Source organism: Blastomyces gilchristii (genome assembly GCF_000003855.2).
Source record: "Blastomyces gilchristii SLH14081 genomic scaffold supercont1.10, whole genome shotgun sequence".
Classification (NCBI taxonomy): Eukaryota; Fungi; Ascomycota; class Eurotiomycetes; order Onygenales; family Ajellomycetaceae; genus Blastomyces; species Blastomyces gilchristii.
Genome location: NW_003101673.1, coordinates 1,007,900 through 1,061,179, shown reverse-complemented (window position 1 = coordinate 1,061,179; position 53,280 = coordinate 1,007,900). Strand labels below are relative to the sequence as shown.

The following is a 53,280-nucleotide window of genomic DNA, read 5'->3' as shown; positions in this document are numbered from 1 at the left end:
TCTTTGATACTGAACTATTTACAATAGTGAAAGCTTTCAAACTCATTAAAATAAAATCTTATAAAAGAGAAAATAGTTTGAAAGAGACATGAATATTCTCTGATAGTCAAGCTGCTTTAAAAAGCCTTAGAAATAGTTAGATTTATAGTGATTAAATGAATCTTGAACTGATTTTAAACTCCATTTTGAAAATTCAAAAGAGAAGAATATCAAAGCTAATAATTCATCTACACTGAGTAGACTGGCCGCCGGGATCATGAATTTCATGTTTGGTCTCATTTGGTCTGATTCTATACATTTCTTGGCGTGAATCCCGCTGGGACTGACTATCAAAAAAACATGTAAAGTGACTATATATCAGATCTTAAAATGGAACCATGACTTGAAAAAAATGAGAAAGCGGTCTCATTTGATCCCATTTAGTCCCATTCTTGGCATAAAGTTACTATTTTTAGACATTTTAAGGTTTCTTTTAGACTATTTTTAATTTTTTAAAAAGTAACACTTTTTGGTAACACTCAAATAAGATTTAAAGTCATTTAAAGCAATAAAAATAATTTTAATTGAGAAGTGGAAATCCATGGTCTCATTTGGAAAATGTGACAAGAGTAGACAGTAAGTCTCACTGGGACAGTATGGGACTACTATCTAATGTTAGAACCGTGTAATGAGATCAGTCGAATTGATAATGAAACTATCAAAAAATCTGGTCCTGGTCCCAGACACGGTCACACGGTCAGTCTAACACTGAGTTTCTACTTATATGAATATTCATAATAATGAATTGACTGATTCAGCTGTAAAAAAGAGTTCAGAATTAAGTAGATCTATTGAAAAGATTATGTCCTGGTCTTTTATAAAGAGAAAAATAAAAGAATCTTGTTTAGATAAGTGAAATGAAAGCTGACAGAAACAAAAGAAGAGTATACATTATTCAAGATTTGAAACAAAACTCAAGTGAAAATCTTGTTTAATTAAATATAAAAAGAAAATATTCTCATCTATAATACAGCTGAAACTAGAACATGACTATTGTAAATCTTATATACAAAGATTTAATGATAGATTTAATTTAATAGAATGCTCATTTTGTAATGTAAATGAGAATTCTGAGTATATTGTAATACACTGTGCATTATACAATAGTTTCAGAGTCAGATTGAAAGAGAAGTATAATCTAAATCAATTAAATATGAGATTCTTATACTCAACTGAGACAGGAATTAAATACTTAATAGACTTTCTATCAGAAACTCAAGCAGCTACAAGAAAATGACTAAATTCAGAAATATCTGAATATTAAGAGAAGGAAATCAATCAGATATAGTCTGTTAAAACAGCTATATACTATCTTTTAATAATTTGTTTTATTACAGTCTCTCTTTACTTTATCTTTTTCTTTCAATTCTTTTCTATCTATCTATTTAATGTGTTCTATCTTTAAGACTGTGTTCTCTTTTCTTTTGTCATGATATTGTCAAATGATTTCAAAGTATCAGAAGATGTTAAAATACTGTAATTTGTTAACAGTTTTTGTATTCAGAGCTGAAATTTTCTGATTTTACATATCTGAAATTGATGAATGTATAATAGTTAACTTTACAGATATAGGGAAAACCCTGAGAACTAAAAGTTCTCAGGTAGATGTCATAGTCTCTGACTACATACATCTATAATTGAAGAATAATAATAATAATAATAATAACTAGATATAATGCAAGCAGTTGAGATTTTGTAAGAATAAGTACTCGCAGGCGATTATTCAGGTGTTTGCAGCTTGGCGTGATATGTACTGTTAACTACTAGAAGTATTCACAGTAGAAAGATAAAATGTAGAGGTTAAATGTATAGTAGCATTCAAGCTGAGTTGTGAATAGTATTCATGAACTTCAGTCTATATAGTTGTGTGTAGTCAAGAGCCGCTAGCTCTATTAATTACATGAGAGATAGAAATAGAGATAAAGAATCTGTGAGAAGCAGAATTTCTTATATATTCCTCTCTCTCTAAGACTTTGTCTGCAAAGCCTTTCACTGAGTGACTTCATAGAATCAGCTCAGCACTGCAGTGATACTCACTAAAAACTCTTCATATCTATAAAAAAATCTCAGTGAGGAAAAATCTCTTGTTATTATAAAGAAAAAAGAGTCTGTTACTCAGTTTCTTGTTTCATAAGATTCTTTATAATTTACAGATTCTTCTCTGATTATTACACAGATTCATCTTACATCTTTTATACAGAAGAATTCCAGTTAACTCTCAATCATTTTCATGAGATTCTTGTGTGATTATTACACAGATTCATCTCATAGATGAATCACTCTCTGTAAGATTATTCTTATCAAAGAGAAGTATTCATAAGTTAATCTTTCACTCATTCTCATGAATCATTGTTCTTTAACACTGTAGAATTATAAGGAATTTTCTATTCTTTCATTAACTCTGTAGAATTGTAGAATCAAGATATTTACAGTCTGCAATCACTCTTTATAGTTATATAGAAAGATTCAGATCTGTAATTCATAATCACTCTTATTTACTAGAGTGATCTGACTGTTTCATGAGATCACTCACAGTGTAAGCAAACCTCTCTAGAGTAGTATAAATATCTCAGATCTGTCTGCAGAATCTCATCTTCTTTTTTCTTTTTCTATAACAGCTCTCATTCTTATAAACTGTGAGTATTCTCATTTATCTATGAAGTGTTTTCACTCAGATAATAGAGAGAGAGTATTTCTGATAATATCTGTGTATTAATTCAAGAACTTCTCAAGAATAAAAAAATTTTTCAATTTTAATATCTTTATAAATAATATCTGATTATCACTGAGCTTCTTATAAGTGTCTCTGTAACTTCTCTGATCACTTTTTACTGACTGATGAAGCAGAAACACTGCTGCTCATAACTGTGTCTTCATCTTCTTTAACTCTGTCACTGCACTCAATCTTCAGACTAGCAGTTAATTTCATATCTCTCTCAGATCAGTCTCTGATTTCAAGCAGTGCAGTTCTTCTCTTTGCTGTAAGTCTTCTCATAAGTAATTTCTTACAGACTCTAGCTAACAGTTCTTGTAAAGCTCTCAGTGTTGTCAGTGTCTTCTGCAGTCTCACAGGCCTACAATCATCTTCTTCCTGCTCACACAATTTCTGACCAGGTATATGTAAATATGTCTAGGTTTTCTATCAATGGTTCTCACACCGCGGCGCATTTTCACAATTTCATTGTTAATGAGAGATGAGTCTCTGAGTACCTGCAAAATCCAGATAATCAAAGCAATGCAAATGTCATGAATTCATGACAGAAGTTAATCTGAGTAGATGAGCTCTCTCTTCATATCTCAATTGTTTTCAGACTGAATACTTCAGCATAACTGAGAAAGTGAATACATCTTCATAAGAGATATCTGATCACATACACAGACAGTCAGCTCTTAAGACTCTGCTGTAACTATGTATATTCTGATATCTGACTTCTCTGAAGTCTGTGCATTTCTGACAGTCTTTATATTAAATGTAATAATTGTCTGTACTACAGATATGATACTTTCTACTTCTTTAAAGAGAGAAATTAATAGTTGTAAGGAAATTGAGTGTTATAAATATTAAGAATATGAGTGTAAGTTTTCTTTATTTTTTCTTTATTAATCTCTAAATTGTGTTCATGACTCTGTTTATTTTCTTATTTTTTAGCTTTAATGAGAATATGATTTCTTCTTCTCTTATATACACTGCAGACTGTTCATCTCAGTAGAAACTCATTATCTTATAGACTAGAGTTCATAAATGACAGTGTTAATATCTTTATTATAATTAGATTCTTAGCAAAGACTGTGTCATTCTGACTTATCAGAATTTACAGTATAAAAGTCATGTCTCAGCTTCTGCAGATATCTTATCTGCTCAGATAGTTTTCAAGTGAACTTATTCATCTTATCAGAATATTCTTATCACTGAATCTTGAATCAGAGCTTGTAATCTCACTTCTCTGAGTCAATAATCTCTTTAATCTGATATTCTCTTTCACTCTCTAGTGCTTTACAGACAGAGTGATGAGTCACAGAGTTCTCTTCTAAGAATTCCTTATATTCACAGAATAAAGAGATATGAAAAACATTGTATATCTGCAACTTAGATAACAGTTTTAATCTGTAAAACTGTAAACTAACTTTCTTCACAATCTTGTAAGACTCTGTTCATAAGAGATTCAGCTTCTTACTAGATCTTCATATAATGATGTTTTCTAGACTTAGTCAGACTCTATCATCTTTCTTGAAACTCTTTATAATATGCTTGAAGTCATAGTATCTCTTCTGATACTCTTGAGTCTTTTTCAAGAATTTATGAGCTTTCTTCTGAATCTTCTGAATTCTCTTATCTCATTCACAGACATTATCACACTCTATAGTGTACTCTTATGAGTTCATTAAGATTATCTATGAATGAGTCTCAGTGAGTATCTCAAAAGAGGTTTTATCTGTGCTGACATGCTTTGAGTTGTTGTATATAAACTCTGTAAGTAATAATTAATACACTCAGTCATTCTAATTGTAATTAACAAAGCACTGTAGATACTGTTTCAATATACTCATCAGACATTCTGTCTGATCATCTGTCTGTTGATGAAAAGTCATACTTAGATCTTATAAAATCTTCAGAATAGTTATCAGATCAGATCAGAACTCTTCTATAAAGATTAATTCTCTGTCTGAGACAATGTTCACAGACAATTCATACAATCAGATCATATTACAGACAAAGATATAAGTTAAATTCTTTGACTTCAAGTTCTTATGAGTGAGTATAAAGTGTGTTATCTTAATAAAGCAATTCACTATCATCAGCACACTGTTAAAACAGGTATTATATATATTCTTACTTTCAGAGAGACTCATAAGAATATTCATTTCTAGCTGTTTTCAAGATTTCTATAAGATAAGTAGAGAAGTAAGTTCTTTATATAGTCTGAACTGCACTATCTGCAAACTCTGATAAACAGTATAAGAATTCACTATCTTCTTTATAAGTTCTTATATCTTCAGTCAGAAGTATTTTCTTATAAGCAACTCATGAGTTCTAGTATTTATAAAATGACCTGCTAGAGAAGAGTCATGATGCCTTTTAATAAGTTCTATATATAGAAACTTATTCACAGATACATAAATCTGATCCTCTCTTTATAAGAGATTATTTAAGTCTCTTTAATTCTTTATTTCTGCAGAATTGATTCCTGCTGTGAGCAGTTTCTAAATATACTGAGTATATTCATTCTTCAGTTATAGTTCAGATAATCTGAATAGAAGATCTTATAAAGACTTATACTCTGTTTTCTCTTATATCAGGTCTTTCACAGTACTTCTTAAAATCTATAAACTCTTCAGATTATAGATACTCTCTTCAAGAATTCTCACAGAGATTCTCAGAGTATTGACTCTTAGTATTGTAAAGAGTAGTTGTACAGACTTCTTTTCTCTCTTCTTCTTCTTCTCTTACAGGAAATTAAGAGACTCTTCAGTTAATCTCTTTATAACACTCAGTTTAAGCATTCTGTGAAGCTTTTCTATCTTCTCTAATCTCTCTGTATCTGTTGCTCTGATCTTCTTAACATAGTCTGATCTGTGAGAGAGTCTGTTCACTGAGTTCTTAGTTCTCTTAATATGTTCTATCTTGAATCAGAACTCACTCAGTCTCTGAGCTCAGTGAACCTGCTACTGCAAGAGTTTCTTGATTGAAGCAAACTATTATAAGCTATTATGATTAGTTCTGACAGTAATCACTGTCATGAGGCTCTCAAAGTAGTGATATCAGTAATGAAAGAATTTCACTATTATGAGAAGCTTCTGATTATAAATGTCATAGTTAATCTCTGCAGATTACATCTTCTGTGAGAAAAAGATTACTGAAACTCAGTTCTTATTTAACTGTAGTTATAAGACTATTTCTGAAATTGTAAAGAAGAAGACATCTGTCTTCAATCTGATTAAGAGTAAGAAATCAAAGTGAAACAGCATCACTGTATCTATGAATGTCTATTTCAATCTTACAAAAACCTCATAAGCTTCTGAGATAAGAAAATTCTTACAGTTCTTTCTTCTCAACAATCTTTTCATTCTTTATTTATGAGATGACTTCTTCTTATTTTCACTCTTCAGTATGTCTATAAGAATCAAGAAGATTCTTAAAAATGCAAAGATAAACTGTCTATAGAAATTCATAAAGCTCAGAAAGATCTGAATCTTATAAATACTAGTTAACTCTGATTATAATAGAATAATCTCAATTTATGAAGATTTCATCTGAATATCATCTGTGATGATTATATATTCTAGGAAATTAATCTGACAGATACTGAAGTTATACTTTGTAAACTTAATATACAGTTCTGTCTCATCTAAGATCTTCAACATATTTCATACATGCTCAGTGTGTTCTTTCTTCTTTACAGAGTACATCATCACATTATTCAGATATATTATTACAAAGACATTCAGATATGTGTGAAGTATTTTATTGATAAAAGACTGAAATGCTATGAGAATATTAGTCAGATTAAAAGACATCACTAGATATTTAAACAATCTCAGTGCAGTTTTAAAGACAGTCTTTCATTTATTCTCAGACTGTATTCACAGCTGTGTATATACATTGATTACATTCAGTTATATGAATATGACAGCTCTCATGAGACAGTTGATCACATTCTTAATCAGAGACAGGAAATAGCAGCTCTTTATTATCTTGAAGTTCAGGTTATAGTAGTCTACACATAATCTGAGATCTTTATTCTTCTTCTTCACAAATATCACAGAGGCTTCTGTGAAGACCTGTGAAGATTGAATAAAGTCATTCTTCAGATTCTTCTTCACATAGATCTGCAAGATCTCTGTCTTATGATAAGAGAGCTTATAGATTGATTCTCAGAAGAGTTTCTGCTCTTCTATCAAATCTATTATCAGATTCTTTTCATAAGAAGAAAAAAGCTCAGCTGTCTTTGCTGAGCTGAATATCTCTGTGAGATCTCAGTATTTCTCTGATATCTGAAGCTCAGTTTTCATAATCATGAGATTCTCAGACACTTGTAAAGTCATTATATAAATGAGCTTATCTTCTCTAATTAACTCTGCAGTATTAACTGATTCTATCTTTATAAGTGAGTCTGTCAACACTGATCAGAAGTATAAACCTGACTCACAGACAGCTATGTATGAATTGTGTCTTTAAAGTTATACAAGTTTCAAGTACATATCATCTGTGATATCTGTGATAATCACAGTTTCTGTAAATCTTCTTCAGATTTTAGAGAGATCTTGCAATTCAAAGATGACTCTTATGAGTCTCTCAGCTCTCAGATCTGAGTTCTCATATTCTGCTTATTATAAGAGCAGATTTTCAGTTTTCATCTTTCAGCTCATTCACTCTGTGAGCTTTAGAAACACTACAGTGATCTGAGATTCTGAGTTCATCAATACTTTTCATACTTGTGAGACAGCAGTACTGTGATGTAATCTCTCTTCATGAGTAAGCATTTTCATTGAGAAAGCAACAGATTCAGATGTCAACTTCAAGATTCTTAAGAAGACTGTTAGTGACTCTGTCTGTGACTTCTCAAATTTCTATTTTAATTTATTCAGACAGTTTGTGCAGAGATATTCTGATTTAAAATAGATAAAGCAGAGTTTCTTTTTCTTAATCTCTCTGTTATACACTCTATTCATAGAAGCTTATAAAGCTCTCTCTTTCTACTCAGCAGTCAGATACAAATCTCTCTGTGTCTTATTATCTTTTTCTAATAAATCTGTTCTCTATTATTCTGGCTCTTACAGAGCTGATCAGTGATTCACTCTTCACAGGTCTGTGACTCTTACAGTGATCTGTAAGTGATGAATGAGAGTCATCAGTTTCTTCAGAGTCAAGAACTTAGAGTCTTGCTTAATGAGCTTATTCTGTATATCTTTATTCAGTCTCTTTATAAATATTATCATTCAGATCTTGTTTCAGGGCTCTGTTTTCACAGATCTCAATTTGTATCACAATTTTATAAAGCACTGTGAGTAGTCTTTATCAGATTTCTCATCTCTTTTTCTAATATTGATAATTACAGCTCAGATGTTCTCTCTTCAGCTCACAGAGTCTCTTAACTTATTCTCTAGATAGATCTTAAGAACAGATCAGTGAGATCTCTCATAATTATTCTCTAGATAATTCAGTCAGTTCTTGACTTCAGTGTAATAAAGATCTGTTATTATATAGATGACAGCTTCTTCATCTTTCATATTACACAGCTGAGCTTGTGAGTCAATTTTAAATACAAACTTACAAAAGCTTTTATAGATTGTGATTTGATAAGTAGCCTTAAGTGATTATAACTTAAGAAAGTTTCTTTTCAGTTCATAGATATCTCTGAAGATTATGTCTAGAGACTCAGTTTAAGAGTGTTTACAGATAGTAAGTATTTCTTGTAGAAAAATAGCTTGATCTCATAGAAGATGCTCAAGAATGTTCTTCACTGAGATTGATTCATTCATGAGTTCAGAGAATTTCTCTGTCACAGATGTAGAGAATGATGTTCTGTGAGTGATTGATAAGTTCTCTGAGACTTCTTTTATGAAGACTATTTATAATTCAGATGACTGCTTCTGAGTGTCTGCAGTAGAGTTTACAGGAATTGAAGTATGTGAGTTTCTAATTCTTTCAGTTATAACAGACAGTTGCTGACTGACTGAGCTTGAAATGTAAGAATAAGTGCTCACAGATGATTATTCAGGTATTTACAGCTTGATATGATATATACTGTTAACTACTAGAAGTATTCACAGTAGAAAGATAAAATATAGAGATCAAATGTATAGTAGCATTCAAGCTGAGTTATGAATAGTATTTGTGAACTCCAGTCTATATAGTTGTGTGTAGCCAAGGGCCGCTAGCCCTATTAATTACGCAAGAGATAGGAATAGGAGTAAAGGATCCGCGAGGAGCGGGATTTCTTACAGATTTCTATCTTTTAAAATAGTTATAATCTACTATTTGATGATAGTGATTAGATTCTACTCTATCTCTACTCTCTTTCAGTATGAATATACAACAAAAATAATAAAAAAAGTTTAAAAACTCTTCAAAAATCACATTTATTCAAAATAATGTGAATAGAAACTCAAATTGCATTTATTCTTGTCTTCAAATTGTATTTGAATAAAAAGTTGATTTTGTACTGCTTCAGAAACTGAATTTTGATACTGAGTAAAAATACATTATTTCTCATTCAAGCTACTACTGCTTTCTATCTCAAAATTCTGAGATAAAGTTAAGAGTAGTAATCTATGAAAGAAAGAGATTAAGATATTAATTTAATCTAAGATTTAATATCATATCTGACTCTGATATTCTGTTGAGTGATATTATAGATAAAGAGAATGAGTTTAATACTATACAGCTTATAAATATCTATAATGACAAGTCATTGAAGAAAAATAATAATATCTGAATAATTAATAGAGAATTTCTGAATATAACTTCATTAAGAAACTCTATAATTATAGAAGATTTTGATGCACATCATCTCTGATCAAATTCAGAATACAAAAGAGTAGTAAGAGTAGATAATCTAATTGAATAAATCTTTGAGCATTCAATAGATTTAGTTAACAAGTCTGATTAATAAACATTCTTTAGAAAAGATATAAAACAGAAATCTATTATACATCTAATCTTCATATCATAAAATTTAATGAAAAAAGAACTTGTAAACTAGTTTATTAACTTAAATAAGACATCAGAATCAGATTATGAGATTATTTAATTTAATATTGAACTGAGTTAAAAATAAATGAGTGAAAACTCTCTTCTCTCTAATCAGTTTAACTTTGAAAAAGCTGATTGAAAAGCAGTTGAAGAAAGTATAAAACTATTAAAATCTGAAAAGTAGAGTAAGCTATATTGAAATTCTGATCAAGATATCTCAAATGAAATACTTAAGAATAGAGTGAAGCTCATTACATCTATTATTCTAATAAGTGTTAAAGATAATATTTTAAACAGAAAGTCTTCTGAGTATTTTAAATCTTGATGAAATGAGAATATCACATCTAAAAGAAAACAATTAGCTACTACTAGAAGAGATTGAAAGAATGATATAATATCTGATAAAGAGTTCAAAACTGTCAGAAATGAATATTTTTCAGATATTCAAAGAGCTAAAACAGACTGCTGAAATAAATTTCTTGAAGAAGTATAAGAAAAGAAAGTTTTTAAAGCTTTTAACTATATTAAAACAAGAAGTGTAGCAAAACTTCCAGCTCTAGAATATAAGTTTCAGAATGAATTATATACAGTAAATGCTTTTAAGAAAAAATATCAAGCTTTTATAAGAATTCTCTTTCAAAACTCATCAGATTCAGATTCAGAGAAAGAGAATATATCACTTTATAACTATATTAATGAAAATGACTGAAAATAATCTGAGTCTATATAAGATGAATTAAAGTCAGCTATCTTCTCAAGTTTAGTTAAAACTGCTGCAGAACCTGATTCAATTAATCACTTAATTATTCAAAATACATACTTCTACTGAAAGAATGAATATTTTAAGCTCTTTTTTAATCTCTTAAAAAATGAATATCATTCTGAATACTGAAGAGAAGCTACTGAAGTAATTCTTGTAAAACTTAATAGAAAAACTTCAATTTCTAAGTTATATAGAGTACTATCTCTATTATTATTATTATTATTCTTTCATTATACTCATATACAAGCGGAGCTTATAATGAGTCCTTGCATGATGTTAAATACAGGTCAAGTGTTAATTATACAGGAGGAAATACAGGTGTTAAGACTATGTCAAGATAATAAGAACATAGAAAAATACAAAGAAGTGATAATTAGATACATGTGATAATAACTTCTCAGCTCAGAAACATAGAGTGATTCATTGAAGTGATTTATACATCTCTGTATTTATTAGAAATCTGAGGTGCTTGAGTTCCAGATTTAATGTATTCTCTGCGGGTTTCGAACTCACATGTCTTAGTTTCCCACGCCAAGGCGCTATCGGGTGGCCGCATTAACCATTCAGTCACCAGGGCAGTAATATCTCTATTGAACTGTCTAGAAAAGGTTTTAGAAAAGATAATAGCTACTTAACTATCTTTTATAAGCTCTATTAATAATTCTCTTTTATTCAGTGAATAAATGAGAGATAGAAAGTAATGTTCTGTAATTAATACTGTTCTCTCAGTTATTTATAATATTTAAATAGCAAAGTATGAAGATCTGATCTCAACTACAGTTTTTATTAATATAAAAGAAGCATTTAATCATGTTTTAAAGTCAAAGTTAATTCAGATCTTAAAGATGTTAAAACTGTCACTTTCTCTAATAAAATGAGTTAACTGTTTTATATTTAAAAGAATTATACAACTATTCTTTGATGAAATGAAATAAGATAAGACTGAGATAAAAATAGAAGTACTGTAAGAATCTTTAATCTCACTTATTTTATTTGCAATATATACTGCATATCTATTCAAAAATAGAGATATGAAAATACTGCAATCTTCAAGTTATATAAATGATATTGATCTAGTCTACAGCTCAAAAACAATCAGAGAGAATTTGAAAGTGATTGAAAAAGCAGTAAAGAAAATCTTTATTAGAGTAGATATCAATCAAATTCAATTTAATATGAATAAAACTGAGTTAATTCATTTCTTTTCTAGATTTAATGAGAAAGAACTATGTCTAACTCTTTTAAATAGAGAGATTAAACCCAGTTTAAATGTCAAATGATTAGAAGTATGGTTAAACTTCAAGTTGAATTTTAAATATCATATTCAACAAAGAACTATCAAGGCAGAAAGACTATTGAATAATATAATGAGACTATCAAATACAGAGAGAGGTCTATTCTTTCAGGCTATGAGACAGTTATATATAGCCTGTATTATCTCAGTAGCTGATTATTGAGTTTAAGTTTAATGAAATAATCAAGGAAATTTCACTGAACTCTTTCAAAGTCTGTAAAACAGAGCTTTGAGAAGAATTGTGAGAGCATTCAATTATCTTCTATTAAAGCAATGAAAATTGAAGCTTCAATTCTCTCTTCTACTATTAGATTTAAAAAGATCTTTATGAATTTTACTCTGAGAGTTATAAAGATGAGCTTGAATGAAAATAATTCTTCAAAGAAAATGTCTTCTCAACTATACAGACTATATTCACTGATTAAAAATCGATTTTATTCTTTAAATATTGAAAAAGTTGATTATGAGAAGATATCTTTCTGAAGAGAAAAGCTTGAATCTTTTATAGACTTGTAAATAAGTAATCTATCTAAAGAGAAAGAATATGAACAGCATTTAAAGAGAATTTCTACAATTAATATAGAAGACTCTATTCTGATTTATTCAGATAACTTTAAAAATGAGAATTTGAATAGATTAGACACAGGCATTACTCATACTGAAGATAATATCAATTTTATCTCAGATTTCTGAAATTTAGACTGTGAATCTGAAGTCTTTGATACTGAACTATTTATAATAGTAAAAGCTTTCAAACTTATTGAAATAAAATCTCATAAGAGAGGAAATAGTTTGAAAGAGATATAAATATTCTCTGATAGTTAAGCTACTTTAAAAAGACTTAGAAATAGTCAGATTCATAATAATTAAATGAATCTTGAACTGATTTTAAACTCTGTTTTGAAAATTCAAAAGAGAAGAATATTAAAGCTGATAATTCATCTGCACTGAGTTTCTACTTATATAAATATTCATAACAATGAATTGACTGATTCAGCTGTAAAAAGAGATTCAGAATTAAGTAGATCTATTCAAAAAATTATGTTCTGATCTTTTATAAAGAGAAAGATAAAAGAATCTTATTTAGATAAGTGAAATAAAAGCTGGTAGAAATAAAAGAAGAGTATACATTATTCAAGATTTGAAATAAAACTCAAGTGAAAATCTTGCTTGATTAAATGTAAAAAGAAAATATTCTCATCTATAATACAGCTGAAACTAGAATATGACTATCTTAAATCTTATATACAAAGATTTGATTATAGATTTAATTCAATAGAATGCTCATTCTGCAATGCAAATAAGAATTCTGAGTATATTATAATACACTGTATATTATATAATAGTCTCAGAGTCAGATTGAAAGAGAAGTATAATCTAAATTAATTAAATATAAGATTCTTATTCTCAACTGATATAGAAATTAAATACTTAGTAGACTTTCTATCAGAAACTCAAGCAGCTATAAGAAAATGATTAAATGCAGAAATATCTGAATATGAAGAGAAGAAAATTAATTAGATATAGTCTGTTAAAACAGCTATATACTATCTTTTAATATTTTGTTTTATTACAGTCTCTCTTTACTTTACTTTTTCCTTTCTATTCTTTTCTATCTATCTATTTAATATGTCTATCTTTAAGACTGTGTTCTTTTTTCTTTTGTCATAATATTGTTAAATGATTTCAAAGTATCAGAAGATGTTAAAATACTGCAATTTATAAACAGTTTTTATATTCTGAGCTAGAATTTTCTGATTTTACATATCTGAAATTAGTGAATGTATAATAGTTAACTTTATAGATATAGGAAAAACTCTGAGAACTAAAAGTTCTCAGATAGATGTCATAGTCTCTGACTGTATACATTTATAATTGAAGAATAATAATAATAATTATAATTTCAATATTACTCAGAGTTACTGTAATATTATATTTATACTTATATTTAAAGATTCTTTTATGTTATTATTAGACATAGTTATATTATTCATCAGATGTATGAAATTGAATAAAGTGTAATTGTATAAATATCTTATATATTTAGAGTATTAAAACTCTTAAATCTTTCACTGATATTTTCTTTATAAGATTTTATTATCTTTATAAGATCTTATTATCAAGATCAGAGTAACTGATAAGCAAGTTTCTATTTAACAACTCAGTTATTATTATTATTATTATTCTTTTATTATACTTATATACAAGCAGAGCTTATAATAAGTTCTTGTATAATATTAAATACAGATCAAGTATTGATTATACAGAAGAAAATACAGGTATTAAAATCATATCAAGATAATAAGAACATAGAAAATATAAAGAAGTAATAATTAAATACATATGATAATAACTTTTCATTTCAGAAACATAGAGTAATTTATTAAAGTGATTTATATCTCTGTATTTATTAGAAACCTGAGATGCTTGAGTTCTGAATTTAATGTATTTCCTGCAGGTTTCGAACTCACACACCTTGGTTTCCCATGCCAAGGCACTACCAGGTGGCTGCATTAACCATTCAGTCACTGAGGCCTGAGAACTCAGTGTTCACTTAACTATTTAGTCATTTTTCTATTTCTTACATATTGTTACACATTCAGATATCTTCTTAATAAGTAATTATTTCTAATGAGAAGATAATTGTAAGGGGCCTACGCCGAATAGATCAGTATAATATATAGGTCTTATATAACAAAGTGAAAAACGTTAGAGAAGGAAAGAAAGAGAAAGTGCGGGAATCGGCGATCGGAGTGGATATTTATATGCGTACGCGGTGGAGCTTCGGGGCGGAAGAATAGGAATTCCATGGGTTTTTCGGCCGAGGATCGGCGACCGAGGATCGGAGCTTTCGGCGGAATCTGTGGAGTGTAATGGAATAGTCTATATGATTGATCGGGCGCAGCCCGCCACAATAATGAATAAGAATAATTATTTCTAATAAGAAGATAATGAATGTTTTTCAAGTATAAGAGGCCTACACTTAATAGATTAGTATGATATTTATAAGTCTTATATAACAAAGTGAAAAACATTAAAGAAGAAAAGAAAAGAGAAAGTGTGAGAATTAGCAATCAGAGTGAATATTTATACACATATGTTAATATACACAGTGAAGCTTCAGAGCAGAAGAATAGAAATTCTCTAGGTTTTCAGCTGAGAATCAGCGACTGAGAATCGGAGCTTCGGCAGAGGATCAGCGACCGAGAATCAGAGCCTCAGTAGGAATCTGTGGAGTGTAATATGATTAATCAGGCGCAGCCCGTCACAAGTTAATTCTCAAATTCAATAGAAATCTAGTGTTACTGTTCTCAATCCCTTGCAGAATCTATTGAATATTAAGGTATTAAAACTAGATTTAATATATCTCACTGTGCAGAGATCAAAGACTCAGTCAGACCTTGAGATATACTGATTTTATAGTTGTTGATGTGCTGTTGACTCGTTGTCCACTGATTATGTATCAAATACTGTTGCCAAGGTATCTTTTTGTATTTTTCTGCCGGGGATGGGCCAGATTGAGAGGGGCGGTACAAGGGTGGAACTTGGTGTTGATGTCTTGATACACTGAAGACAGACAGGGTTTTCGCGGAGGTTGCACTTCAGATGTGTCTGTTGATTATGTGCTTGATATTATTGCCGAGGTATCTTTTTGTATTTTTCTGCTGGGGATGGGCCAGGTTGGGAAGGGCGGTACGAGGGTGGGACTTGGTGTTGATGTTTTGAAACATCAAAGATGGACAGGGTTTTCGCGGAGGTTGCTTCTCAGATATCTTCACAATTACAGATCAGGGATCTTCCAAAATCAAGAAGATTGGCGCATATGGCTCGGTCTCTTCACCTTACAATTTGTATGGCAATTTGGCCCGGGGTTGTGGTGTGGTAGGGGTGAATGGGGGATAATCCCACACAGGAGTTTCGAACAACGTCTGGTTCATGTTTGGATAACTCCACCACCACACGGGGTATGCGGTCGGCGATGGGGTCAAAATGCTTGTATGATTGAGGGCTTTTCGATGGATCTATTAGCGGGTTCTTATTCGAAAAATCGAGCAAGTTCGTGGTGGAGCGGTTGATTGAAATATAATCTCATACAGAAGTTTTAAATAATATCTGATATGATTTGTTTCTACACTATTATGTTTTCCAGATTGTCTCTTGTAGCTTTCCACGAACTTTCTATTAAGCTTGACACTACTCTCTGTCACTCACTATTTTATATGTTGATGCTAGCAGCTATGTTTCTGTTTGTTGTGATTTGAAAAGACTGATGCATTTTTAATCGTGAGTCAGTTTCTATTCCTAGATTTCAGAATTATGTACAATGATGTCATTGAGAAATTTTGTGTCTTGGCAGTGCGATCAGAAGTAAGCATGAATGAGACTCAGATTGAAGCGTGTCTGAACAAAGAAGTTTATGAGATAAGAAGAGTAGGTAGACAGCATGCTCAAGCAAGGAGCTCTCTTAGGCTAGAAATACCCTTCCACTTCATTACAGGTGTAGTGAAATTAGTGAAACAAAAATTAAAAAAAAAAAAAAATTGTGGAGTACAGGCACGAGAATTACAATGTCAAGAAAGGAAATTAGGAAATTATTGATCACAAGTTCAATGAATCGGTCATTTCAAGTCTTGTATCTCAAAGACAGTCTCAATGTGTTGAAGCTCTTTGCTGAAACAAGTTGACATCACTTTTCTCTTTCTTACAATGTTGGTGGACGCATCGGAGAGAGGCTGCTGTATAGTGGCCAGTTCAAAATCAACCACCCTCACACGTTCGCAGGCCTGGTCCCATAGTATATTTCGCGGCTCCGCGTCGCCATGGAGAATCCCCCTCGAGTGAATGGCTTGAAGGGCACGGCATACTGTGGACCGTTTATTCGCGGGGCTAAGCGTTCCAGCTTTTTCGATTGATTCTCCCGCCCAACTCAGAAGTAAAATATGGGTGTGGATTTTTTCTTCATGGTAATAGGGGCGCTTTGGCTCCAATTTGACAACACCAAGGCAGACTGGGATGCATTCGCCTTGAAGGTCTCGGAGCTGATTGTAGACCTTCCTTTCATGCTGGAGTTTATCTTTATTCTTGGATTCCACGGCCTTGGCGACCAAGGTGTACCCATGCGATGAAAGTCTCACTTTGAGCAGTGTGCCGCAACTTCCTGCCTTGTAGAGTGGACAGCAGTCAGCATCTGGGCCACGATCTGTGGCAAGTTGCTTCTGGACAAGAGCACGGAATTCGCCTGCCTTGATCCGGTGCTTCCTGTGAACCTCGTAGTTGGAGCACGTGGGATCAAGAGGGGTGTTGTCCCTAAGCGCGAGGAGACATCGCTGAGAGCAGTATGGGCGAGTCTTGATGGTCAAGGTCTCAATAGCATTGGGCATCCGCTGGGTGCCCTCCCCATGTCCTGGAGTCTCTCTGGGCTTTGCAGACTGGATGTGACCTCCTCTTCTGGCTCGGCCACGGGGCCCGGAGTGCGGTGTAAGGGAAGGGGATGGGGGAGGAGACGGCGAGGGGGAGCTTGTCGCTCGGCGTTTGTTTTCAGAGGGCCGACATCCGGATCGCAGTGTCATTCTGAAGGGAGAAAGGTTGTGAGAGCGTCTGCCGTGGTATAATGGAGAGGCATGTTTCAGGCGAGCGGCAGGTGGAGTCTGGTCTAGGATGTCGGAATACTCCACAGGCCAGACATCAAGCTCATCAGCAGCATCACTCCACTGCTGGGAAACTGGTGGTGAGGTCAATGCTCTGATGGTGAATGCCAGGACCTGCGCGACAGCTGTCCCCTGAAGATCATCATCATCGGTCCCCTTGACATCCCGACCCGGTATGCAAAGCGCACACTGAACTGAAGATGGATCATCTGAGATGTACACAAAGATGAAGGCTTCTCCAGTGCAGACATAGCCGTATCGTACACGTTTCTGCACCATGTAGGAGAAGAGCTGGGTGATGACTGCAGCGACAAGTCTTCTACAGCAGAAGATAACATCCTCAGACTCCTGATTGATCACATCCCGGGCAGGTCGGATCTCTTCCCTCAATCCTGTAGTCATCTCAGCCTGCGTGAGTTTGTGAGGCGCCTTATATTCGATCGCGATGGCGGGGATGTGATCATCGCCATCCTGGTGGTAGATACAGAAGCGATCCGCTTGCCCTCTTGTGACTGCGGTGGGCTCCTTTTTCTTCTGACCTCTACTCTTAGCTTTGGCCGATGGTGCAGTCTCTGAGTTGATTGACAGGTCCTTCCCCTCTCCACTCAGCAAGCTCTCCTGTGGACATCCTACATTTGTATGGCTGTCAAAGGTGATTGAGCCTCGCAGTCCAAATGCCTCTTTGAGACTTATGTCTTCAGTGATCTGGTCAACAATATTGCGAACCTGGTTCTCCACTGTCTCTCGTTCATAGTATCGAAGATCTGATTCTGCAGTGATCGGGCTGAGGACCTTGCAAACATACTCAAGCTGATGTTTTGATGGAAACTGCTTTTTCATCAGAAACAATGGATGATCATTGAGAATCCTCCAGACTGCCTCCTGCTTAGCAAAGAACTTGTCACATATTATGATGCGCGAAGGAACCCTCCGATTAGCTGGCTTGGTTACAATACCCTGAGTGGTTCTTGTTGGGTCTGTCACGATGCGGATTGCGAGTAAGAGCTTGTGACAGTTATGGAGGAAGGGTAGAAATGTGGTAGGCTGGGTATCTGCAGTAAGGCTCTCTGCTTCTTCGCGTCGTCGCTGTTCCTCTTCGCGTCGTCGCTGTTCCTCTTGTCGTAGTCCTCTTTCCTTTTCCGCCTGTGCTTCCGCAATTTCTCGTAATGCCCGTTCTTCTTCTCGTAATGCCCGCTCTTCTTCGAGTTCAGCCAGTAGCTGTTGTACTCGGCTGTTCATTCTGTGACACTGTTCCTACCAGGCCAGTGCAGGCAAGATGTTGAGTTATAAAACTTCGCTATGGCAGAATGTAATAAGGATTTTTAGAAGTCCTCAGTGCAAGGGTGGCAGCACACTGAAGTATTGTTCTTCTTTGTTGAGATGAGTCACTTGACAAGAAGTAAACAAATGATACGGAACATGAATCTGTTGTATTTGTTGGCCGTTACGGCCGTCGCGGTTAGCGATCCCACTAGATCACGTGACCCACCACTATATTATGTTCTTGTAGATAGATCTATCAATAGTAATACAACCTTTAACTATTCTACAGGTTATAGCCTGAATGACATGTTTTTCTTTTTAAAATGTTGTATCAATATTTTTGATGAGAATAGTTTATCTTTTTTAAGAAAACTCTTACTTTTTATTAAAGATATTTTATTTTCTCTGAATTTACTAATTAGTAAATTTATATACTTTTGAAAAAGTATGTTCTCTATTATGAAGAATATCTTTTTTTTTTTTTTTTTTTTTTTTTTTTTTTTTTTACATATCTAGAAGAAGTAGAGTCATTTTAATATAAGTAATATATCTATTACTTCAGAGTTCAGCTCAAGGCTTAAAATCACTTACTTTACTAGATAACTTATTAATAGAATAATTACTTATTATGAGAAAGTTTCTGAGTTATAAGATGAGACTGATATTAGTTTTTATCAGAGTATAGAATTTGATAATGAAATAATAAATATAATAAGCTGTGTCAGATCAATTATATAAACTATTCTATTACACTTTACAGATTTCTACTACTCTGATTCTCAGTCACTGATTCTCAGCTGAAAATCTACAGAATTTCTATTCTTTTACTCTGAAGCTTCACTATATATATTATTATATACATGTATAAATATTCACTCTGATTACTAATTCTCATACTTTCTCTCTTTTCTTTTCTTCTTTAACATTTTTCACTTTATTATATAAGACTTATAAATATTATACTGATCTATTCAGTATAAATCTTTTACACTTGAAAAACATTCATTATCTTCTTATTAGAAATGATTATCTCATTTATTATCTTCTTATTAGAAACAATTACTCATCAAGATATTCAAACATATAATAATATATAAGAAATAGAGAAATGAATAAATAGTTAAGTAGATACTAAGTTCTTAGATAGAAGCTTACTTATCAGTCACTCTGACTCTGTAACAAGATCTTACAAAGAGAATAAGATTTTATAAAGAGAATATCAGTAAAAGATCTGAGAGTTCTGATACAGATATATAAGATATTTATATAATTACACTTCTTTCAATTTCACAGATATTACATATCTGATAATTAATATAATCAATCATATCTAACAATAATACAGAAGAACTCTTAAATATAAGTATAGATATAGTACTACAGTGACTCTGAGTAATGTTAAAATTATAATAATAATAAATAGCTGATATGCATGCAACTTAATAATATTAATATAAAGAGATTTAATAATTATCTTAATAAAAAACCTCTGTACAGACAATTTCAATATCAACAGAATTAAATATAAATATAATACAAATATTAAAAAAACACTTAAATACTTTTATATATTTTAATACTTCTGACCTCACTCTCTATTCATTATAAAGATTGAAAATGCTTATAAAACTAAGTATAGATGAAGATATCATCAGTTCACTAATTAATTAAGATTAATATATTAATGAATAATTGAAGAATTGCATGAAACAGAAGTTTCATTCATAAATAAAAGCATATAAATCAGCATTATAAACATCTGATAATATCATCAATTATCTTGATATTCTGTTTTAAAACACTGTTATACAATAGAAAGTATTAGATTAATTACAGAGTACTTAACAGAGAAACACTTCTCTTATAATATTTATTTCTAACTTCAATATCAAGATTCTAGAAGCAGATAATTAATCTTGAGAGAATCAAATGAAAAGAACCGCAACGGGGCCTTGGCGCGGCCGGGAGTGTGACAATTCCAGTGACCAGTCTAACAGAGCCCTGATAGCTGAATGATTAATGCGGTCATCTGATAGTGTCTTGACATGAGAAATCAAGACATGTAAGTTCAAAACCCGCAGAAGATATATTAAATTCAGAACTCAAGCATCTCAGGTTTTTAATAAATACAGAGATATACAAATCACTTTAATAAAATTACTCTATATTTCTGAGATGAGAAGTTATTATTATATATATTTAATTATCACTTCTTTGTATTTTCTATGTTCTTATTATCTTGATATAATCTTAACATCTGTATTTTCTTCTATATAATTAACACTTAATCTGTATTTAATATCACACAAGAACTTATTATAAGCTCTGCTTGCATATAAGTATAATGAAAGAATAATAATAATGATAATAATAACAGTCTAACAGGCACTGATTCATTCTTTAAGTGAGAAGACACTGATCTTTCTCTTAAGTAAGAAGATACATAGATTAATTAGTAGTTAAAAGTGATATATTCTGATTAATTACAGTTAATATATACTTTATGTTGATATTAATCAGTGACTTCTTCAGAAGTGATCTCAGAAACTTAAAAGTCTATTTTAATAACAGAGACTCTTACTTATATATAGATATTTAAGTCTACTTAGTTTATAGTATCTGTATCATTGTTATTATTCTTCAGTACAGATGTAGATATATAAGTGATTAAAATGTAATATCTTCTATTACTATTCTGTATACTCTTGAGCTTGATAAGATGATTATTCAATGTTTGAAGTTGTATACAGAAATCTTCATAAGTCTGATCTTTATCTATACTTACAAGAGTCTGTAAGAGTTTAAAAGTTAATACCTTCTTAACACGGCTCATCGCTTTCATGCGGATGATTTCATCCATTCCGCAGGCTGTCTGAACCGGTTTCCAACCACTCTATAACATCATTCGGATGTATCATAGAAAGATCCGATTGATGAATATAAGAACCTCACTTCTATACAAGGTCAGCAGATTACTCTTTCTTAGCAATGAGACACTGCTGAGGTATCACTTCAGCTATTCTCACTTGTGAAATGAGAGAAGGGTATCTGTCTATTGTCTATATAGAATAGCTAGATGCTGACTTCTTATTAAAGAAGTCAGTGATTTGTTTTTCTTCTACTGAAATATATATAAGAGTTACTATGTATCTCATACAATCTTCTTAGTATACTAAGTATTATATCTGTGATATTCTCATAATAACTCTGTAGTCTATAAGCTCACTATTCAAGCAAGATAGTCAAGCTCACTTATACAGCTTTTTAAACAACTATCTCTATATAATGCTGCTGACTAGTCACTGCTTCAGTTTTATTATATTATAATTTGAATCACTCAATCTGATTACACATTTGAATCAGTCAAGCTCTAACAGACTGATATGATCTCATGTATCTGTGCTGAGACTGATCTGACCTCACTCTCTGAGAGAAATACTACATCATTTCCTAGAGTATGTACATCTCTATCTCAGCAGAAATTCAAGATTTCTGAAATCACTGTACATTTTGATATAATCTCTTCAACTGCTCTGTCATCACTGCAGCCTCTACACACCTACATCTATCATGAAGATAGAGAGATTAAGATCAGAGATTTATTAAGATATAAGAAAAATATCTTGTCTGAATTTCACAGCTTTATCTGTACTCTTGAACAGAAATTCCACCTTAATCTGAGTCAGTATAATACTTATGAGATATAAGTAATATACACTGTCAATCTTCTTAAAGACATCTCTGCAACTACTTGAGTTATTAAGAAGAGAGAGCTTGAGCATATCAATACTATTATGACTTGAGAAGAATTTAAGAACTTTCTACTGAATCAAATTGAAGATCACTGTAACTGCAGCTTCACAGCAGCACAGCAGTTCAACTTATTATATTAATGAGATAATGAGAATTCTTTTAATTTCAATACAAGATTTGAAGAATATTGAGAGAAATTGACTGATAATTTAGATCAATTAAAAACACAGCTTTATCTCACAAAGCTGACTTATAAGATGTGAACAATAATATTATAATATCAGAGTTCATCAACTAATTGCACTGAGCTTGTTAATCTAGCTTCTCAAATCTATTTGAATAATCAATTCTCTGAGAAAAAGATTAACAAGATCTCTTCTAAGTAATTAATAATAGAATCTAAACAGCACTGTGACAGCTTCAGTGCAGAGAAAGTAAAGAAGAATTTCAAGTATTCTAATTCTTCACTAACTGTGAAGAAATGTTAAAAAAGATTTAATAAAGATCTCTATTTTAACTGTGAAGCTGATGATCACTATATCAGTGATTGTAAGAAGCTGAAGAAGAGAAGAAACTGAGAAGATATCTTCTCAAAGTTGACTTCTCTTCTGACAAACATATTCATGAAAGATAAAGAAGAGAAAGAAAAGAATTAATAATTCTTACATCTCTGAGTTCATGTTATGATCACAATGTATACTCTGAATGAAGAGATATCAGTGAGATGTCTATTCAACTTCAGAGTGAATACTAACTTCATATTCTATTTCTTTTCTTTGATGAAGAATTGAAAGAAGATAGATCTGTCAGATCATGTGAAATTTACTGATGAAATGAAATGTCACTGTTTTGACATAATTCAAGTGAAGTGTGTAGTCACAGACTCAGAAGAAATCTTCAAGAAGAGCAGTCTGCTTCTCTATACAGTTAATATCATAGATGAGAACATTATTTTAGATCTTCTGTGATTGAGAGAAAACAATTCTCTCATTGACTGAGTCACTCAGGTATGACAGTATCATCTCACTAATAAAGAGACAGTGATAGAGAAATCTGAAGAGTTTCATCAGAAGAATCTTAAGAAAAAGATTAAGTTAATATACTGTGTAGCAGATGACTGAGACTTGAAAATAGATGAAGAAGTCATCACTCTCACTGCAAGATTAGCAGCAGTATCTGTCATTGAAGATGAATATATATAATGTCTCTTTACAGATTTTAAGAATATCTTTTTGAAAAGAGAAGCAGTGAAGTTTTCTGATATTAAGATATGATATAAGATTTGTCTTGAAGATGATGTAACAGCACTGTACAGGTCTCTTTATAACTTATCTGTAAAGAAATTGAATGTTCTGTGTAAATATCTTAAAGAAGTGCAATCAAAGAACTGAATATATTCATTAAAGAGTTCAGCAGAGATGCCTATACTTTTTATACTCAAGAAGAATGATAGACTATGTCTATATATAGACTACAGAGGCCTTAACAAGGTGATAGTTAAGAATTACTATTCATTACTGTTGATTGATGAGATGATTGATTGATTATCTGAAGTAAAGATGTTCTCAAAGATTAATATACAGAATATCTATCATAGAATCAGAGTTAATGAAGATGATGTTTAAAAAATGACTTTTTATATCAAGTACAGTAATTTTGAATATCTTATTTTATCTTTTAATCTTTATAATGCTTCAGTCATCTTCTAGACCTATATAAATGAGATGCTGTGAGATCTTGCTAATGTCTTCTATATAGTATATTTGAACAACATTCTAATCTTCTCAAAAATGAAGAAAGAACATGATACTCCTGTTTAAGAAGTGTTAAGTTACTTGAGACAGTATCAACTCTATGCAAACACTGAAAAATGCTTATTCTACATGCAGAAGATTGATTTCTTAGATTATATTATTGAGATGAATGACATTTCAATGAACAGAAGTCAGATCTCTGTTATTAAGAACTGGTCAGTGCTGTGAATGTACTGCAAGATGCAGATGTTTCTAGAATTTGTAAATTTCTACAGACAATTCATCTATATATATTCACAGATTACTGTTCCTCTTACAGATCTGTTAAAGAGAAGTATGAAAGACAGAAAAATAAGACTATTTATTCTCACTCAAGACATCATGCAGGTGTTTGTAGAATTAAAATAAGCTTTCACAGATGTCATAATACTGAATCACTTTAATTCTGACTTACTCAGTCAGTGTGAGACTGATATATCTGAAAATGAGATCTGTGAAATCTTTTCATAGTTGACACTGAAGATCTTTCAATATTGAAAGAAACAGAGAATAATCATCTCTGAGAAAACAGACAATGAATTGTCTGTGAGAGAAGACTTTTTCACAGAGTCTATAAGATACTGTAAATGAACATCAGTGATCTTCTTCTTCAAGAAGTTATCACTCATACAGAGAAGGTATGATACTCATGATCAGAAGATATTAGTAATTAACAAATTCTTTAAGATCTGATGATATTATCTTCAGAGTAGTAAGTACTCAGTGCAAGTTCTCACTGATCATGCAAATCTGTGTTATTTCTTGATAACAAAGAGCTTGACAGAATGTCAAGTCAGATGAGTGAAGCTGCTTTCAGAGTATGATTTCTATATCTGATATCATTCAGATCAGCTTAACTCTGCTGACATGCTGTCTAAGTGATCTGATTATAATATCATTGATATGAAGAAGAATTCTATAAAAGAATCTCTGTCATCACTGCAGAAGAAGCTAGCTGCAGAGAGTTGAAATTCTCTGAAGCTCAGAAACAGTGCTGAAGAGGCAGCTGCATGACTCAGTATAGAAGATGAAAGAAAACTCAGATTCTCTCAGAGAACTGACACTGAAGATTATGAGCTTCTTATATCATATTTTACAACTATTGAATTGACAAAGAATGAAACAGTCTATAATCTTTCAACTCAACTACTTTTGAAATTTATTAATAAATTATAGAAGAGAGACATCTCTACTGCAGCTTGAATTCAGAAGTTGAAGAAGAAAGAATTCAGTTTGAACTTAAAAGAGACAGACTCTGAGCAGAGTGATACTGCTAAGAAATCAAGTCACTGATAACTAGAAGAATATGAACTTCTACTGCTGAATGATTCAGTCTTTGTCTCTCATAGCAGAGTGATATGTCAGAAGTTATTGAGAATTCATTATAATGATTCCCATGCAGGGCACTTCAGATTAGAGAAGACTGAGAAGCTTCTAAAATATAAATATATTTGAGACAAGCTTCAGACAGATGTTAAAGAGTATATTGAGACTTATAATATCTGTTAAAGAATAAAGATCTCACAGTATAAGTAATACAGTGAGTTAATATCACTGTCTATTTCAAAGAGTTCATAGCAGAATCTATTGATGAATTTCATAGTTGATCTGCTGAAGTCAATAAAAGTCAAAGAATATAACTCAATTTTGATCATTGTTGACTACTTTACAAATATGACTAGATATATTTCTACTTATAAAAAGATTAAAGCCTCTGAATTGACTGACCTGTTTTGAAATACTATCATTTATGATCATAGTGCTCTGAAATCATTGATAACAGATTGAGAATTCCTCTTCATCAGTAAATACTGATCCGCTTTTTACTATTATCTTATAATAAGATGTCTTCTCAGTACTGCATTTTATCTGCAGACAGATGATCAGACTGAATATCAGAATCAGATACTAGAACAGCATCTTTAAGTGTTCTATTCATATTATTAGAATAATTGACTCAAATATCTTCTAACTGCTGAATTTGCATATAACAATATAAAGAATGTAATCTTAAAGATATCTTCTTTCTATACTTATTATGAATATAATTCTTTATTACTCAGTGACATCATGAATAATGTTTCAAAGAGAGGAATAGACAGTCAGAATGTCAGACAAATACAGAGAATAAAGTATCTCTCAGTATTAGAAGTAAAAGTGAGATTGAAACTTTTGAATAAAATTCATGAGAAGACAGTGAAAAGTATCTGCTGTGCTCAGAAGTGATAGATAAAATACTATAATTGAAAACATCTTTCAATGAAGTTCTTGATAGAGAATTAAGTACTACTTTCAGCAAAGAATATCAAGATAATAAGACTGTGTAAGAAGCTCAGTGAGTGATGACTAGAATCTTTCTCAGTAATAAGAGTGATGAATAAGCAGATATATAAGTTGAAATTACTTATAGAATTGAAATCAATTCATTCTGTTTTTCACATTTTCTATTTAAAGCTCTATAAGCAATATCTCAGAGCAGAGCTGTCTCAGCTGAATAATATTAAGATTGAGAGTGATACTGAATATCTTATAAAGAAAATATTGAATAAGTGAATACATTACAGTAAGCTTCAATATCTTATTAAATAAGAAGATTATTCATTGTCAGAGAATTTATGAGAATCACTTAAGCATTTAAAAAATACTGAGAAAGAGATTGTAAGCTATGAGATAACTAGTAGAGACTGCTCTATTACATATCAGAGATATTGAGTAAGAAATGCTGTTTAAGACTTCTTATTTTTCTTAAAGAGTTTTTTAGAGATAATCTTACAGTGATAAGCTGACATCTTATAGACTCTGTAGCACTCTTCTTCTATTTTCTCTCAAAGAGTTTTTTAGAAGTTTAATGAGACTATACAAGTGTAAAATTCCTGAAGCAGTTAGAGAAAAGAGATATTAAAAACTAATAAAAAAGATTAATATTATTAATCTGTGAGTCACTACTATTCTAATAGAGCTGCAGCCTGCTGAAAAAGTAAAAAGAGAGATCAGAGTCTACTTATCAATAATCACATTCTTATTAAACTCATTCTTCACTGTTGAAGTCTCTGACACTGATATCTTTGTCTGCTGAGAAGTTAGTGCTGTAGCACTGCAGAAGAGTATAAGAAATGTATAAAAATATCAACTTATCAACTTATAAAGCATCTCAGTTATCTGCTTTAATTGAAGTGAGATTCTCTCTAATCAGCAATTAATCTCTGCAGTACTTTCAACAGTGATACTGATTAACTTCTTCTTAAGATCAGTTATTCTGAGATGTTTTTTCATCTCAGAGATTCATGCTTTCATCTTCTTTTACAGATAAGTAAGAGAGATCTTCTTAGTCTTGATAGAATTCATCAACACTTGAAGCTTCAAGACTCTCACTCTGTACTGCTTAAGTATCTAGACTTCTTATCAGAGCTGACATGACATCTTTCTATGAGATAATACTTACAGAGAGATAGAAGTCATTGTTACAAATATAACAGAAACAATGAGAGTAAGAGAAGAGATGAGTGTATAAAATCCCTCTCTTCTTCAGCTGTTTAGTGCAGCACAGACAAGTAATGATATCAGTCAGAGACTGTATCAGAGCCTTCTCACAGAGAGAAGATGAAGAAATCACAGAACTCTGCAGATTCAACTCAGCAGTATTCTGAGCAGAGCTCAGGCATGTAAGAGAGGAACTACAGATTGAGCTTCTCAGAGTCACTGTCTCTGAAACCAAGCTCTCTCTGAGTTCCTCTCTGAATGATCACACAGGGTCATATGCCACTGTATTAGCTGAGGAAGGGGGCGGCGTTGCAACAGCGGTGAGAGAGGCAGAGAATGAACTGGACACAGATGCATCAGCCAGCAGAAGAGACAACACCTCACTGCACAGTGTGACTACTATCACTGCAGCCACAAGAGATGCAGGAGAGAAAGAAGATGTGACAATGAAAGCAGTACTTTCACAGCTCATTGACACTGTCTTCACCTTCAACCTGGCTTTCTTGACAGTCACAGAGACTGCAGCTGCATCATGAAGATATTTACTCACTAGAAAATATCAGAATAAGCTCTTTATTATTCTTCAAGAATGATACTCTCATACACTCACTGTTACAATTGAGAAAGAAGAGAAAGAAAAATGTTTCACAGAGAGAAGAATCTTTTCAAAAAATTCTATCACTACTGTTAGCTTTGTCTCTAAAATACACCACTTTTGCAGAGAATTTCATACATAGAATGAAATATGATAAGAGATCTGTAAGTTACTTATTAACTACATTTTCCACATTTCAAATTGATATATAAGAAACTCACTTATCATGTGTTTGATTTGAATGAAGATGAGTAAAGAAAGACCTACACAGTCAGCAGAAAAACTCATCTATTTCTTTATATCACACATAGCACATGTGCTGTCAATCAGTTGATAACTGTTGCTATACAACAAAGATAATTTCTAATCCAGTAATCTTGAGAGCATAGAGACTATACTCTTAAAGAAAAGAGTATTATCACACTCTCAGTCATATCAAGACTCTGTTGCAGTTTCACATGACTCATCACTTTCATGTGAATGATTTCATTCATCTCACAGACTGTCTGAATCAGTTTTCAATCACTCTATAACATTATTCAGATGTATCATAGAAAGATTCAATTGATGAATATGAGAATCTCACTTCTATATAAGGTCAGCAGATTACTCTTTCTTAATAATAAGATGCTGCTGAGATATTGCTCTGACTATTCTCACTTATAAAATGAGAGAAGAGTATTCATTCATTGTCTATATAGAATAGCTAGATGCTGGCTTCTTATCAAAGAAGTCAGTGATTTGTTTTTCTTCTACTGAAATATATATAAGAGTTACTACATGTCTTATACAATCTTCTTAGTATACTAAGTATCATATCTGTGATATTCTTGTAATAACTCTGTAGTCTATGAGCTCACTATTCAAGCAAGATAGTCAAGCTCACTTATATAACTTCTCAAACAACTATTTCTACATGATATCACTGACTAGTCACCGCTTCGGTTCCGCTATGTTACAGAAATCATGAATTTCACATTTAATTTCATTTAATCTGGTCTCATACATTTCTTGACATGAATTCTGCTAAGACTAGTTCTTAAAAAAACATATAAAGTGACTATATATCAGATCTTAAAATGAAATTATAACTTGAAAAAAATAAAAAAGTGATCTCATTTAATCTCATTTAGTCTCATTCTTAGTATAAAGTTACTATTTTTAGACATTTTAAGGTTTTTTTAGACTATTTTTAATTTTTTAAAAAATAACACTTTTTGATAATACTTAAATGAGATTTAAAGTCATTTAAAGCAATAAAAATAATTTAAATTAAGAAGTGAAAATCATAATCTCATTTGAAAAATAAATAAGAGTAGATAGTAAGTCTCACTGAGACAGTATAAGACTACTATTTAATGTTAAAACTGTGTAATGAGATTAGTTAAATTAATAATAAGACTATCAAAAAATCTGATTCTGGTCTCAGACACGGTCACACAGTCAGTCTAGTGCCTGTCCGCGTCAATCACATTGTAGTGAAGAAAGATTTAGAAGATAACTATAAGAACACTCTGATGAAACAGAAAAAAGATTAGCTTCTATTCAAATTCACAAATAGCAGCTTGAAGAGGTCAGATAATAACAATTTGAAGAGAAAATAATAATGAACATGATTCTTGTATCTACTGTGATTGATAATATGTATAATATGAGAGTCATGATAGACAGTGATCTATGCTATTATAGAATGATTAAATCTTCAGTTATAAAATATTACAATCTTCAGCACATTCTCTTATTAAAACCTCAACTTCTCACATACTTTGATGACTTAAAAGATGTTTATATTCATTACATAGTACAGTTAAATATAGATATTGAAGAATATTAATATAAAGATGTCTATATATATAAAGTTAATAATCTTGACTATAATTTTATACTAGCACTTGTCTGACTATCTGAACAAGACATTTTATTAAATACTTAAAACAGAAGTTTAATATTCTCTAACAATGATAGAATTCATGAAGATAATATTTACAAGACTATAAACCTGACACAGATCTCTGTTAATACCTATAAAATACTTTGAAAAAGAAGTCACTGAAGAGATTGCTGATAGCAGAATTATATATTAATCTATTTTATCAGTCTGATTAATATTAAGAAAGCTTCAGAGAAGTTAGTCTGTACTATAATAACAGATTCTCACATAAAACTCTTTTAATAATATCATGAATATCTAGATGTCTTCTGATAAGATAATATTATAAATATACTCTCTTTATAAAACTCAGAAGTGAATCACAGTATCAAGTTAGAAAAGAAGAATAATAAGAACTTTGAATTATTATAAGACTCTCTTTATAACATGTTCTGAGATGAACTTCTTCTTCTTTGAAAGACACTCAATGTAAGGGGCCTACGCCGAATAGATCAGTATAATATTGATAGGTCTTATATAACAAAGATAAAAATGTTAGAGAAGGAAAGAAAGAGAAAGTGCGAGAATCAGCAATTAAGATGGATATTTATACATGTATGTGATGATGTACGCGGTGGAGCTTCGGGGCGGAAGAATATATGCGCGTTTGTAGCGGCTGAGGATCAGTGATCAAGAATGGCCGAGAATCAGAGTGTACATGTTCATAGCAGTCAAGAATCAGTGATCAAGAATGGCTGAGAATCGGAGTGTACATGTTTGAGAATGAAGTGATTGGAATCTGTGAAGTGTAATGAAATAGTCTATATGATTGATCAGGCGCAGCCCATCACATTAGCTCCTTCTTTCAGAAGCAGTTCTCATTGATCAAGAGCCACTGTTTCAGATAATACAGAACTCAGAGTTCAGATCAGTTGATTATAGTCAACTCATTTCACAAGATATTACTGACTGTGACTATGAGATCTCTCATTGAGAATATTCTCAATCTCTCACTCAAGCTTATTATCTTCTTCTATGATGTCTGATAATTGTCAGTTAGAAGTCAGTTGAGAAGAGAATGAATTGATGATAATGTAATAAAGTAAGCTTGTATAAAATACATTGTAAATCTCTGATAATGTGTCAAGACAGTAGTTATAACTATCTAGAACTTCTATCACTTTATACTTAGTATGATGATAATCTAGTATATAAGATAAATGTGTGATTTGTATATTCTTAAGATTCAATCATATCAGATCTTCTATCTTGTATTATTTAGTGAGATCTCAGTGAATATTGATTTGATTCTCTTGATCTTGTTTTACAGTTGTCATGAAGATCTCTGCTCAATCACAGGCATCTTAAAGCTTTATTACTATATTATCAGTGATCTGAATCAGACTGCAGAGATCTGATATGAACTGTGTAATCTCTAGAAGATTTAACACTTTCATGTGATATCTATGTGTAAGAAAGAATGAGCTTATATCTGTTAAAATAACATCTCAACTGTTGATAGTGATCTCTGTGTATAGAAGAAGATCATGTCAATCATCTTATAAGTAATTGTAGAACTTATAAAGATAATTCTTCACAGTCTGAACTATCTGTTCTGATGCACTGTTGATCTTGAAGTAATAGACAGTTGATAGACAGTGTGTAATCTTGAGAACTTGACAGATTCTTGTTCAGAGAGTACTTATAAATTAACAGTCTTAATTCAATACTATAGATCTCAGTAATTCATACATCTGATAGAATAAGCTCTATAGAAAAGCTTCAGTAACTTGTTCAGCATTCATCTTATTATAAGATTTCAATATTATATCTTTACTCAGTTAATTCATGATGATCAGAATATTTCTACAATTCTTACTCTTTAGATAGATTGATAGTGAAGTCAATTACTACATCTCATCAGATTCTATCAGAGATATTGAGTAATTTCAATAGATCTTTTCTACAGTTCTTTCATAAGATAATAGAAGAATAGTAATTACAGTTTCAGATGAAGCATCTGATACTGTTTAATATCTCAGATCAGTAGAACTCTCAGAAGATCATTTTATACAGTTATTCACAGTCTGAATAACTGATTATATATAAATTATGCATCTCTTGCATTATCTGAGTATGTAAGAGTTTAAAGTGAGAGACTCAGCATTATTCATGAAATTATAGAATGTTATTATCATTGATTGAATATTCTGAGATATCAGTTCTTATATGTAGTTCTGAGAAAAATTGAGATACTTCTTAATATACTGCTTCAGTGAGAATCTGAAGAAGTTCATCTGCTTAAGCTGCTGTATATCACAGTTCATTCAGTGTAGAGAGAGTGAAGATATCAATAACAGTTCTAACTAAAGAAGTATATATAGTATTATAAACTGTTTCATCTTGATCAACTAGTATCTTCAGATTCAAGAGCTGATGCTCTTGATTCATTCAGTGAGTATCTGTTACATCAGATAATATATCTTACTCTTGTTATAAGAGAGCATCTGTTATCAAGTTCTGACTGTCAGAATGATAGTGTATTGTAAAATGAAAGCAGCTTAAGAACTCAGATTATCATATCTGTTATTCAGTGAGTTTATAAGTAGTTATAAAGTATTTGAGATTCTTATAATCTATGACTATCTTAAATTCAGAGACACTTCAGAGTTCAGAGTCTCATTCTTCTAAACAGTATATAATTGCAAGAAGTTCCTTATCATAGATCTCATAATTGTATTCAGTGAGACTTAGTTTCTTAGATATAAAAATATATAATTGTAGAACATCTTGATCATTATATTACAATATCACTTCTTCTATTATATAGTCAGAGAAATCAGCTTTAACAACTATCTTACAATCAGAATCAAATGTTATCAGTAGAGAGATATTAATGAATATCTTCTTTATCTATATAAATACAGCTTTGATGTTCATTGATCATTGAAATACTGAGTCTTTCTTAGTGAGATCTGTAAGTGATCTCATGATATCTGAGAAGTTTTATATAAATCACTGATAGAAGTTAGTAAATCTGATAAAGCTTTGTACACTCTTCACAGTACACAGAGCTTCTCATTCAAGAATAATGAAGACTTTCTCAGAATTCATTTGAATTCTCTTGCTAGCTTCTATAATAAAACTCATATACTTAATACTCTTAACTTTAAAATCACACTTATTAATATCTATTAATAGTTCTGCTTCTTGTAGTCATTGTAATATCTTTCACATATATTCTTGATATTCTTTTCTGAATTTATCAGTGAAGATGAGAATGTTATCTAGATAAGTAGATACAAACTTATCAAGAAAATCTTGAAGTACTTAGTTAATATACTTCTGAAATATACTGAGAATGTTAGCTAGTTCAAAGAATGTGACTATTCATTCAAAGAGACTATAACATGTTTGAAATACTGTAAGTCATTTATCTTCTTCAGTGATATGAATCTTATAAAACACAGTAATAATATCTAATTTTATAAATTATTAAGCTCATCTGATCTGTGCTAGAATTTCATTGATAAGAAATAAGAGATATCAATCTTTCTTTGTTAATCTGTTCAGATCTCAGTAGTTTATACAGAATTGAAGTTCTTTATCTGATTTCTTTACAAAGAGAATAGAGACTGCGGTGAAAGAGTTGCTAATACATATGAATTCTTTATTCAACAGATTATTAAGTGTCTTTCAAAGAAAAAGAAGTTTATCTTGAGACATGTTATAAAGAGAGTCTTATAATGATTCAGAGTTCTTATCATTCTTTTTCTCTAACTTAATACTATGATTCACTTCAGAACCTTGTAAGAGAGATATGTTTATAATATTATCTTATTAAAAGATATCTAGATATTCATAATATTATTGAGAAAGTTTTATACAAGAATCTGTTATTATAATATGAGATAACTTTTCTAGAGTCTTTTTAATATTGATCAGACTGATGAAATAGATTGATATATAATTCTACTATTAATGAATTTATTAATAACTCTGTTGATAATTTTGATGATGACTTCTTTTTCAGAGTATTTCATATGCATTGACAGGGATCTGTGTCAGATTCATGATCTTGTAAATATCATCTTTATGAACTCTATCATTGTTAGGGAATATCAAGCTTCTGTTTTAAGTGTTTAATAAAATGCCTTGTTCAGATAGTCAGGCAAGTTCTAACATAAGATTATAATCAAGATTATCAACTTTGTATGCATAGACATCTTCATGTTGATGTTCTTTCACATCTATGATCAGCTTTATCATATAATGAGTACAAACATCTTTCAGATTATCAAATTCTGTGAGAAGTTGAGGTTTAGATAAAGAGATACACTGAAGATTATAATGTCTTATAACTGAAGATTTTATCATTGCATAGTGACATAGACTGCTGTCTATCATAGTCTTCATATTATACATGTTATTAATCACAGTAGATACAAGAATTGCATTTATTGTCATTTTCTCTTCAAATTATTATTGTCTGATCTCTTCAAGCTTCTATTTGTGAATTTGAATAGAAGCTAATCTTTTCTCTGTTTCACTGAGACATTCTCATAGTTATTCTCTGAATCTTTCTCTAATGTAATGTGATTGACATGAACAGGCACTGATCTTTCTCTTGAGTGTGAAGATACATAGATTGATCAGCAGTTGAAAGCAATATGTTCTGATCAGTTACAGTTAATACACACTTCATATTAATGTTGATTAGTGACTTCTTCAGAAGTGATCTCAGAGACTCAGAAGCCTGTTTGAACAGTGAAGACTCTTGCTTATGATTAGACATTTGAATCTATTCAGTTCATAGCCTCTGCATCATTGTTCTTCAGTGTGAGTGTATAAGTGACTGAGATGTAATATCTTCTGCCACTGTTCTGTATATTCTTGAGCTTGATAAGATAATCATTCATTGTCTGAAGCTGTGTGCAGAAGTCTTCATAAGTCTGGTCTTTATCTGCACTTATAAGAGTCTGTAAGAGTTTGAAAGTTAATATCTTCTTGAGCATGCTAATCTTCATTCAATTCTTTCAAGATTGATCACCTGCTTCTAGAATCTTGATGTTAAAGTCAGAGATAAATATTGTAAGAGAAGTGTTTCTCTGTCAGATACTCTGTAATCAATCTAATACTTTCTGTTGCATGACAGTGTCTTGAAACAGAATATCAAGATATTTCATAATATTATCAGGTATTCACAATGCTGATTCACATACTTTCATCTATGAATAAAACTTCTGTTTCATGCAATCTTTTAATTATTCATTGATATATCAATCTTGATTAATTAATGAACTGATGATATCTTCATCTACACTCAGTTTCACAAGCATTTTCATTCTTTATAATGAGTAGAGAGTGAGATTAAAAGTATTGAAATATATAGAAGTATCTAAGCATTCTTTCAGTACTTTTATATTTGATTCTGTAGATGTTGAAATTGCATGAGTTAATCATTGAATCTCTTTGTATTGAAGTTGTTAAGTCACATGCATGTCTGCTATCTATTGCTGTTGTAATTTCAACATTGCTTAAAGTCACTGTAGCATTGCATCTATACTCGCATTTAAGAGTTTTATATTATTATTAGACATGGTTATATTAATTGTCAGATGTATAATATCTGTGAAATCTGAAGAAATGTAATTGTATTCTTATATATCTGAGTGTCAGAACTCTCAGATCTTTCACTGATATTCTCTTATAAGATCTTTATTACAGAGTCAGAGTGACTGATGAGCAAGCTTCTATCTGAGAACTCAGTGTCTGCTTAACTGTGTTTTCTCTTTCTTATGCATTGTTACATGTTCAGATATCTCTTGATGAATAATTGTTTCTAATAAGAAGACAATGAACATTTTTATAGTATAAGAGGTCTACACTGAATAGATCAGTATAATATTGATAGGTCTTATATAACAAAGATAAAAATGTTAGAGAAGAAAAGAAAGAGAAAGTGTGAGAATCAGTGATCAAGATGAATATTTATACATGTATGTGATGGTGTACGCGGTGGAGGTTTGAAGTGAAAGAATATACACGCGTTTGTAGCGGCTGAGGATTGATGATTGAGAATGGCTGAGAATCGGAGTGTACGCGTTCGTGGCGGCCGAGGATCGGCGATCGAGAATGGCTGAGAATCGGAGTGTACGCGTTCGAGAATGAAGTGGTTGAAATCTGTGGAGTGTAACGGAATAGTCTATATGATTGATCAGGCGCAGCCCGCCACACTCAATGATCTGTTGAATAAAGAATTAATATACATTAGTAACTCTTTCATCACAGCCTCTATTCTCTTTGCAAAGAAATCAGGTGAAGAACTCTGATTCTGTGTGAACTATCAAGAACTGAATAGATTAATAAAGAAGAACTGTTATTCTTTATCTCTTATTAATGAAACTCTAGCTTGTATTAAACAAGCTCAATGATTTATAAAGTTAGATATTATTATCATATTTTATAAGATCTGTATTACTGAAGAAGATGAGTGACTTACAGTATTTTAAATATAATATAATCTCTTTGAATGAGTAGTCACACTCTTTAGACTGACTAGACTGACCGTGTGACCATGTCTGAGACCAGGATCAAACTTTACAGTTATTACATTGCCTAAAAGCATTACTTCTGATCATAGTTTATATTCATCACATTGATCTCAAATCATGTTATTTCAAATATTAAAGATCTCAGATTCACTTTTCAAATAAAAATCTAGTCTCAGATAGACTAGACTGGCCGCCGGAATCATGAATTTCACGTTTGGTTTCATTTGATCTGGTCTCATACATTTCTTGGCGTGAATCCCGCTGGGACTAATCATTAAATAAACATGTAAAGTGACTATATATCAGATCTCAAAATGAAACCATGACTTGAAAAAAATGAGAAAGTGATCTCATTTAGTCCCATTTAGTTCCATTCCTGGCATAAAGTTACTATTTTTAGACATTTTAAGGTTTTTTTTAGACTATTTTTAATTTTTTAAAAAGTAACACTTTTTGATAACACTCAAATGAGATTTAAAGTCATTTAAAGCAATAAAAATAATTTAAATTGAGAAGTGAAAATCATGGTCTCATTTGAAAAATGTGATAAGAGTAGACAGTAAGTCTTACTGAGACAGTATGAGACTACTATCTAATGTTAGAACTGTGTAATGAGATCTGTCAAATTAGCAATGAGACTATCAAAAATTCTGGTCCTGGTCTCAGACACAGTCACACAGTCAGTCTAGTCTCAGATAAAGAATATATTTGAATTCTTAGTCACATTTTTATTCTGATCTCATTATTGAAAATAGCATTAAATGAGATTATGAAATCATTTCTTACTTACATAATATTATAACATAGTACTCATTTGTTGAAAATTCAATAGAGAGTGTTATCAAATATCATTACTTTTCTAAACACAGATTATAATTAATATCATTTTAATTAAAAAAAAAATATAAAATACAAAAAATAACAAAAAAATAAAAAATAAAATAACAAGAAAAAATCACAACAAAAAAAAAACAAAGAGAAAGAAAAAAAAAAGAGAAAGAAAAAAAGAGAAAGAAAAAGAAAAAAATAAAAAATAAAAATAAAAAAAAATCAAGATCACAGAGCTACAGTATTCTTAAAATACTCACTTCTCAGAGTCTTTATAATATTCATTACTAACTATGTATTTCTCACAGTGAGAGTAACACAGCTGTGATGAGTCATTGTCTTAATATTATCTAATAAATAATCAGTATATATCTATATAAATGTAAATAATTAGAAAATATACACTTAAAAAGTGTGATCAGAGTGAACTCTGCTGTCACTTGAATTGTCAGATCACGTGACCCTGACAAACCATCAAGAATAAAACTCTGAAATCAATGATTTTTTTTATTGATTTCATAGATAAGATATGTTAAGATGAGCGTAAGAAATTTTAAGATCTCTGACTTCTGATAGAAACAGATTTCACAGAGAGACTCTATTTTTATTATATCAGAGACTGAGTGTTATTAAAAAGCATTACTTCAATACATATATACTTACTGCAGTAATTCATTCTCTGTATATATGACTGAGAGTTGCAGCTTTCTCACACTGCATAGCTCTCTCTAAGATGCTGCTGCTGGTTTGTAACTCATGCAGTCTCTCAGTTCAGCATACACTGTGTATATACAGCTCTGTGTACTGAGGCTGTGTTGATCATTATGACCTGACATGATACTCACTTTTCACAGACTATGTTTCATTTGATTGAGAGGAAAGAGAGATGCAACTGCTGTTTTATTTAAAAGAGAGATGAATAATTGAATCTATAGAAGATAATTTAATTTCTTCTATATTTGAAATTTGATTAGTCTATACTCTTTAATTTGAGAATTTCTGAGAGTGTTTTAATAGTTTTCATATCAGCTTGAAATTAGTGATTGATTGAAGAAGAGAAAAGAGAGAAGAAAGAAATAAGAATAACTTATCTTTATAATATGAAAACAGAGAATTGCTGTAATCATTTATTCTAGCAATAAAGATCTGTTTTCTGCATGTATCTCTGATACAGATTATATGATAACTGTATACAAAGAATATTAACAGTGTATGTATTGAATGAAGATGATATTGCTATGCAACACTGTAGCTGTTTCTGTACATCACTGAAAGCTGTTAATATTTTCTTTAAGTCTCTTTATATTTGATAAGTTAGTAATATATTTCAATGCACTTTCTCTTTTATTATCATCATCACTATCATCATCATCATTATCATCATTATTATCATTATTATCACTATTATTACTATTATTACCATCATCATCATCATTATCATTATTATTATCATATTATTTCTGGCCGCCTTTTCTGCCTTCACCTCTCTTCAACACTTATTGAAACTAATCATGTCATCTCTCTTCAAATATTCTGCGGTTCTGCAGATCATCAAGGCGCGTGAGCACTGTCACAGATTGAAGAAAGAGAAGAAGAAGACATTTAAGTAAGAGAAGACAGATTATAAGATATATTATAATACCTTGAAGAGACTCTGTAAGAAAGTAGAATAATAATGATTTTAAGTAACACTTCTGATAGATTTAGACTGAACTAAGTATAGAAATAATATGAATAATGCTGCCTGTGAGAGATTAGAGAAGAAGATAGTGAAGAGTCTTATACAGAAGTGATAAGACTAGAAGAAGTTCTGAGAATAATTTAAGATCAAGATGAAGAGAGAGAGAGAGAAGAAGAGTATTACTATAAATAAGCAGTAACAGAAGAAGATTGAGAGAATATTAAAGTGAGAGATAAAGAAGTCAAAACTGATAAGTTTTTTATTTATTAAAAGATAATGATTTTTGATAATACTTCTGTTCTCTAATTGATTAGCAGAAGCTGACAGAGAAGAAGAGAATTGAGGCCTTGTTCAGATCTCAAATACACTTCATGATTCAGAACATTGAGAAAACAGCTCTACTCTCTGAGCATGTCAATCTGCTTACTGCTGAGGTGAAACCTGAGACAGCAGATCAGAAAATGCGGGATTTTGAGATACAGAGTGACCTGGCTGAGAAGAAGCAGTAGAAACCCTTCTCTGAGAAGACAGTGAAGAAAGATTTTGAGATGATTATCATCTCAGATGAGAAGAAGAAGAAGGAGAAGAAGAATAAGAAGTGAATTATAAAGAATAATAAGAAGAATGAGAAAGTCAAGAAAGATGATAAGTAGAAAAAGTTTTTTTCTTTTTATATTAGTTAGTTATAAGTTCATAATTATTAATAATTAAAATTAATTTTGAGTTTTTAAAAATTATTGTACAAGTTGTAATCAAGTTAGGAACAATATATATATATATATATATTTAACTATCATGATTCATAAATCACTATAATGTATAAGTATCAACATTTTTTCAACATTGATATTCACAATATTAATATATTTTTAATAATATCATCTGATAATGCAATTTAGTAACACTCTCTTTCACAATATTAATATATTTCAAGAAATATGACAGAGATTAATCAAGATTGTTTATTTACTTTTATACATTGATGATATTCAATCTGAGTTAGTACTAAATAGACTGACTGTGTGACCGTGTCTGAGACCAGAATGAGATTTTTTGATAGTCTCATTACCAATTCAACTGATCTCATTACATGGTTTTAACATTAGATAGTAGTTCTATACTGTCTCAGTGAGACTTACTGTTTACTCTTGTCACATTTTTCAAATGAGACCATGATTTCCACTTCTCAATTTAAATTATTTTTATTGCTTTAAATGACTTTAAATCTTATTTAAGCATTATCAAAAAGTGTTACTTTTTAAAAAATTAAAAATAGTCTAAAAAAAACCTTAAAATGTCTAAAAATAGTAACTTTATGTCAAGAATGAGACTAAATGAGATCAAATGAGATCACTTTCTCATTTTTTTCAAGTCATGGTTTCATTTTAAGATCTGATATATAGTCACTTTACATGTTTTTTTGATAGCCAGTCCCAGCGGGATTCACGCCAAGAAATGTATGAGACCAGACCAAATGGGATCAAATGTGAAATTCATGGTCCCGGCGGTCAGTCTAGTACTAAAATTATAACTAAGCTAAGAAACAAGATTATTTTCTCTTATATTAATTCTTCTTACACATATCAGTGATCAGTTATTGAAAATAAATTATCATCTTTCTCAAATTATTATCATGTCTTCTGAATTCACTTCTTTTACTTCTTTTACTTCTGTTGAAGATTCACAAACTCTTCAAGAAATCACTGTGGATCACAAAGTCTTTGTTGTTTACAATTCAACACAGAATGCTCTCTTTCAATCATGATAAATAATCACTTCATTCTTCACATCTGATTCCAGGTCATGAAATTTATGAAAAACTCAACACAAACACTGAGATGAACTATGGAATAATTATCAACAGATTGTATTGCAGATTACTGAAGAGTCATCTCTCTGCTACAATCACTGCAACTTCATTCAGAAACATTCATCATAAACTGATCATGACTCTGAAGAAATTTCCTGACATCTGAAGTCATCAGAATGCAGATAATAAAAGAAAAATAATCAGAAAATTACTACTAAGCTGGTAAGTTACTCTATCAGATAATGATTTTTGATAACACTAACTTTCTAATTTGAAGAAAATCATGTGAAAATGACTCTGTATCAGTACTCTGATTTCACAACTCTCATCTGATAACTTCTGTGAATAATTACTTTACATGTGAATATCTCTGAATCTTTCTCTTTGATCAATTGAAAACCCCGAATTCTGAACACTTCTTTAAATGCTTAATTCAAATCTTCATATTTCACATCAATTCTGTCTTCAGTTCAACCTTGAGACACACTACAAAGTCAATATGCAACATCTAGAATCAGAGTTGAAGAATCATTGAAGAGTGTCTCTCACAGTAAATGCATGAACTAGTACAAATAATCTTGCATTTATGAGAGTTATATGTTATTACATTGATGAGAACTGAACTTATTAAGAGACATTAATTGAATTTGAATCATTGATCAGTAGTCATACTGAGAATTATATGACAGAGATATTAATGACTGTGATTAAAAATAACTATTGAAATATTAGTCTCAGTCTTCTTATAATTATAACTGACAATGCTGTGAATAACTACACTATAATGAAGAGCTTGAAGTAAAAATTAACTTTGTATTTCTGAAATGATAAATAAGGTCATATTTTCTGCATTGCTCATGTGATTCAACTTGTAATATAAACACTGATAAAGAATCTTAACATTGAGATGAAGAATAATGAGATGACTGATTCTTGAAATGAGAATGAGATGAAAGTGATTACTCAAGTAACTTTTGTATTCACTTTACAAAAGATAATGTTTTTTGACAACACTTTTTAATATTGCTTTTTGATAATGCTTTTTGATAACACTACTGTTAATTTTGAATAGATTGACTAATAATTTAAATATCACAGATTTGAAATATTGCTAATGCAATTTGTATCTCTTCTAAATAATAACAATGATTTCATGATATTCAATAAATAAACAAATCAGTCACATCACTGAATATGATACAGAATGTTAGAACACAGTGAAGTTCAATATATAAGATAACTATTCAGACTCTTTGATTGTGTCAGATGATTGATCATTGAGTGCAATACTCTGATTAAGAAAAGATTCAGATATTGAAACTTTCTGATATGAAGTAAACTCAGTTGAAATATGTGATTGATTTACTGTTTCAGTTTTATAAGATAATAAAGACAGTCTCAATCACTTATATATCAATACTGCAGTCAGTCTGATAAGTGTATAACAGTTTATTTACTCATCTTAAGAAGCAGTTGAATCACTCAAAAAGAAATTCAGTCTGAGACAATGCTATAGCACAGGCTATTGTTGCTGTAAGAGATAAACTGATATATTACTACAGTAAAACTGAACAATCTTTTGCAGAGTACTATACTATAGCAGCTCTACTAGATCTCTCTTATTGAGTTAATATCTACACTTCTCAAGATTGAACAGAGAAGAAATGAGACTCATATGTTAAATTAGCTTGAGACTACTACAATGCCAACTATCAGAGATTTGAATGAGCAGATGTTTGAGATGTGAAGACAGTGAAATACAATTCTCTAGTAAGTAATGATCTTTGATAATACTTCATATCACATAGAACTATAATACTAACTTTGAAACAGAACTTGCATACATTGATTATAACTGAAAATCAGGCAAAACTACATGCTTGTAAAACTGAATTTAATCACTATTTTCAAGATGATCTGATGAATTTACACATCAAATCAATTCTAGAGTTATGAAAAATTGTTGAGAGTACATATTCAACTGTTGCACTGATGATGTGTGATATTCTGACAATTTCATTAGCAGGGGTGAGAATGAAGTGAAAGTTCAACTCAAGTCAAGATATTTATCACTATCACTGAGAACAATTATAAGGAGAAACAATCAAGAAACTCATGATTGTAAAACATAGAATTATCAGACAGTTTAATACCTCTGATCACAGTATATCAGAGAAGTGTAGTTTTCATGAGAAAGTGAAGAATAAACTTGCACAAGAATGTATTTAGTTGTTTCATGAGTATTATCAATAATTGTTACCAAATTCTGATTATATAAGTAATCACTGAATGAACTGAATAGAACTGATTTTGATCTTCAGTCTCAGTCTCATTCTGATTTTGAAAGAATGATCATCTTTCACAGTTTATTCTGAGAAATTACTCTCATTTCACTGTTCTTGAATTAAATCTGGTTATTTTTCACACCATTTCTCTCAGAAATGGTCCATTTTCAGATTTTTTTGAGGCTTGATTCTGGTGGAACTCACATCAAGAAATGTATGAGACCAGATCAAATGAGACCAAATGTGAAATTCATAGTCCCGGCGGCCAGTCTAAGACTAACTAATGCTCTCAGTATATTTCAGAAGTATATTAACTGAGCACTCTGAGATTTTCTTGATAAATTTGTATCTGTGTATTTTAATAATATTCTCATCTTCACTGATGAGTTCAGAAAAGAATATCAAGAACATGTATAAAAGGTATTATAATAACTATAAGAAGCAGAACTACTGATAGATATAAATAAGTATGATTTTAAAATTAAAAGTATAAAATATCTAGATTTTATTATAGAAGCTGATAAGAAAATCTGAATGAATTCTGAGAAGATCTCTGCTATTCTTGAATAAGAGGCTCTGCACACTGTGAAAGATATATAAAACTTCATCAGATTTACTAACTTCTATTAATGATTTATATAAAACTTCTCAGATATTATAAGATTATTTACAGAACTTACTAAGAAAGACTCAGTATTTTAATAATCAGTGAACACTGAAGCTGCATTTATACAGATAAAAAAGATGTTTATTAATATCTCTCTACTGATAATATTTAATTCTGATTATAAGATAGTTATTGAAGATAATTTCTCTGACTATGTCATAGAAGAAGCTATATTATAATATAATAATAAAGATATCTTATAATTATGTATCTTCATATCTAAGAAACTGAGTTCTGCTGAATGCAATTATAAGATCTATGATAAGAAACTTCTTATAATTATACACTGTCTAGAAGAATAAGACTCTGAACTCTGAAGTGTCTCTGAATTTGTGATAATCATAGATTATAAGAATCTCATGTATTTCACTACTATCTATAAACTCACTGAATAATAGATGCAATGATCTGAGTTCTTAAGCTGCTTTTATTTTATAATATACTACTGTTCTGACAGTCAGAACTTGATGACAGATGCTCTCTTATAACAAGAGTAAGATATTCTTTCTAATATAATAGACATCTGTTGAATGAACTGAGAACACTAACTCTTAAATCTGAAGATATTAATTGATTAAGATGAAACAACTTATAACACTATACACACTTCTCTGATTAGAACATTTTCTCTCTGAACTGATACTGATACTGATATCTTCACTTCTTCTACACTGAATAAATTATAGCATATAACAGCTTAAACTGATGAACTTCTTCAAGCACTTACTAAAGCAGTACATTAAGAAGCACTCTGATTTCTCTCAGAACTATGTATAAAAACTGACATCTCAGAATGCTTAATTAATAATAATAACACTCTGCAATTTCATGAATAATACTGAGTGTCTCACTTCAAATTCTTATGCATCTGAATAATGCAAGAGATATATAATTCTTGTATAACTGATTATTCAGATTATGAATAACTGTATTAAATAATTTCTCAAGAGTTCTACTGATCTGAGATAGTAAACAGTATCAGATGTTTTATCTGAAACTACAATTATTATTCTTCTATTATCTTATAAAAGAATTGTAGAAAAGGCCTGCTGAAACTGCTTAATATCTCTGATAGAATCTGATAAGATGTGATAATTAACTTCACTATTAATCTCTCTGAGAGTAAGAGTTGTAGAAACATTCTGATCATTATAAACTGATTGAGTAAAGATGTAATATTAAAATCTTGTAATAAGATAAATACTGAACAAGTTACTGAAGTCTTTCTACAGAGCTCATTCTATCAGATATATACATTGCTGAGATTTATAGTAGTAAATTAAAGCTGTCAATTTGTGAGCACTCTCTGAATAAGAATCTGTCAAGTTCTCAAGATTATACACTGTTTATCAACTGTCTATCACTCTGAGACTAATGATATATCAGAACAGATAATTCAGACTGTAAAGAATTATCTTTATAAGTTCTATAATTACTTATAAGATGATTAATATAATCTTCTTCTACACACTGAAGTTGCTATCAATGACTGAGATGCTGTTTCAACAGGTATAAGTCTGTTTTTCCTTATATATGAATATTACATGAAGATATTAAATCTTTTAGAGATTACACATTTCATACTAAATCTCTGCAGTCTGATTCAGATTGCTGATAATATAGTAATAAAGCTCTGAGATATCTGTGATTGAGCAGAAGTCTTCATAGTAAGTACTAAACAGAATTAAGAAGATTGAACTAATGTTCACTGAGATCTCACTAAGTAATATAAGATAGAAGACCTGATGTGATTGAATCTTAAGAATATATAAATCACACACTCATCTCATACACTGAATTACTGCTATGTTAAATATAAAGTGATAGAAGTTCTAGATAGTTATAATTACTATCTTAACATATTATCAGAAATTCATAATGTCTTTTATACAAGCTTGCTTTGCTGTGTTATTATCAACTCATTTTCTTCTTAACTGACTTCTGATTAACAGTTATCAGAGATTGTAGAAGAAGATAATGAACTTGAGTAAGAGATTAAAGATATTCTTAATGAGAGATTCTGTAACTGCAGCTGATAATATCTTGTAAAATGTAAGAGGCCTACGCCGAATAGATCGGTATTATATTGATAGGTCTTATATAACAAAGATAAAAACATTAAAGAAGGAAAGAAAGAGAAAGTGCGAGAATCAGTGATCAAGATAAATATTTATACACATATGTGATGATGTACGCGGTGAAGCTTCAGAGCAGAAGAATATACACGCATTCATAGCAGCTGAGAATTAGCAATCAGAAATGGCTGAGAATCAGAGTATATATTACATATGTTCATAGCAGCTGAGAATCAGTGATCAGGAATGAAAGAATCTATGAAGTGTAATAAAATAGTCTATATAATTGATCAGGTGCAGTCTGTCATATTAATCCCTCTCTTTCAGAAGCAGTTTTCATCAGTTAAGAGCTGTTGTTTTGAATAACACAGAACTCAGAGTTCAGGTCAGTTGATTATAGCTGACTCATTTCACAAGATATTATTGACTGCAGCTGTGAGATCTCTTATTAAGAATATTCTCAATCTCTCACTCAAGCTCATTATCTTCTTCTATAATGTCTGATAGCTGTCAGTCAAAAGTCAGCTGAGAAGACAATGAATCAGTAATAGTATAGCAGAGCAAGCTTGTATGAAATATATTATGAATTTCTGATAATGTGTCAAGATAATAGTTGTAACTATCTAGAACTTCTATCACTTTATATCTGATATGATGATAATCTAGTGTACAAGATGAATGTATGATTTATATGTTCTTAAGATTCAATCATATCAGATCTTCTATCTTATATTATTCAGTGAGATCTTGATAAACATTGATTTAATTCTCTTAATCTTGTTTCACAGTTGTCATGAAGATCTCTGCTCAATCACAGGTATCTCAGAGCTTTATTACTATATTATCAGCAATCTGAATCAGACTGCAGAAATTCAGTATGAACTGTATGATCTCTAGAAGATTCAACACTTTCATGTAATAACTGTGTGTAAAAAAGAACAGACTTACATCTGTTGAAACAGTATCTCATTCATTGATAGTAACCTCTGTATGTAGAAGCAGATCATGTTAATTATCTTATAAGTAATTACAGAACTTACAGAGATAATTCTTTATAGTCTGAATTATTCATTCTGATGCATTATCAGTCTCAGAGTGATAGACAGTTGATAGATAATATATAATCTTAAGAACTTGACAGATTCTTATTCAGAGAGTGCTTATAAATTAGCAGTCTTAATTCAATATTATCAATCTCAGTAACTTATGCATTCAATAGAATGAACTCTGTAAGAAGACTTCAGTAACTTGTTCAGTATTCATTTTATTACAAGATTTTAATATTATATTCTTACTTAGTCAGTTAATAATAATCAGAATGTTTCTATAATTCTTACTCTTAAATAGATTAACAGTGAAGTTAATTACTATATCTTATCAGATTCTATCAGAGATATTAAGTGATTTTAGTAGATCTTTTCTACAGTTCTTTCATAAGATAATAGAAGAACAGTGATTACAGTTTCAGATAAAGCATCTGATACTGTTTAATATCTCAGATCAGTAGAATTCTCAGAAGGTTATTCTATACAGTTATTCACAGTCTGAATGACTGATTATATACAAATCATGCATCTCTTATATTATCTGAGTGTGTAAGAGTTCAGAGTGAGAGACTCAGTGTTATTTATAAAATTATAGAGTATTATTATCATTGATTGAATATTCTGAGATATCAGTTCTTATACATAGTTCTGAGAGAAATCAGAATACTTCTTGATATACTGCTTCAGTAAGAGTCTGAAGAAGTTCATCAGTCTGAGCTGCTATATATCACAGTTTATTCAGTGTAGAGAAAGTGAAGATATTAATATCAGTTCTAATCAGAGAAGTATGTATAGTGCTATAAGCTGTTTTATCTTAATTAACTAGTATCTTCAGATTCAAGAGTCAGTGCTCTCAGTTCATTCAGTGAGTATCTATTATATCAGATAATATATCTTACTTTTATTATAAGAGAGTATCTGTTATCAAGTTCTGACTGTCAGAACAGTAGTGTATTATAAAATAAAAGCAGCTTAGAAACTCAGATTATTATATCTATTATTCAGTAAGTTTATAGATAGTTATGAAGTATTTGAGATTCTTATAATCTATGACTATTTCAAATTTAAAGATACTTTAAAGTTCAGAGTCTTATTCTTCTAAATAGTATACAATTATAAGAAGTTTCTTATTATAGATCTTATAATTGCATTCAGTGAGACTCAGTTTCTTAGACATGAAAGTACATAATTGTAGAATACTTTTATCATTATATTACAGTATCACTTCTTCTATTACATAGTCAGAGAAATCAGTCTTAATAACTATCTTGTGATCAGAATTGAATATTATCAGCAGAGAGATATTAATAAACATCTTCTTTATCTGTATAAATACAGCTTCAGTGTCTGTTAATTATTAAAATACTGAGTCTTTCTTAGTGAGATCTGTAAGTGATCTCACAATATCTGAGAAGTTTCATATAAATCATTAATAGAAGTTAGCAAATTCAATGAAGCTTTGTACATCTTTCACACTATATGAAGCTTCTCATTCAAGAATAACAGAGACTTTTTCAGAATTCATTCAAATTCTCTTATCAGCTTCTATAATAACACTCAGATACTTGATACTCTTGACTTTAAAATCATACTTATTAATATCTATCAGTAGTTCTACTTCTTGTAGCTATTATAATATCTTTCACACATATTCTTAATATTCTTTTCTGAATTCATCAGTGAAGATGAGAATGTTATTAAGATATATAGATATGAATTCATTAAGAAAATCTCAGAGTGCTCAGTTAATATACTTCTGAAATGTACTGAGAGCATTAGTCAGTTCAGAGAGTGTGACTACTCATTCAAAGAGATTATATCATATTCAGAATACTGTAAGTTACTTATCTTCTTCAGTAATACAGATCTTATGAAACACAGTAATAATATCTAACTTTATAAATTATTGAGCTTGTTCAATGTGAGCTAGAGTTTCATTGATAAGAGATAAAGAATAACAGTTCTTCTTCATTAATCTATTCAATTCTTGATAATTCATGCAGAATCAGAGCTCTTTATCTGATTTCTTTGTAAAGAGAATAGAGGCTGCAGCAGAAGAGTTACTAATATATATAAATTCTTTATTTAATAGATTATTAAGTGTCTTTTGAAGAAGAAGAAGTTCATCTCAGAACATGTTATAAAGAGAGTCTTATGATAATTCAGAGTCTCTGCTGTTCTTCTTTTTTAACTTGATACTGTGATTCACTTCTGAACCTTGTAAGAGAGATAGATTTGTAGTATTATTATCTTGTTAAAAGACATCTAGATATTCATGATATTATTGAGAGAGTTTCATACAAGAATCTGTTATTATAATGTGAGATAATTTTTCTAGAGTCTTTTTAATATCAGTCAGACTGACAGAATAGATTGATACATGATTCTGCTATTATCAATTCTTTCAGTAACTTCTTTTTCTGAGTATTTCATAGGCATTGACAGAGATCTGTGTCAGATTCATAGTCTTGTAAATATCATTCTTGTAAATCCTATCTTTGTTAGAGAATATTACACTTCTGTTTCAAGCATTTAATAAGATATCTTATTCAGATAGCCAGGTAAGTTCTAATATAAGATTATAATTATGATTATTAACTTTATATACATAGACATCTTCATACTGATGTTCTCTGATATCTATATTTAGTTTCACTATGTAACAGATGCAAACATCTTTTAAATCATCAAATTCTGTAAGAAGTCAGGATTTTGATAAGAAGATACACTGAAGATTATAATGTCTCACAACTGAAGATTTAATTATTGTATAGTGATATAGATCACTGTCTATCATAATCTTCATATTATACATATTATTAATCACAGTAAATACAAGAATTACATTCATTATCATTTTCTCTTTAAATTATTGTCATTCAATCTCTTCAAGCTTCTGTTTGCAAATTTGAATAGAAGCTAATCTTTTCCCTGTTTCATCAGAGCATTCTCATAGTTATTCTCTAAATCTTTCTCTAATATAATGTGATTAACACAGACAGGTACTGATCTTTCTCTTAAGTGTGAAGATACATAGATTGATCAGTAGTTGAAAGTAATATGTTCTGATCAGTTACAGTTAATATACACTTTATATTAACATCAATCAGCAACTTCTTCAGAAGTGATCTCAGGAACTCAGAAGCCTGTTCAAACAGTGAAAACTCTTGCTTGTGTATAAGCATTTGAATCTATTCAGTTCATAATCTCTGTATCATTATTCTTCAGTGTGAGTGTATAAGTGACTGAGATGTAATATCTTCTGTCACTGTTCTGTATACTCTTAAGCTTGATAAGATAGTCATTCAATATCTGAAGCTATGTGCAGAAGTCTTCATAAGTCTGGTCTTTGTCTACACTTATAAGAGTCTGTAAGAGTTCAAAAGTCAATGTCTTCTTAAGCATGCTAATCTTCATTCAATTCTCTTAAGATTGATTATCTGCTTCTAGAATCTTAATATTAAAGTCAGAAATGAATGTTATAAGAGAAGTGTTTCTCTGTTAGACACTCTGTAATCAATCTAATACTTTCTGTTGCATAGCAGTGTCTCAGAACAGAATATCAAGATATCTTATAATATTATCAGGCATTTATAACACTGATTCACATACTTTCATTTATGAATGAAACTTCTGTTTCACATGATCTTTCAATCATTCATTGATATATTAATTTTGATTGATTAATAAACTGATAGAATCTTCATCTACACTCAGTTTCACAAGCATTTTCATTCTTCATGATGAGTAGAGAGTGAGATTAAAAGTATTGAAATATAGAAGAGTATCTAAGTATTCTTTCAGCACTTTTGTATTTGATTCTGTAGATGTTGAAATCACATGAGTTAATTATTGAATCTCTTCATATTGAAGTTATTAAGTTACATATATATCAGCTATTTATTATTATTATAATTTCAATATTACTCAGAGTCACTGTGATATTATATCTATACTTATATTTAAGAGTTTCATATTATTATTAGACATGATTATATCAATCATCAGATATGTGATATCTGTGAAATCTGAAGAAGTGTAATTGTATTCTCATATATCTGAGTGTCAGAACTCTCAGATCTTTCACTGACATTCTCTTATAAGATTTTATTCTCTTCATAAGATCTTGTTACAGAGTCAGAGTAACTGATGAGTAAGCTTCTATCTTAGAACTCAGTGTCTGCTTAACTGTTTGACTGTTTCTCTATTTCTTATATATTATTACATGTTCAGATATCTCTTAATAAATAATCATTTCTAATAAGAAGATGATATGTGAATAATCATTTTCTAATAAGAAGATAATGAATGTTTTATAGTGTAAGAGGTCTACACTGAATAGATCAGTATTATATTAATAGGTCTTATATAACAAAGATAAAAATGTTAAAGAAGGAAAGAAAGAGAAAGTGTGAGAATCAGTGATTGAGATGGATATTTATACGCATATGTGGTGGCATACACAGTGGAGCTTCAGGGCGGAAGAATATACGCGTGTTCGTAGCAGCCGAGGATCGGCGATCGGGAATGGCCGAGAATCGGAGCATACGTTACGCGCGTTCGTAGCGGCCGAGGATTGGTGATCGGGAATGGAAGAATCTATGAAGTGTAATGGAATAGTCTATATGATTGATCGGGCGCAGCCCGCCACATAAAATGAGTTAGCTATAATTACTCAATCTGAACTCTGAGCTCTGTACTATCTGAAACAGCGGCTCTTAATCAATGAAAACTATGCACAATCTCATCTCTGAAAAGAGAGAGCTAATGTAATGAGCTATGCTTAATCAATTATATAGACTATTTCATTACACTTCATAGATCTCACTAAAAGCTCTGATCTTCAGTTGCTGATTCTCAGCTAAAAGACTTAAGAAATTTCTATTCTTTCACTCTGAAGCTTCACTGTGTACATATATAAATACTCACTTCAATTGCTGATTCTTACACATTCTCTTTCTTTCCTTCTCTAATGTTTTTCACTTTGTTATATAAGACCTATATATTATACTGATCTATTCGGCGTAGGCCTCTTACATATAAATATATTTATTAATATATTTAATAACTTCAACAGAGACACAGATCTCTACATTTATATATACTTTATATATATAAATAAAATAGAGATTGTATGAAATAACTTATTAATTATTAATTATAATCTTACTATTATTAATAGTATGTTTAAAGAAGATAGATAAATTATACTTCTATTTATACAAAGAATAGTTATTCTCTTCAATAGCTGTAGCACTCTGAAAAGCTTTGAGAAAATATTTTATACATTTATTATTCTCATAACAGAGACTTATCTTATCAGTATTATATAAATCATAAATTATAAATTTACAGATTAATTCACTCAATCTGTCTACATTCTCAGTAGAGTTTGACAGCTCTGTAGATATAATATTATTAATTATATTAAACTGTAAAAACTACTCAGAGTTCTCTAGTCAGATTAACAGATATATATAAGACAGTTCATATTTTTAATATTTAATTATTCATACTCTGATTAACATTAGTCTGAACAGCTGTCTGAATTTAAGAATATTAAGAAAATGAAAAATCTTCATTATAAAAATATATATAATTAAATCTAAGCAGTTCACTGCAGTCTGATTAGAGAGTAACTTATAGATAATCTTCTCTCACTCAGAGTTAACTATAAATATAATAAAAAGAATTAAATATCTATAGTTGAAAATAATTATTATAGAATTCTAAAACAGTTTATATATAAAATATTTACTATCTATATAAGAAGTAGATAATATTATATAGTAATTAAACTACTTATAATCTGTATTATCTATCTGTATAGTATTATATAGATTACTATATTAATCTGTATAAATTTCTAATTAATAAGTATAAACTCAGTTCAGCTACTGTTCATTAATATTTATATAAGTATTAATTAAATATTATTAAAATAGAGATCTAGTCTGAAAAAGAGAAGTATTAATATCATCTTATTAAAAAGAATTATATATATACTATATATATAGAGTCAGATTATAGCTACTATACTTATCTTCATTCTTAATAGTATTATCAATATTATTATCTTTGCCAGCATGACTCAGTTGATAAGACTGGTAATCAAGACCGTATACATTAGAGATGCGTGGAA

At 30.5% G+C, this 53,280-nt stretch overlaps 4 protein-coding genes across 6 annotated transcripts; 3 read left to right on the top strand and 1 right to left on the bottom strand.

The window, feature by feature from the left end:
• The first annotated feature begins 15,162 nt into the window (after window positions 1-15,162).
• Window positions 15,163-16,256, top strand: BDBG_17221 (uncharacterized protein). Its single transcript, XM_031724994.1, has one exon. It carries the CDS (start codon window positions 15,462-15,464, stop codon window positions 15,864-15,866), a length of 405 nt encoding a protein of 134 aa, XP_031578824.1. The 5' UTR covers window positions 15,163-15,461; the 3' UTR covers window positions 15,867-16,256.
• On the bottom strand, window positions 15,762-18,847 carry BDBG_05220. Of its 3 annotated transcripts, none has more exons than XM_031722037.1 (2): window positions 15,886-18,847; window positions 15,762-15,799 (listed from the first exon to the last, which is right to left on the bottom strand). In XM_031722037.1, exon 1 carries the CDS (start codon window positions 18,675-18,677, stop codon window positions 16,410-16,412), a length of 2,268 nt encoding a protein of 755 aa, XP_031578822.1. In that variant the 5' UTR covers window positions 18,678-18,847; the 3' UTR covers window positions 15,762-15,799; window positions 15,886-16,409. The 3 variants fall into 3 exon arrangements, with proteins under 3 accessions (XP_031578822.1, XP_031578823.1, XP_002624451.1); XM_031722038.1 differs by having other exon boundaries at window positions 15,762-18,313; window positions 18,395-18,847; XM_002624405.2 differs by having other exon boundaries at window positions 15,762-18,847.
• A 9,000-nt stretch (window positions 18,848-27,847) lies between these two features.
• On the top strand, window positions 27,848-28,263 carry BDBG_05219 (uncharacterized protein; the record flags this gene model as incomplete). The annotated part of the gene is made up of 2 exons (XM_002624404.1): window positions 27,848-27,909; window positions 27,942-28,263. The coding sequence occupies 2 exons, from the start codon at window positions 27,848-27,850 to the stop codon at window positions 28,261-28,263; spliced, it is 384 nt and encodes a 127-aa protein (XP_002624450.1).
• A 10,822-nt stretch (window positions 28,264-39,085) lies between these two features.
• BDBG_17220 (uncharacterized protein) lies at window positions 39,086-39,764 on the top strand (the record flags this gene model as incomplete). Its single annotated transcript, XM_031724993.1, has 2 exons — window positions 39,086-39,180; window positions 39,611-39,764. The coding sequence occupies 2 exons, from the start codon at window positions 39,086-39,088 to the stop codon at window positions 39,762-39,764; spliced, it is 249 nt and encodes an 82-aa protein (XP_031578821.1).
• Window positions 39,765-53,280: the final 13,516 nt, after the last annotated feature.

Coding starts and splice junctions, on each gene's coding strand:
- BDBG_17221 (XM_031724994.1), top strand. CDS start 15,462: ATGGGCCAGGTTGGGAAGGGCGGTACGAGGGTGGGACTTGGTGTTGAT.
- BDBG_05220 (XM_002624405.2), bottom strand. CDS start 18,677: ATGAACAGCCGAGTACAACAGCTACTGGCTGAACTCGAAGAAGAGCGG.